The 60,948-nt window shown below is 46.1% G+C and overlaps 1 protein-coding gene across 3 annotated transcripts; it reads right to left on the bottom strand.

Moving 5' to 3' along the window:
• Window positions 1-4,433: 4,433 nt before the first annotated feature.
• On the bottom strand, window positions 4,434-51,289 carry BCL2L1 (BCL2 like 1). Of its 3 annotated transcripts, none has more exons than XM_063110774.1 (3): window positions 51,167-51,289; window positions 49,116-49,809; window positions 4,434-6,075 (listed from the first exon to the last, which is right to left on the bottom strand). In XM_063110774.1, the coding sequence occupies exons 2-3, from the start codon at window positions 49,677-49,679 to the stop codon at window positions 5,938-5,940; spliced, it is 702 nt and encodes a 233-aa protein (XP_062966844.1). In that variant the 5' UTR covers window positions 49,680-49,809; window positions 51,167-51,289; the 3' UTR covers window positions 4,434-5,937. The 3 variants fall into 3 exon arrangements, with proteins under 3 accessions (XP_062966844.1, XP_062966836.1, XP_062966829.1); XM_063110766.1 differs by lacking the exon at window positions 51,167-51,289 and adding an exon at window positions 50,075-50,398 and having other exon boundaries at window positions 49,116-49,791; XM_063110759.1 differs by lacking the exon at window positions 51,167-51,289 and adding an exon at window positions 50,075-50,398.
• Window positions 51,290-60,948: the final 9,659 nt, after the last annotated feature.

Here is a 60,948-nt window from a genome sequence, read left to right on the forward strand (position 1 = left end):
GTTTGGATCCCCTTAATGGCCAGCTGCCAAAAAAATAAAAAATAAAAATAAAATTGCACAAGCAATGCACATAATCATTATCTTGAACTTCTGTAGAATTCAGAAGACTATAAAGAAGTGAAAGCTGGCTTTCAACCCTTGGCTTGCTGAAAGTTGGATTTTTTAAAAAAAATTATGAGTAGGTCCTGAATTTTACAGAACACTATTTTGATATCTACTGAAATAATCACAAGGTTTTCTTTGTTAATATTTCAGTGCAATGAATTACATAGAAAGATTTCCCATATTGAGTCAACCTTGCTTACCCGGAATAAACCCTGCTAGGTGGTGATGTAATATTCTTTTAAAATGTTGTTAGATTTGATTTGTTAATATTATATTTAGAAATTTGGTGTGTATGTTCATAGGCAATATTGGCCCGGAATTCCCTTCCCTCTCTCCCTCCCTCCCTCCTTTCCTTCGTTCCTTCTTTTCCCTCTCTTCCTTCGTGCAGTACAGCCATGCCCAGTTTTAATAAGTTATAATTGCCTCAAAAAACTAAAATGAGTTTGAAAGTTTTACATCTTTTCCATGTTCTGAAGTCATTATTTTAAAATATCCAAAATGAAAAAGTTCATTTGGATTTGAAATCAACTTGATTACAAGAAGTATCAACATTATATTTGTCAATTAAAGAAATGGGGGCGGGCTGGCTAGCTCAGTTGGTAATAGATGGGTGTTACAACAACACCAAGGTCAAGGGTTTGGGATCCTCCCACTGGCCAGCTGCCAAAAAAAAGAGAACAAAATGCTAAGAAAAAAAGGGGTGTGTGTGTGGCAGTGATGGTGGGAAGCGCTATTAGAACGTTTGAATATAATTTCAGTTGTAAGCTTTGGAATGGTTTAAATTTTTCTTTTATCTCCTACTTGAGGTTATGAAGTCTCTTGATACCAGCTGCAAAGACTTTGAAGAGATCGTCATTAATAAGCCTTGATCAGGAAACGTGTAAGCCGGGACCAGCCCGTGGCTCACTTAGGAGAGTGCGGTGCTGATAACACCAAGGCTGTGGGTTCGGATCCCTATATAGGGATGGCCGGTTTGCTCACTTGGAGAGCGTGGTGCTGACAACACCAAGTCAAGGGTTAGAATCCCCTTACCGGTCATCTTTAACAAAAAAAAAAGGAATTGTGTTAAGCCATTTCAATCATAAAAGCTGATATAAAAAGTTTCATTTACAGAAACAAAATCAAGTTTTTAAGAAGCAATTTAAAAAATATTTTACTTGGATGTTTTAAATCAAAGTTAATACTTCACATCTTTCCTATGAAAATGTTGTATTTCATTTCTTTCATCATAAATATGTAACATATGGTAATGAAATGAATTTTTCCCTAAGACCCACACAGACAGTCCCAAGCTTCTTCCAGCTTTCCCTCATTGTCCAATTACAATATTTTATGCATGTGCTATGGAATTTATGAGGTTGAGAATTACTGAGTTAGAGGCTTGGTTAAAAAGTTTGTGATTAGTATCTACTATCCTGTAAAAAGAAAAAAGAAAAAGAAAAAAAGTTTTCAAAATACTTTACAGCTAGAAAGAAGGAAGCTGTCACGAGTTGATAACTGTTGAAGCTGCCCGATGAGTACACAGGTTTTCATGTTGGGATACAGAAACTTCTACAAGATACATTACGTAGGCAGAAAAAGCAAGAAAAAGTGTGTCTAATATGTTACCATTTGTGTAAATAAAAGGGAGGAGGGATCAAAATATATTTATATCTGTGTATTTGTTTATATGTGAAAAGACGTTTCTGGAAGCATATGGAGAATCTGGGGACGGAACTTGAGTGACTAGGGTAGGGGGAAGCAGCCAGGACACATCGTGGCGGGAGGGGGCCTTGGTCTTGAACCAAGGAGAATGGCTCTGAGTCCCAGGAGAGCCAGGGCAAGTTCTGAATCGGGTACCCAAGAGTTGGAAGTATAGTTGTCCTTCTGGTGAGCAGGACGGAGGATGGAGGACACCGGAGAAAGCTGGGCGGGTGCGGGGGGCACGGGGGGAGGGGCGTGGAGACACAGGTAGTGGGCACTGAGCGAGAGCAGCTTGGGTAAGGTGGCTTTCGGATCTCATCCGGTAGCCACCAGGGGGCAGTCAAGCCCGCTCCTGAAAGCGGGCGGAGCGGAGCGCCTGAGCCGGTCCCGCCTCCAGACCGTCCCCCAGCTGGAGTTACCGCCCCTGGAGTCCTTGACCGCTTTCCCTAGACCTCTGGCCCGCAGCCACTTGGAACTCCGACAGCAGCACCTCCTCCGTCCTAGGGAGTCATCCCTTCTCCCATCCCCAATATCCATTCCTCCCTCACCTCCGCTGGGTTCTCATTCAATGTTGACCCCAATCGTGTGAGATGGGTACTACCCTCATACCCATTTTGCAGAAGGGAAAGCTGGGGCATAGAGAGGTTAGGTACATTGCCCAAAGTCACAAGACCAGGAATGGTGACTTAGGACACACACTTGGAATGTCTCCCTAACAGCTCAAACCCAGACCATTAACCAAACCATGGCTTCCTCACTGGTCTCCGGGTTTCCACTCCACTCGCCCTCCAGAACGTTTACCACACAGCAGCCAGAGGGAGCTTTGGGGGTTTTAAGGGGGCATCACTCCCTAATTTACCACCTTTCTTTGGCTCTCACTGCCCTCAGGATCAAGTTCAGTCTCCTAACTCTATCCATCTCTGGCATCCCCTTGACCCAAAAGGCCCCTCATTCCCAGCTCTAGACATGCCAACTTTCCTTGATCCTGAATGCAATGTCTACTCATCCTGTGTACTTTCTGCTTCTTCCCAGGACCACTCTGCCTCCCTCACCTCCTTTTAATGAACTCTTACGCACTCTTCAGACCCTAGCTCTCACATTAACTCCTCCAGGGAGCCCTCCCTGACTCCCAAATTCAGATCCCATATTAAATGCTGTTGGAGCCTCATTATGAACCTCTCGGGTTGCACTGGCCTCAGACATGTTTCATTTTTGAATTTATAATAGAGTCACTATTCCAAAAACCTGTCACCCTTGATTTGTCTTTTTCTCTAGAGCCATCTGAAATCCTGTGGGATCTACCTTTAAAATGTTATTTCAGGGCTGGCTCCATGGCTCACTTGGGAGAGTGTGGCGCTAGTAGCGCCGAGGCCGCAGGTTCAGATCCTATATAGGGATGGCCAGAGCGCTCACTGGCTGAGCATGGTGCGGACCACACCATGCGAAGGGTTGCGATCCCCTTACCAGTCAGGAAAAGAAAAAAAAAAAAAAAAGTTATTTCAAGTCTGAGACCTTCTTACCTCCTTCCCTCCTAAGTCCTTCATGTCTTGCCAGAAGACTGTACTGGCTTCTCATGGTTATCTTTTTTCCCCCTTCACCTTTGTTGGGGCTCAGAAAATGATAACCCCAAGTATGGCACTTTGGCATGCTGAGTACTTTGAACTAAAGGACATTGGAAGGCATCAGAAGCAGCCTCAGAAGCAAGTTTTCTCTGACCTCCTGCCCTCTTGTCTCTTGCCCCTCTTTCTCTTCTAAAGAGAGTTATAGAAACCACAATTCCTCTTCCCCAAGGCAGGTCATAGAACCCCTCTCCCCCAAAGTAAACCATAAAACCTAGAAATATTATTCTAACCGTCTCCCATATTTCTGTGTAGGAGCTGGCCATAAAGAAATTCTTTGATCTACCTTGTCTGATAGTAGTCATAAGACTGTCGTTCCAGAGGGGTCCTGCACTATAACTCCGAGGGAGGAATGCTACAGAATTAGAGAATTAGATCATACTTTTTGTCCAATGACATTCCTACACAGCTGTCCATTCTTCACTGAACTTAAGCATAAAATGGACAGTTTTCCCTGGGTCTTTGCATCATTTCTAAGGGCTCCTGTGTCAGGAAAAACTGATTAAAGAAATCTGTTATGCTTTTCTCTTATTAGTCTTTTGTTATAGGAGTGCTGGCCGTGAACCTTAAGATGGGTAAGGAAAGGCATCATGCCTTTTTCACCCCTACACCCTATAGCAGCCAGAGTCATGCTTATATTTGGTCTGTCTCCCCAACTAAAGGCAAAGACTTTGTTTGCTGCATAATCCCCAGTGCCTAGGACTGTGCCTGGGCAAAGAAGGGCTCAGTAAACATTTGCCAAGTGGCTACAGGACTGTTTCTCCCACTAGAATGTCAGCTCCTGAGGGCTGGACCTGGGTCTGTCCTGCTCACTCACAGTCCCAGGGCCCAGCACACAGCAGGTGCTCAGTAAAAACCCTGTCAACATATAGGTGAAGAATTCAGGCCCCAAGGGAGGAAGGGACTCGTCCAAGGCCCCCCAAGAAGGCAGCAGAGCTAGGACCAGAACCTGGCTCTCCAGGAGCTTCCTTGCCAGCCAAGCAGCCCCTCCTTTCCCCATCCCAGAACACACAAGAACTCAGGCCCTTTGTCCACTGAGTCAACACAGTTTATTACTGAACTGCACTTTCACCTTCACACAGACTATTTCAAAGAGCTGGAATAAGTGTGGGGTAAGGGTTGGGGGAGGGACAGGTGCCCCTCAGGAGCCAGGATCCCCCGGCCAGCTTCCCCGGACCAGGGTAGGGGAGGGAGCATCAGGCTGTCCAATCTCCGGGCACCAGCTCTCCACGTGCACGCGCACAGCAAGCCAGCAGCTCCTCACACATAAATACAGACACGCTTAACAAAAATAGTATATCATCTTCACAAGGAATAAAAACTAGTCTTGAATATGTACAGCAGAGAGCCCAGGGCGGCCAGGGCTAGGCCAGGACCCCCAAGGATGAGACAGGCCAAGGGTGGAGCAGAGGAGAGCCTGAAGGGTTCCTAGCCAGGCCACTCTGGCATTGGCAGCCCAGCTGCCCAGGCTGGATGGGGGTGGGGCATCTGCCCGGCCCAGCAGGACTGGTCCCTCCAGTCAGCCCCACCCCCACCCTGTGCACCAGGCTCTCCTTCCTGCCCTTCCTGCCTGAGGTAGGGAAGACCCTAGGGCTCCCAAAGCTGCTCCCGATAGCTCCCCTTCACCTCTGGGCCGAGGCCCCTGGATGCTGGACCCCATGGGCAGCAGCCCAAGGCAAAGATGCCACAGGCTGATCTTGCAGGAAGTGAGGCAGCTGAGGCCATCAACAGCTAAGGGGCACCTGTGTTGGGCCCAGTTGGTCCCTCAGTCGTGGTCATGGGAGCCAGGGGAGGGGAAGAGACCAGGGTAGTGCTAAACTGCAAGGGCCACCCTAGCTTTGGCATGGGGTGCTTCCTACAGCTATAGCCCCCTCCCTCCTGGGTGGGGCTGGCCTCTAGCCAGAGACTGCTGGAGGACATTTGGACTGCAAGTGGGGACTCTGGCCAGGCCAGAGGTAGGGAAGAGTCCTGGTCCTTGCTTCTTTATCCCAAGCAGCCTAAATCCCTAATTAGTCAAAATGGCTCTTGGGGGTGGGGATGGAAGGAAGGGGAGCCCTGGTCCGGGGGGGATGGGAAATGATTAATTCTGAGGCCACAAACATCAAAACAAAGGCAATCTAGTATCTCTTTCTGGGGAAGAAGTTCAGAAAACTTTCCACCTCTCTAGCAGGAAAGCATTCTTGGGGAGGCTAAGGGGTAATGGGAGGCTAAGGAGTTCCACCAATCAGGCAGGGTCCTGCCCCTAACCACAACCCCCCCATACCTGCCAGCCTCCATTGGGCAGATTGTGGGGAAACTTTGTGGATTTCGAGGCTAAGAGAACTGAGGTGTGGGGGAAGGTAGCTCTCACAGAAGCGTGTTAGATTTTAGAAAACTAACTGCAGGGGACCAGGTCTAGGCCCAACCCCATGATGGGTGGGTGGGCATGGGCTGCATGTAGTGGTTCTCCTGGTGGCAAAGGTGGCTGGACGGAGGGATGTGGTGGGGACAGTCAGGGGGAAGGGAGGGTGAGTGGGTGGTCAGTGTCTGGTCATTTCCGACTGAAGAGCGAGCCCAGCAGAACCACGCCAGCCACAGTCATGCCTGTCAGGAACCAGCGGTTGAAGCGCTCCTGGCCCTTCCGGCTCTCAGCTGCTGCATTGTTCCCATAGAGTTCCACAAAAGTGTCCTGCAGGGAGAGAGAAGGGAAGGTGCTGTTTGAGTCCTCAGATAGTAATGTGGGTGGGAGAGAGAAAAGGGGCTATCTGCATGCAATGGTCTTGGTGATTTGAAAAACTGTAGCCATCAGTGCCCACTCCGGGCCAGATAAATGGTTAAGGGCTGCCCTCTTTCTTGACCCCCAGCTGGGGATGATCAACCCATGTTATTGCTGAGGAAACAGGTATAGAGGGGGAAAGAGCTGTCTGGGGTCAGACAGCTAGGAAGCAGTACTCACTCTAGAACCTGAGGTGGGAAAGAGATGGTCAGGGGCAGGGACCTGACAGGGGGCCAGGTGGCTGGAGTGCAAGAGAAGAGGTGATCAGGGGAGATGAGGGTGCAGGCGTGAGCAGAAGCCAGACTGCGTGTATTCTAGAAGCTACAGAGGAGCTTGGAGTTGAGCCTGAGAGTAGTGCAGAGCCACTAGGCCTCAACCTTTCCACTGCTGTGCCCGAGTGAGGGAGAAGGGCCAGATGGAAAAGGAGCTTCTGGCTAAGGCAGGCTGGTGGGTGGGAAGGGCAAGGCAGGGCAGAGAGGGTAACAGCAATGCAGGACTGGGAGGCCAGCGTTATGGGGTCTATGAGACCCTGGCCCTGGCCCCCACCCCAAGAGGCATGACTCTGGGCCCAGGAGGAGGTAAGCAACAGCCCTCTGTCCTGGAGGTAGGTCAGGAGGGAAGCACATGATATGAGGAAGGAGGGGCTGTGGGATAAATTACCCAGCCCAGGTTGCTGCCAGCCTGTGTGACAGGGAGAGGGAAGCTTGGAGCACACTTTTACGAGTAAGCTTTGCACCCAATTTGTCCTTTAATCCTCCCAACAATGCTGCAGTGCAGGCTGACGTTCCCCATTTACAGACTAGGAAGCTAGGCCGCTGAGGACAGAGGGACTTATCAAGGTTACCAGCTATGTCAGTGGTATAATCAGAATCCAAACCTGGTGTCTTGCACCTAGAAATAAGTGCTCAGAACGTGTCTGTGGAACGAAAGAGTCACTGGCTGCTTCCAGAGCTCACACTCTTGCCTCTCCACCTAGAGCTCCCCCACACTGGGCCTACATTTCTACCTGGTCCCAACAGGCTGAATGGCTCCTCCCTCAGACAAGGCCTGTCATCACCAGTTGGCCCCAAGTCCCACCTGCCAACTGGAACCTTGCTCACTTGTGATACCTCCCTTCTAGTCTTGGTGATCACCCTCAGTCCATGCTCCACACAGAGAAAATTTCTTTTTTTTTTTTTTTTGTATTTTTCGTGACCGGCGCTCGCACCGGCCATTCCTATATGGGATCCGAACCCGCGGCGGGAGCGCCGCCGCGCTCCCAGCGCCGCACTCTCCCTAGTGCGCCACGGGTTCGGCCCAAAATTTACGACTGCATCCTATCTTTTTTTTTTTTTTTTTGTCTTTTTCGTGACCGGCAGCCAGTGAGTGCACCGGCCAGTCCTATATAGGATCCGAACCCACGGCGGGAGCGTCGCTGCGCTCCCAGTGCCGCACTCTCCCGAGTGCACCACGGGCTCCGCCACAGAGAAAATTTCTAAAAACACAGATCAGATCATAGCACACCTGTGCTTAAAGTCCTACAGTAACACTTAGAAAGCCAGGGCCATTTATTTTTGTATCCCTGGTACCTAGCAGAGTGCCACATGCTCTGAGCTCCAATTTGACTGAAAGAATACTCAACATTTATTAAGCCATTAGGGAGGTAGCAGTGACCCATGAACCAGAGCCCTTACCAGAAAGCTTATCATCTAGTTGGGGAAAGCAAGCAAATGGAGAAAGATCCTCCATTTAGGCCACACTCCATTCAGTCACTCCAAGCTCTCAACCTTCCCAAGGCTTCCTCTCACCTAGAATAAAGTCCCCACCCACTACCATAGTCAGCAAGATGTAATGAGATCTAGCACCGAACCCTTTCTGCCCTACTCCCCACTCTGTCCCCTGCACACTTCACTCCAGTCGTACTGGCCTGCCTGCTGTTCCTCCAACATTTCCTGCCCTAGAAGCTTGCTGTTCCTGCTGCCTGGAGTACCTGACCCCAGATCAGCACCTGCCCCACCCTCATTTCACTCATGACTCTGCTCAAACATCACCTCTTCAGAAGCCTTCACTGAGTACACTGACCACCCTGCATAAAATGGTCCCTGTACCATCTCTCTCCACCTATCCCCTTACCATACTTTATTTTTCTTCTCAGCACTTTTTTTTTTTTTTTTTTTTGGTGGCTGGCTGGTACGGAGATCTGAACCCTTGACTTTGGTGTTATATCACGCTCTAGCCAACTGAGCTAACTGGCCAGCACCCCAACCTCCGCCCCCCCTTTTTTTGCAGCTGGCTGGTACAGGGGTCCTAACCCATGACCTTGGTGTTACCAGCTCCATGTTCTCCCAAGTGAGCTAACCGACCAGTCCCTCTTCTCAGCACTTTTCATAACCAGATCCTATACTTTCTATTTATGATTTGTCTCCTGTACTAGATGTACTTGATAAGGGCAGAGATCCTGTCTTGTTCCTATACACCCAGTGCTCAGAGCAGTATCTGGCACATGGTGCTCAATAAATACAAGAGTACAACAAGTGTATTGAGTATCTACTAAGTACCAGGCTCTGTTACCCCATTTTGCCTTCATCAGAATCCCCAGAGGTAGAGACTTGAGCCCCATTTTCATGGATGACATGACTGAGGTTTAAAGTAGAGAACACTAACAGATGGCAGAGCCAGGACAGACTGCAGGACTGCCTGGCTTCAGAGTGAGGGCTCCTACAGCAGGACAATTTCCTTATTTCAGGGGGCTTGGGGAACCTGTCCTGCCAGTAGTGCTGAAAGGATTCCAAGGAAAAGGAATGTGGGAGCAGGGTTGAGGTAGAGCCCAGGTCTGAGAACAGGAGGACAATGACTGGCCTGGGTATGCCTCCCTATCCATCTTGACCAGCCTCTGCAGGTCTTGGCAGACAAGAAAACTCTTATGGGAGGTTTAATTTTTCTGCTCCCAAGTTAAGGAGACCCAGACAGAGTCACAAAAAAAGACTTAACTGTGATGTGGGAGAGTTCTGGGCTGTGGAGAGCATGGGAGAAGAGAGACCATGGCCAGAAAGCCCTGGTTATCCCAAGGGGCCAAATGTCCCATAAGAACCCAGGGACACTGGGGTTGCAGCCAAAGTGGGAGAGGCCTGGCTCCCTTGATGGGAACTTTGCTGAACTAGAGGGCTGGCAGCCATAGGAAATTTTCAGCTCCAGGGCTGGGTTGGAATAAACAGGCCTTGTCCCTGCAAGGGCACAAAGCATTCACTGTCCAGGAACCATCATTCCAGGGTGGAGGGGACATTCTTATTTCAGTGCCACAGAGAACAAGGCACTGAGCCGTCCAGTCCCCACTTATGCGTTCCTAGCCAGGACAACCTTCATCTCCACTTCGGGAGCTCCTGGGGAGGAGGAGGAGGATTTCCAGGGGCGTGGATTCTGGGGATTGCTTTTGCAAAGAGAGCATGAGCAAAATGGGGTGTGCTATTCCAGGGCGGGTGCTGGAGAGGCCGTGGTGTGGGTATATTTAGCCCACAGTTCACACAACACACTTAGAAACAAACAGCCACTTTCTCAGTGGGCGGCTGCTCTGGATAAATAAACAGGACTGCAGAGCAGCCCTGGTCTGGAAAAGCAGAGATAAGCCCCCACTTCTCCTTGGGCAGCTCCCACTGGTTTTAGCCAGGCCTGGCATGGTAGGCAGGGGATGAGGTGTAAGGGTGGGTTGCAGGGAGGTCTCTAATGTCACAGAGGTTTCCAGGAGACCCAGGCTCAAGGGCCTGTCTGCATCCTCAGCTTGGGTTAGAGCAAAATGGGGGAGGTTTCTCTTTGTAGTTGACTGCTATCATGGGGATCCATGTACGGGTTGGGTTTTTGCTACTGGGGAAAGGCAAAGGCTAATGATCTCCATGGGAGAGTCAAGGACTCCCAGCCAGGCAGATCCCACAAGTTAACAAGGCCAATCCACCTGCTCATTCTACAGTTTCTCACAGCAGTTTGTGGTAGAGCCTAGATTAGGAACCTGGGTCTCCTGACTTGGTCCCCAGGAGAGGCCCAGGCTGAGACCACTTTCAGGGTCCTTCCTTCAATAATCCTGGCCATGCAAGTGCAATGGCCCCACACAATATATTCCAGAGCTTCATACCCTCATGCCTTTGTCAACCCCCCTGCGTCCTCTAACTGGTCACCCTCCCCACATCTCTGTTCCTCAGTTAGCCAACCTCTACTCAGCCAACAAGACTCCACTTTGGAGTCCCCTCTTCCCTGTTCTTCCCTCCTCCAACTCTGGAATGTCTCCTTTGTGATCCCAGGGTCCCTGGACTTTTGTTCATATCATAAATATTTATTGAGTACCAACTATGCTCCAAGTCTGGCATTAGAAATATAGCAGTGAACAAGGTTTTCATGTACTTATGTTCTAGTTCCTTCTCAATGGCAGTGAGATTACCGCCAACGAGGCAAGGTGAAAAATTCTTAGATATTACAGTGGTTTATGGCTCTGAACAGGGCCACAGTACATAAGGAGATACACAGTATAACTGTGGTATTCAAATTTCATGGGATGGCAATTAGGACAAAAAAAGATTCTTTTGTGGTGGGGGGTGGTGATGATTAGTGGGAAGCAGAGAGAGAACAAGAAAAAAAAAAAAGAATTTCAAAGATGATGGTGTTTTGAAGAAAATAAGTCATGGGAAGGTAGCAGAGAATACCTGGGGGACTGATGTAGGTGCAGTGGTCAGAGCTCTCTCCAAGGAAGTGAGGTTTGATCTGAGACCTGAATGACACAGTGGTAGTGGCCATGAGAGGATTAAAAAATCTTGAGTAAGAAAGAACATGTTCCAGCAGAGGCAACAAGTGCAAAGGCTCTCAGGCAGGCGGGTAGGAAGGGTGTCCCTAGGTTCAGGGACCAAGTCTGACCCAGGTCTGAAACTTGGGGTCTACCCAGACAGGCACGGACTGACTTTAACTAGATCTCTGTCCAGAGGCAGTGAACTAACAATGCAGGTCACCCTGTGGCCAGCTGCGACCCTGCAGAAGTCAGGCGAAAACAGTGGCATGATGCCCAAGAGATGGGGCCCAAGTGCCAGGGTTACCACCCACACTGCCAGGGGCTGAAACACAGCCCCTGCTTGAATCTGATTCCACCTTCTGATTCCCAACCTTCTCTCTCACCTCCCGCATTTCCACGCTTCTTCCTAGCGGTGTGACTTTGAGCAGGTTACTTCACCTCTTTGGCCCACAGTGTCCTCACTTGTTAAACAACAATAATAAAATAATAATAATGGTTATTATGATAGCTGAACTTTATTGAATGTCTCACCTGTGCCAGGCATTGAGCTAAAGCACTTTACCTCCACTAGGCCATATTCCCCAATTACATGTAAAATCATATTCACTCAAGAGATTATTTTTTGTCCTATCTCCCCAATTAGGCAGTGTGGTTTTGTTATCTGTATATCTAGAACCTGGTGCTATACCTGGAACATAGCAGGTGCCATTCTAAATGAATCTCTTTTATTTATTTATTTATTTATTTATTTGGCAGCTGGCCAGAATGGGGATCTGAACCCTTGACCTTGGTGTTATACCAACACGCTCTAACCAACTGAGCTAACTAGGCAGCCCTAAATGAATATATTTTAGATGAACAAATAAATGAATACTTTCATTTAATCCTGATTACATTTATCTTTATTTTTTAATTTTTTGGTGGCTGGGATACCTACATCAACAATCTGGCTCTAGTGTCTTTGCTCATAACCTCAGGGAGGTGCTCTCCTCAATTTCAAAAGGACAGTACTTCCCAAAGCCCCCCCCATCATGGGCTAGGTGCATGCACTTCTGTGACTGAAGGAGGTCCTTATTCTAAGTCCAGGTAAACTGAGGCTCAGGTATACTGAGAGACCTGGCCAAAGTGGATAAGTGGGAAGCCAGTTTCAAGCCCCAGGATGTTCAGCAGCAAATCCCATATTCTAGGCCAGGGATATGACATTTGGGTAAAGAGGCCTGAGGCCACCAGATGAATGCACGAGCACTGGCCCCAGCCAGCTTAGGGGAACTGAGTGCCCCAGGAAAAGGATGTGACGAAGACCAGGAGGGAAAGTGAAACCCTTCCGTCCTGGCTTCAGTGGGGAACAAGCGCCTGTGCCAGACAGGCCCTTCCTTCCTCTTGGGTGACTCTGGAGGGCTCAGGCCCACAGCTTCCTTCCTGCTTGGTTATTTCAGGAAAGAGGTAGGTGGAGAAGAAGGGGCTCCTAGCAGCCAGGGAAAGTGCCAGGAACATCAGAACTGTACCCTGCTCTGGCCTCATCACAGCCCTGCACAGGCAGGCTGTGCATCACTTGCAGAGTCACTTTCTGCTCCTGGCCTCAGTTTCCCTGAGGGAGAGGCTGATAAATGCCTGCTGAGTAGATAAACAAGGCCTTGTTAGGAGATCCCTGGGAGATGGCAGGAAGGGGGGCAGGGCAAATGGAGCGGCCTTATCACTCTCTTGGCAGGGAATTGCAGGCGGAGACTCGGAAGAAGTGAGGTTTGTGGTTAGAATCCACTTCCCTTGGCTTTCCCAGGGGAGCTGTTAGCCTCAGAGATGTGAGAGAAACACAGCCTTTCTCCTCTACCCTGGGGGAACATAGGTCTGGATGTAGGCAACTTGGGAGAGGCAGCTCAATGGGGCAGGGGCAAAGAGATGGGTGTCCAGACTGTGCTGGGGTCAACACTTCAATTCCGTCAGCACAGCTATGGGCATCATAGCAAGCCTCAGTTCCTCCTGCCTTAACCTCACAAGGCAGTGGTGGTATCAGGGGGTTAAAGCACTTGATGAAGCAAGGTGACCTTGGTGTTACTGGCTGAAGGGGGTGTCATGGGGCGACCCAAGCCATTTAGGCTTGAAGGAATATTTGGAGGCAACCTCACAACAAACTTCATGTTAATCTTCCTCCAACTCTGCCCCTGTCAGCTGCCAGCCGCTCCTCCCCCGCCTCTTCCCCCACATTTAGTTCTAAGAAGCTAAGCCTAACAGATGTGCTCATTTCTCAGAAAAGGAAGTGGTTGTGCCGGGAGGAGATAACACCTCCGCTGGAGAATCAAGAAAGCTATCGGGCAGCAGTGCAAGCGGGCAGCAGTGCAAGCGTGGGCTTTCCATCTCCTCAGATCAGAACCAGGGTGCTGTGCCTGGAGGCAGAGAGAGAGAATTCAGAAAAGCATTTATTGGGGGCAGAGAGGCTCATTTGGAAGCTTATGACCTCCTTCCTGATAATGATAAAACAATTGATATTTACTAGGTACCAGGCATGGTGCTAAGTGTTTCACGTATAAGAATTCACTTAATCCTCACAATAACCTCATTGAATAAGTGCTGTTATTATTCTCCATGTTACAGATGAGGAGACAGGAGCAGAGAGGTCAAGTCACCCTCGCAAGGTCACGCAGTTCATAAGTGTCGTTGAGTTGGGATTTGTTTGGTTTTTTTTTTTTTTTTTTTTTTTTAAAAGATGACCGGTAAGGGGATCTTAACCCTTGACTTGGTGTTGTCAGCACCACACTCAGCCAGTGAGTGAACCGGCCATCCATATACGGGATCCGAACCCGGGGCCTTGGTGTTATCAGCACCGCACTCTACCGAGTGAGCCACGGGCCGGCCCCTTTGTTTGGTTTTTTTGGTGGCTGGCTGGGACGGGGAACCGAACCCTTGACCTTGGTGTTACAATGCCGTGCTCTAACCAGCTGAGCTAATCGGCCAGCCCTAGAGCCAGGATTTGAATCTAGGCAGTCTGGCTCCAGAGCCAAAGCATTAAACCACTCCTGGGGAGAGATGCTATGTGTTCATGTGTATTCGCCCCCAGCTAATACCCCCATTTCACAGATGGGGTTCATTCAGAAAGGTACAATGCCAAGGGCACATAGTAGATCTGTTTCATTCAGCATGGTCCATACCTGTGGGAGTTTACAGTCATCTCTAGGGCATTCTCTATTTACACACTTGTGATGGGGAGCGCCCTCCTTCCTGGGCATAGCATTTCATCTTTGGACAGCCCCACTGGAACACTCTTCCCTGTTAGGGAGCTGAAGCCTCTCTCCCTCTATCTCCCTTCACTGACTGGCCTTAGTTCTGGTCCTCTCTCCTCTGCTGCTCTCCTGCAACTCTGTTCCAAGAGTTGCCCAAGAAGCCAACATGGGCAGGCAGAGGAAGCTTTGTCAGTCTCACTCCGGGCCCCAGGCCAGGTCCTGCTCCTCTCCCAGTATCAGTTTCCTCATTTGTAAAATGGAGGTGCTATCTGGATGAGGACAAATTAACTTCTATTTCTCCACCAAGCTGGGCTGCCAGAGCTCAGAGTAGGCAGGTAACCGATAAGCCTTGCGACTAGACTAAGATGTTTAGCTTTGGGCCTCATCTATAAAATGGTGATACAAAATGTCCTTATTTCAAAAGAACACTGTGAGGATTCAATAGTAATACATGTAAAGCTCTCAGAACTATGCATGGCACACAACAAACTGAGTAAGTGTCAGCTACTACTGCTGTTCTTACTCTCAGACCAAGGCTCAGCTGCAAAGCCCTGACTGAAGGGTTTCCTCAGCTTCATCTACGACCAGGCTGCTTCATTCCTCACATTCCATGTTCTGTTCAGCCTCAGGACCTTTGCCCATACTGGTCCTTCTGCCGAGCTCTCTCCTGTTTATCGATTAGGTCTTAAACCACACGTCACTTCTTCAAAAAGCCCAGCTGCCTGTTTCCTCCCTCATTTGACCATGGGCTCTGTCCCCTGGACCTAGCCCAGGGCAGGCCCCAGAGAAGGTGCTGAAGAGTATGGCTGACCAGTGGAGAGTGAGGAAGGAAGAGAAGAAAGGCCAGTTCCCTCTCTCTTCATCCTCATCCTCACTGCCTGGCAAAACTAGGAGGTCCTGAGATATCAGGCAATTGGGCTGGCTGCCCAGAATTCTCCAGACACCAAGTTCTCCCAGGCTCAGTAAGTGGGACAGGAAGTTTATAGGAAGGTTCTAGAAAAGGAATCTTCTACACTGTGCTGAGGCAACAGGCAGGAGGGATTGGAGTAACAACCTACAAGAACTAGGGCCAACCCTCTCCCTAAAATTCTGTTTCCTTTTGGGGTCTTTGTCCCCAAGTGCTCCATGGTCCAAAGCAGCTTCTCCTTCCTCCTTTCTGCCTAAAGCTATGCCCACTACCTCGTCTGGTGCTGATCAGTGTTGGATGCTGTAGAGAAAAGATAGTGGATGTAGGTTTTGCTTCCCAGCTCCATCATTGGTTTGCTTGGGGTGCGTTGATTCTCCTGTCTGGGATGCTGGGAAAGTCTGGGACTTCCCCCATCTGTAAAATGAAGGGGAACATTTCAAAGGGCTCCTATAAGTTCTACAGTGTAAGGAGGATGGAAGTAACTCACACATAGATGAATGAGCAGCTACCTGGGTTTCTCTCAGGGGTATCCAAGACATCCAGTAATTAGAGTGTAAGGTGAGAAGCAACATTCTGGAGTAGAAGGCCTTGTTGCTACAGAAAGGTTTTAACCTCCTCCACCTCAAAGCCTGTTGAGCCTTGCCCTCAAACTTGTGGGATGCCAGAGAGAGAGGGCAATGGGCAAATCTATGACCCATGTCCAGCTCCTTGGAGGGGCCAGAACTTATCAGGCTCTGCCCCTGTGGCCTCAACCTCTTCACCTCAGCAGTGCCTCCAACTAGTCCAGACAAGTCCTGGATATTTTCAGCCACCTTTATCTGATCGGAAATGGTTGGAATTCCAAAGCAGAAGGCAACAGCTCTGGAGGATTTGGGGATGGGAACAAATCCCTGCAACAGTCTTCCCTTCCCTCTGTACATATGAATGCTTATACCTCCTGTAACCAAAAACTCAAGAGCTGAAGGCTCCCACGGGGTTGCATTTCCTACATTCCGGTTCCTTCTAGTCTTTTCCCCTTTTCATCTCTGCTTCAGTCTGCCACCCCTCCCAAGGTGCAAAACAGTAAGATTCCTGGGATGGTGCCAGGAGGGCTGGAGCACTCTTTCTGTACTCAGTGATGCCGAGGGAGGGGCCACCCAGAGGTGTGCTGTTCACAGCCAACACCCAGAGCACCGATGAACTGCAAAAGAACCACTACCACCACCACTATTAGTAGGCCCAGAAGCACCTCACTGTCCCACCTGATGTGTCATCTAGACTGCCCAGAAATCTTAAGAGTGTCATGATCTCCAGTTCACAGAGATGTCTAATTCACCCCCCTCCCTGAACAGATGGGAAACTGAGACCTAGAAGAGGTGAAGGAACATCCTCCCCCAAGACCTCACCCAGGGACAGGGGAGAGCCTGGCCTTGGGCCTCCTGACCCCTGGAGTAAGACATTGTGGCTTCCAATATCAATTCTGCAACTACCTGGCTGCTGGACCTGGGGCAAGACCCTTTATTCCTCTGAGCCTGGTGTTCCAGATGTAAAGTGAGAACACCTGTATCTACTTCACAAGCTGGCAGCAGAATTAAATGGTTCATGGTAACTGTTCAATGAATGTTAGCTGTTGTTATTTTATTTTATTTATTTTTTTTTTTCCGTGACCGGCGCTCAGCCAGTGAGTGCACCGGTCATCCTTATATAGGATCCGAACCCGCGGCGGCGGGAGCGACGCCGCGCTGCTAGCGCAGCACGCTACTGAGTGCGCCACGGGCTCAGCCCAGTTTATTTTTTTACAGCTAAAAACGAGTGGCTCCATTTGTGCTTCTCATAGTGCCTCTCATAGTTATAAACAAAAAAATAACAGCTAATATTTGCTGAGCTAATATTTACTGCTTGAATTCTCAAAATCTTGCAAATAGGTATCATCCCCGTTTTACTAATGAGGAAACTAAGACTCAGAGAGGTAATGAGACTTTGCCTGAGGTCACTGGTTACTAGTGAGGGTGTCTGACTCCATAGCACATTAAATTTGCCAATGCAATAGATGAAGAGGGACTTTACTAAGCCTGCCTTCCTTCACCTTTTCATCCATCAACATTTATTGAGAATCTGCTACTCTTAGGCCCTGGAAGTCGGAGATGATTTTGAGCACAAGGAAGTAGCCTGCACACTGGTTCCCTGGGTGCCTCAAGGGGTGGGAAAGGGAAGGGTGTGCTGATGGCTACTCTGTGCTTAATCTTTTCCTCCACCAACCCAGCCCTGCAAGGCCAGTACTTGCAGAGAGAGCTCCTGGCTCTCTGTGGTCATTATCTTGGAAACAAGTGATGCCAAGTAGCTTTGGTAGAGCTGTTAGCTGAGCTTTCTAAGATAGAACATGACCTCTTTTTGAGCCATGTTGACCTATGGAGTTGTAGGAAGGCTCAGACAAGCTGCCCTGCTTAGTTCTGGGCATTCATTCATTCAACAAATCTTTATTAAGTGCCCAGTAAGTGTCAGGCACTATGCTAAGTGCTGGGGATAAAGCAGTAACTAAATCAGATGAAAATTCCTACCTGTATGAGTTATAATCTAATGGGAAGAGACAGGCAATAAACAAATGTGTCAGATGGTGATAAGTGTTAAGGGGGGTAGAGAGAAACATGGAAGGCGGCAGGATTAGAATCCATGGTCAAGGAAAACTTCTTGAGGAGGTGACATTTGATTAGAGACCTGAGTGAAGTGAGGGAACAGGCATCGCAAGTATCTGAGAATAGGCAGCAGGAACAACAGCAGAAAAGGCTCTGAGGCAGGAACAGGCTCGAGGGGCTCCAGGAAGAGGAAAGATGCCATTGGAGCTGAAGCCAAGTGAATGAGGGGAGACTAGCAGTAATGAGGTCTGGAGCTAGCCAACATCCAGATTGTGCAGGGCCTTCTGGGCCATTTAAGGACTTGGACTTGTCTTGTAGAAGCACTGCAGGGTTGTGAGCAGGGAAGAGACACAATCCGACTCTGGTTTTAACAGAGTGGTGCCAAGAGGGCTGGAACACTCTGCAGCGAACAATGCTGAGGGAGGGGCCACCCAGAGGTGTGCTGTTCACAGCCAACACCCAGGGCACCGATAAACTGCAAAAGAAAATCACCACCACTGCCACAAGGCCCAGAAGAAACTCACTGTCCCACCTGATGTGACATGTGGACCACCCAGAAATCTGGCTGCTGGGTGAAAATGTTCAGGGGCGAGGGTAGAAGCAAGAGGTCTGGTGAGGAGCTGATGCACCCATCCACAGGAAATATAATGGTGGCTTGGCCACGATGGTGCCAGGGATGCTGGTAAGGGCAGCCAGATTTAGAATTTATTTTTAAAAGTAAAGCTGAAAGAATTTGCTGATGGATTGCATATGGACTACGGAAGTTGCTTGCCTCTCTGGTCTTCTGTTTCCCATCTACAAAAGGCAGGGGAAGAAGCCTTTGAGGATTTTTTTCCTCAAGGAAAATAGTTTGATAACTGTGGGGACCCAGATCAAGAAAGAGACAAAACCATTTCTGCTGCTCTCATGGAGGCAAAAAACATTTGCTCACCAGGTACTGAAGGGTGGACCACAATAAGAGCAGGAAGGTAGGGGCTGGACGGAGACAGTGAGGCAAAGGGAGGGCAGGGGTTTGCTGAGGCTGTGATGTTCCCCCTTTCAGCACACACATCACCCAACCACCAGGCATGTGCAGGGCCACGGAGTAGACAGGCTGGGGGTTGGGGGTGGTGGGGTGGTTGCTTTGTATTACGAGGGAAGGGGCATCAGAGCTGTGTGTCCAGGAGTCATCTTTAAATCCTCTCTAGCTCTCATCTGTCCCTATATACCAATGGATCTATATTCAAAATTTATCCAGAATTTCACTACTCACAACCTCCATTGCTGTCATTTGGTCCAATCCAACATCACTTCTTGCCTGTACTGCTGTAACAGCCTTCTTACTGGTGTCCCAGATTCTTGTCTACCCCATGGTCCCTTCACTGCACAGCAGCCAGCGAGGTCAACAAAGTCGGTTCCTGTCTGTTCAAAATCCTTTACTGCCTTCCCATCGCACCCAGAGGAAGAGCCAAAGTGTCTCACCATGGCTCACACAAACCTTCTTTCTACCACTTTCTCCCCTGCTCACTCTGTTCTAGCCACACTCATCTATTGTGCTCTCCCGCAAACATGCCAAACACACTCTTCTCACTTTGGGGCCTTTCTACTTGTACCCTCTGTCTGGAATGTTCTTTTCACAGTTACATGGTTTACTCCCTCAGGTCATGCAGCAGATCTCTACTCACGTGTCTCCTCTTCAGAGACCTTTCTCAATCACCCTTTATTTAAAAAAAACACCAAAAGCTGCTCCTACCCATGTTCCTATCACTCTCTGTCATCTTAGAACACAAACTCCATTAAGGCAGGTATCCCCAGTAGCTAGAATGGTGGTTGGCATATAGTAGACACTCAGTAAGTATTTACTAAATGAATGCATGGAAAGACAACTTACTATTACTATTACTATTATAAAAAGAAAACCAGTATCATTTAACACAAATGGAAATCAACATAAAATACATTGACTATTAAAATAAAAAATGTCAATTTGCATATCACCTATAAGTTATCTTGAAGATCAACGGTACATGTATCAATCTTGGTCCAACACCTTTACAAAGGAGATACGTGAAGCCCAGGGCAGGAAAAAGCTCGGACCAGAGTCAGCCAGCCAGTTGGAGGCCAGTCCAGAGCAGCCACACAGGGGCACACTCCCACCTCTCCAGCCTTGGCACCACAACCCCGCCCTCCAGAGTGCAGACAAAGAGACTGAATCTCAGGAAAGGTGTAGGTTGGACCAATGGAGACTGTCTGAGGGATCAGGAAAGCCCTCCCTTGGGCCAGGCATAGAGCTGGCAGTACTGCTGAAGAGAACAAAGGCCAAAGAGGAGTGTGCCTGGCTGGAGGAGCCTCGTGGGGCTGCATGGGGGACGGGCACGCATGAACCTGTAAGTGAGGTCCATGGAGACCAGACAGCTGAGAACAGAAATGAAAACAGCCTAGGTCCCAAAGGGTGGCAGCTTCAATCCTGTAAACACCAGACAGGCTTGGGGGTTCAGGTGCAGGTCTGGGGACGCAGCTGAGCCCAGGGGGAGGATGGGACCTCCCTAGTCTCCTCCATCAGTGATGATGACTCTAAGCTGAGCTGAGCAGAAGCACCACCAATCCAGCTGCTAGTCACTCCAGACATCAGACATTAAGGAGGAAAAGAAGAGCTACCCTCCCAAACCCCACATTCCAGATGGTCTCTTCCAACACCCTGTTCAGTCCCAGCCAGCTCTGCCCATATGGGCCCCTGGGGATTTGATCTCTGTTTAGAGGGGACCATCCTTTTCCCACCCCTGTGGGATTTGGTGAAGATGGCTGCAGGTGCAGGGGGTGAAGCTAGAGCTATTATAACTGCCAGGCCAGCAATGCCTGACCTACATCTCTATGGTTGGTTGCATGCAAAGAAAAATACTAGGGATTTCCGTTGATGTTCACCAGATGCAGCAGCCGGGGGAAGGCTGGGCCTTCTGAAGGCCTGTTGTGAGTAGGGCAGGATGGGTAACAAGGTGGCTGGGATAGGTGAGAGTGCTGGCCTCCAAATTATATCCTGGCTTTGGGGACTTACCTAGATTTCAGACACTCTATAAAATTTTTATCTTCTTTCTACCAATATCCTCCACTAAAGCTTTTTTTCCCCCTTCTTCTAGTATATTATTCCTATTAAAAATTTAAAGAGAGAGAGAGAGAGAGAGAAACAGCTTCTATTTAGAAAAAAGCTCCCCAAACCGAACAGTTGTTCTTATTGTAAACCACTGACATTTTGTGGGTTTTTCTGTTTTTTTTTTTAAAAGGTGACCAGTAAGGGGATCTTAACCCTTGACTTGGTGTTGTCAGCACCACGCTCACCCAGTGAGCTAACCGGCCATCCCTATATAGGGATCCGAACCCGTGGCCTTGGTGTTAGCAGCACCACACTCTCCCAAGTGAGCCACGGGCCGGCCCTAAACCACTGACGTTTTGAATGAGGGTTTAGTTTTTCATAGAAAAAAGGCAAACTGAAAGTTTTGCATGGTACTGTGAAAAGAACCTGGACCTTAAAGTCTAGAAATGCGGGTTTACTCCTGCTCTGTGGTATCTCTATCTGGCTATGGTTTGTCTACTAAGCACTGCAGGCCTCACTTTCTCATCTAACAAGTATGGATGAGATGCTCTAAGGCCCTCTCTTCAGCTTCAGTGTGCCATGATCCTATCCCTGGACCAGTTTTTGTCCCCTCAAGAGAACAATGGAGTATAAGAAAAAAGTAAGCTTTGTTAGCAGACAAGAGACTGAGTTCTAATCCCAGCATTGCCCTTTATTAACTCACTGTGTGACCTTGGGCAAGTCACTTCACCTCTGGGGGCATCTCACTTTCTTTATATGTAAACCAAAGACCCAAAAGTGCATCAAAAAAAGCACTACAATAGGAAGCCTTTGGTGTAATTATGCCTCCCTCATATTGTTCACCCATTAGCATATCCCTGGCCTCCCAAAGGGCCTCTTCTTTACCTGGCATTGCTCCAAACTGTAAACCCCTGTCCTTGAGAATTAATAGGCTCTAAGAGCTGTGCCTTAGGAACCAGAATAGCCTCTGGGTCCCCAACCCCCACTAAAAATTCATGTTTTATAGATGAGGAAGTGTAAGTTCACAAAGGCGGATTAACTTGCTCAAGATCCTACAGACAAAAAAAAATGGAGGAAAAGAAGAAAAAAGAAAAAAGAGAGAGAGAGAAAGAAGAAAGAAAAAAAAACAACAATAAAAAAAATGGAGGAGGTAGCGTCAGGTGTGTCTGCCTGCAGAGCCTGTGTTCTTCCCACTGTAGAAATGTGGATGTGACATGGACAGTGGAAAGGACTTGGGATTTAAAGTTAGAAGACCTCAGTTCCTTCAAGGTAAGTGGAAAACCCCATCTACCTTCTAGCACTGTCAGAGGCTCAATGAGACAATGTATGGATACAAAGAAGCACTAGCAAACTAGTTAATAATTCTGTGCTATACTTTGTGACCCAAGCTTGGGTTTCCCCACATTTGAAAAGGCACAAGCAGCAATATCTCACACAGTGCTCTCCCTGAGAGACTACAGAGCGGAAGGATTCAGAGTCCCACCTCGGGCTGGCTGGTTAGCTCAGGTGGTTAGTGTGCAGCCCTTTAACACCAGCATCATGGGTTGAGATCCCTGTACTGGCCAGCTGCCAAAAAACCCCAAAAACCAAAAAACAAAAAAGTTACTAAAATGCAGAGTCCCAACCCTAACACTTACTTGCTGTGCAACCCTGGGCTGATCGCTTAAACTCTGAGTCTCAGGGTCTTCATTTATAAGATGGGCATAAAAACTACCTGTTCTTATTAGCATTTGACCTTAGGACTATTATTTAACTTGTTTTACTCTCAGTTTCTAATCTGGACAATAAGGACAATAACATGTTTCCCAAGCAGGATTATTGTGAGGACTAAAATACTACACGGAGCACCTAAGAGCATCTTGCACACGGTAGGCACTCAATAAACGGCAGTGACTATATTGTCATTAGTACATTAATCATAGATGGGTCATCCCTAAAGCCCCCTCTGTTGGCCAATAGATACACACCAAGGACCAGTGACTTGAGGCTCTCTATAGAACTGGAGCTCTTAGGGCCGGCCCGTGGCTCACTTGGGAGAGTGTGGTGCTGATAACACCAAAGCCACAGGTTCGGATCCCTATATAGGGATGGCCGGTTGGCTCACTTGGGAGAGTGTAGTGCTGACAACATCAAGTCAAGGGTTAAGATCCCCTTACCGGTCATCTTTTTTTAAAAAAAGAACTGGAGCTCCTCATGGAGAAAATCCTCTTGATGGAACCCTAATTAGATTTGGAAACTCCTTCCATGTGAGGAAGGTGGGCAGCTCAGTACAGACCACAGGCTTCCAATCAGACGTATGTGGGTTCTCCCTGGGGACTCCATAAATTCCTGGCTGTATGTTCTTGTGGCCAGTTACCCTCTCTGAGCCTGATTCCTCCTCTGTATTAGACTCTATGACCATAGATTATTCCTCCTGAGAGGCAGTTAAGGGTGTTCTTTAAAAGCACAGGTGTTAGAGGGTTCAAACCTGGCTTTAATCCTAGCTCAGCCACTTATTAGCTGGGCCAGTAACCATGTCACTTCTGAGCTCTAGTTTTCTCGTCTAAGAACCTTCCTTGTTGGGTGGCTGTAAGGATTAACACATAATGTGCCTGTGCTTGGCACACAACAACAATTTCACTTGATACATGACTGTTATCTTGTATCCAGGGCCTAGCACTTTGAAGGCACTCAATAAATGTGCTAAACCAAACCCCACCTGGGTGGAAGGGTATTTAGAAAAGATGCTCCTGGGCCGAGCCTGTGGCGCACTGCACTCAGGAGAGTGCAGCACTGGGAGCTCGGCGACGCTCCCGCCACAGGTTTGGATCCTATATAGGACTGGCCGGTGTACTCACTGGCTGAGTGCCGGTCACGAAAAAAAAAAAAAGAAAGAAAGAAAAGATGCTCCTGTAAACTGGTACTACTGCTACAGGGTCCAGGCTGAAAATACCTATTAAAATCACAAGTGCCACACCCTTTGATTTAGCAATTCTACTTCTAGGGATTTATCCCCCACAGATATACTGTAATGCCACATGGGCCAAATGACAAATTTACAGGGCTATTCACTATTATAATTGTAAAAAGGGGCGGCCCGTGGCTCACTCCGTAGAGTGCGGTGCTGATAACACCAAGGCCATGGGTTCGGATCCTATATAGGGATTGCTGGTTTGCTCACTGGCTGAGCATGGTGCTGACAACACCAAGCCAAGGGTTGAGATCCCCTTACCGGTCATCTTTTAAAAAAAATAAAAATAAAAAAATAATGTAGGGCCAGCCCGTGGCTCACTCGGGAGAGTGTGGTGCTGATAACACCAAGGCCACAGGTTCGGATCCCATATACGGATGGCTGGTTCGCTCACTGGCTGAGCGTGGTGCTCACAACACCAAGTCAAGGGTTAAGATCCCCTTACTGGTCATCTTTAAAAAAAAAAAAAAAAAAAAAAATTGTAAAAGATTGGGAAAAAACAAGTGTCTACCAATGGGAACTGGTTAAATAAAGTATAGGACAATATGGAATCTAACCCTGGAAATAGTCCTTGGATATTTTAAACTTTTTATATGAGAATATTTAAACGTGTACAAAAGTAGACAGAATGATACAATGAACCCATCAATCAGCTTCAACAATTATGAACTCAGTGCCAATCGGATTTCATCTGTTCCCCAACCACTCTCCCTCATCCCCATATTATTTTGAAGCAAATCCCAGACACAGCTCAAAATGTATTTCTAAAAAATAAGGAATCTTGAATGAAAGAAAGAAACCCACACAACCACAATACCATTATCAGGTCTAAAATTTGAAAAATCCAACAAAAATTTTGGAAGGATTTCAAATGTGATCAAAAATCTTTCCCAGGGCCGAGCCCGTGGCGCACTCGGTAGAGTGCTGCGCTGGGAGCGCGGCGACGTTCCCGCAGCGGGTTCGGATCCTATATAGGAATGACTGGTGCACTCACTGGCAGAGTGCCGGTCACGAAAAAATGACAAAAAAAAAAAAAAATCTTTCCCAAAAAGGGCACCTTTGCTCAACATAAAATTTTTTTTTTTTCACCTTTTTTTTTTTTTTTTTTTTGTGACGGGCACTCAGCCAGGGAGTGCACCAGTCATTCCTATATTGGATCCGAACCCGCGGTGGGAGCGTTGCTGCGCTCCCAGCGCCGCACTCTCCCGAGTGCGCCACGGGCTCGGCCCTCAACATAAAATATTAATGTAGTGTATATAATAAGCTCTAGGAACAACTTAACTCATAAATAACTCAGATTTGAAGCCTTTTAAAACCTGAAATAAAAGTATTCTACCAACAAAAATACTAAAGTGACATAAGAGTCAATGCCAGATCTACTAAGGACTTAAATGTGAAAGGATAAACTTCAAAGCTTTTTTAAAAAAATTTTTTAAGATGACTGGTAAGGGGATCTTAACCCTTGACTTGGTGTTGTCAGCACCACGCTCTCCCAAGTGAGCTAACCTGCCATCACTATATAGGGATCCGAAACCGTGGCCTTGGTGTTATCAGCACCACACTCTCCCAAGTGAGCCACGGGCCGGCCCTAACTTTAAAGCTTTTAGATGAAAATACAGACAAATGTCTTTAGGACTACAAGTTAAGGAAGGATTTATTCAACAAGACATAAAAGGCGTAAATCATAAATTTTCATTACGTTAAAATTAAGAAATTCTAGTCATTAAAAGATATCATATAAAGAAGTGAAAGACAAACCACAGAGAGACTACATCTGTAACATGTACAGACAAAATATTAGTATTCAGAGTATATAAAGAATCCCTACAAATCCATAAGAAAAAGCCAAATCAAAAGAAAATGGAGCAAAGACTTGAACATTTTACAAAGAGGAAACATGAATGGCCAAAAGATGTAAGAAAAGATTCTCAGTCCCACTTGTAATCTGAGAAATGCAAATTAAAACCACAAGATACCATCTCACACCCACCAGCTCCATAAAAATTTAAAAGTCTGACCATATCAAGTACTTTTCTTTCTTTCTTTCTTTTTTTTTTTTAAATGCAGTTGCCCCAGGGCTGGAGGAACACGGATCAGGCTGTCCAAATCAAGTATTAACAAAGATGTAAAGCAAATTCATATGCTGCTAGTGGCAGCATAAATTCATACAAACACAGGAAAACAATCTGGCACCGTCTGATCAAGCAATTCCACTCCTGTATATATTCCCTACAGCAATGATGTTCAAAGTGAAGTCCCAGTACCAGCATTGCCTGAAAGCTTGTTAGAAATGCAAATTCCCAGGGCCCCAACCAAGACATACAGAATCAAACACTCTGGGGGCGGAGCCCAGAAATCTGTGGTTGAACAAGCCCTCCAGGTGATTCTGATGGACAGCTAAAGTTTAAAGTTTGGGAACTCTTGAACATGTGCATGTACAGGAGACAGACACAAACAGACACAGTGTTCACAAACAGCATTGTTTGAAACAGCAGAATCAAGGGAACAACTCAAATAACCACTGACAGTAGAATGGATACATAACTTTTGACATAATAATACAAAGGGATAATGAAAATGAACCAACTATAGCTCATACATGTAACATGGATGGATCTCACAATGTTGAATGAAAAAAAGCAAACTGCAGATGAATATCCACAGTATGATACCTAAATGAAGTTTGAAAGCATACAGAAGAATACTCTATGTTGTTTAGGGATATATACCTATGTAGTAAAACTAAAAAAAAGTAAGGTAATGATAAACACAAAACTCAGGAGAATGGGTAGGAGGATGGTTGTGGTTGGGGAGGGGCAAACAGGGGGTTCCTAAGGTATTCATATATGTTTGATTTTTTAAAATTAGGTGATCATTTTCAGGTGATGAATTTACAGGTGATCATTTTCCTATCCTTGAAACTGTATATATTAGATATTCTCTGATGTATTTATGATAAATTTCTTAAAAAGGTGTACCGGAACAGTGCATTAACCAGAACTGCAACCACTAACTGACTACATATGCAGTGTCCAAAGGGTTAAGCCTGTTTCTCTGCCTGTATGTGGGAGAGCAGGCAGCAGCTGGGGCACAGTGGGAGTTCCTGGCTCCAGCCGGCTCCAGCCTGGATCAAGCAGAACTGGCACCTGTGTGTGTGTGTGGGGGGGCCCCTCTGGACAGGTGGCACCTGCGACCCTTGGTGAACTGATACATATAAGGGGCTGGACTCAGTCCGATGGATGGTAGGCCTTCCTCTGTCAGAGCCCCTCCATCTGTAAGGAAGTTTGCTGGTGGCAGCTTGGAGCTGGTGAGAAGGGGAAGAGGGTCTAGGATGAAGGATGGGGGTGGGGAAGGAAATGGGTGGGCTGGGCTCAGATACCAAGGGAGGCTAGTGGGATTAGCACCTGCTGAGAATGAGATTAGGTTTCTTGGGAAGGGCTCATCTATCTAATGCTCCCTGAAAGCTGTCTCTCTGTGGCTTTTCTCTGCTGGACAGATGGTGTCTGAGCTCCCTCTTGGAGGGTGGGCTCCTTGAGGGGATGGCGGAGGTAGGATGGGACCTGCTGCTTGCTTTCCAGAGGCCTGTTAAGCCATGGGACTCCATGCCTTCCAACAATAACAAGGATCAGAGATAACTCTTACCGAGGGTTTACTATATGCCAGGCACTGTCCTAAACCCTTCACACAAATTACCCCCCTTTCACAGCACCCAACTGCCTATAGCCTAGACAGTAGGTTTACATTTGAGGAAACTGAAGCTTGGTAGAGTTAAACACTTGCCCAAAGTCAAACAGCAAGCAAACTAGGACTTGAATGCAGGCAGTCCAACACCACAGCTCCAGCAGGAAACCACTATTGTCCATGGCATCTTCCCTTTCTCATTGAATGGCAACAAGCTCCTTCCAGTTGCTCAAGCCAAAAACCTGCTTCATTCTCTCTCTCCCTCTCCCTCTCCCTCCACTTCCTCCCCACACTCCCACCCTACCCCGACCTCACTTATTCAATCATCTGCAAATCCAGTTGGCCCAACCTTCAAATTATACACAAGCTCTGACCACTGCTCACCACTTCTGCCACATCTCCACCCTGGTACAAAGCAGTCATCTCCTTCTCACCGGTCTCTTGCTCCCACCCTTCCTGTATAGTTGGTTCTCCACATAGAGACCAGAGAGATCCTTCTAAAACCTAAGTTGGATCCTGTCACTTCTTGGTTCAAAAATTCTCCATGCCTTCCCACTGCTCTCAGAATAAAAGCAAGGTCCTGTGGCCCTACATTACTTGGCCCCTGGCTACCTCTCAGACCTGATTCCCACCATTCTGCCCGGCTTACTCTACTCCAGCCACACTGGCCTCCTTGCTCTACTTTAAAAATGTCAAGGAGCCTTTTTCGTAGTTGTTTTAGTACTTGCTGTTTCCTCTGCCTGCAACACTTTTCTCCTAAATATCTGTATGGCTCATGACCTCACTGCAGTCAGATCCAAAGTCACCTTATCAGAGAGGCTTTCCTGACCACCCTAGCTAAAAGAGAAACCTTTTCCTATCCCTACCCCACTTACCCTGCTTTATTTTTTCCTACAGCACTAAATACTACCCTACATGTTAGCTTACTTAGAATCTGTCTCCCTCACTGGAATGCCCACTCAGTAAGAAGAAGGACTTTGCTTTGTTCAGACTATATGCCCAACCTCTAGCTCAATGCCTGACATGGAGCAGGATCTCAACAAATGTTTGTTAATGAACAAATGAATGAATAACCAACATCACTTGGAAATGACTCAGACTCAGAGGGGAGGAAGGCTGACTCAATGCCCTTGGCTTTCTCAGCCCTGATGACCTTTAGTAGTCAATGTCCTTCTCTATTATGAAATGTCCTGGGTGCATAGCATCACCACTGTGTCATCCACTTGTGCCTGCACATGTGCACATACACAGGCATACGGGAGCTACAATAGAGCTGGTTCTGAGAATGAATGAGCCTGGGCAGTTGCAGCCCAGGTTCAGTGTACTCTAGGGCACTTATTTCTAGGTGACCTTGCCACTTCTGCCTCACCAAGGTCTCCCAGTTATCTGTCCCTGCACTGTACACACTTTGGCTTTTATTCTCATGAATGAAAAATCATCAGAGGGTTCTGAACCAAGGTATGATAGGATCTAACCTACATTTTCAAAGGATCACTGGTTGCTATGTGCATAACAGATTAGAGCAGAAGCAGGGAGATGGCTGCTATAGTTGTTTAGGTGGGAGATGACGGCAGATGTGAGAGGGAATAAGTAATAGCTGTGCCCTCCTCTCACATCCTACTTCCCAGCCTTTGCCCAGTCCATTTCCCCTGTCAATAAATAGCAAAAGCACATGCTGGGGGCTCTAGTCAGTGGTTTCTATTTATCATTAATTCTCCCAACAGTCCTGTGAGGCGGATTCTAGCAGTATTCACATTTTACAAAAACTGAGGCTCTGACAGGTAAAGTCACCTATCAAGGATTATACAGCAAACTGCTGGCATCCAAAGCCTGTCCTCTTCCCACCTGAATAGGCTGCTTTCAACCAGCATCTATCCTATCCGTGTCCCATCCAAGCTCCAAAGTCCAGTTCCAAGCCAATCTTTTCCAAGAAGCCTCCCCCAAGCTTATCCAGTGGCCTGTCCCTCTACTGGGAACCTATCTACAGGGCTACCATCCACTGAGCGCTCCCTAGATGCTGGCTGTCCTGCTGAATGCTTAACACATGTTATCTCATGTAATATTCCAATAACGCAAAGAGCCATATGCCCTGGTGACATCCATTTTATACATGCTAACAGTGAAGCTGAGAGAGGCAGAGTCAAAAGGCAAGCTTCTGTTGTCCTACTTGTTCAACACTGAGCCATCTTTTTAATACTTTCTGTTCATAATCTCCTTTTTTAAAAATTATTTCATTTACTTTTCCCCTTTTCAGTCATTGGGTTGAGGGCCATGACTTGTGGACAGGGAGAACAACCGTACCCCAGCCTCATTCTGAAGAGTGGGAAGGAAGGGGCAATGAACTTTCAGTTTCCGTAATGTGTCTAGAAGCAGCAGCTGATTCAGCTAGATGATGTCACCTTCCCAAACCTCCTGACCAGCAGCTGAGATGGTAAAAGCAGGAAACTGGAAGATTTTCAGCTAGCTAAGTCCAAACATGCCTCTGGCAAAGGCTACAGTAACCCTATGTTCTGGAGGCATTCTCCTGCAGATTAGCAGAAAGGGTCCGCTCAGTTGGGAGGACAGTAGGTGTCCTTCAAGACTCTCATCCAAGATGTTCCCCAATTCTTTTGTTAAGCAGCTTTCTGCACATTCTGAACCAACAATTCTTCATTCATTCTGAGGGTGGAGCAGTGGAAAGAAGTCTGGCTTTGGACAGACCAACCTGGTTCTAAATCCAGGTTTCACTGTGTACAAGCTACAGAACCCTGGGCATGCAACTTCATCTCACCAAACCTCAATTTCCTCATCGGAAAAAAAAGTAGGGTCAACAAACCACCTACCACACAGGCTAGGTGGGAGAATTAAATGAGAAAATGCAGGTAAGATGCCTGACATGGGATAGGTGCTCAATAATGCTAGTCACCATTATTCCCTTTGGATTTCTGTGGGGGAGATTTGAAAGATCATCTTTGTCTATAACACAAGGGGAAACAAAGGCACAGACTGAACCCTCCAGTGTCAGAGCTGAGTTTATACACAGGCCCAAGTCTTAGATGAACCAAATTCAATCCCGTCTTGCTTTTCTGTCTGCAAAATCTTTGCTTCGCATATTCCCAGGCTGGCTCTTTCTCCTCTATCTACTCTCAGCTCAAAAGTCATTCCTCAGAGAGGCCTTCCCTGACCACCATGTATAGAGTTGTTTCCTTAGATATTCCATTATTCATAAGTTTCATTTTCTTTATAACATTTAACCTACTATCTGAAATCATCTCATTTATTTATTAGCTGTCTCCCCCACTAAGAGTTCTATAAGAGCAATGTCCTTGATCTGTCTTGTTCCACACAGCTCCCTGGCACTTAGCACAGGACCTGACATGTAGTTGGTACTCAATAAATACCTGCTGAACCATTAGTGAGTGAATGCACCTGACAATGGCCCCACACTCCTCTGCTTACTGTTAGTTCAAGGCACTGGCTTCCATTTCAGATGCTGGCACTGCCATGTGGGAATCAGTGGCCCAAAAGATGGCCAGGACAGGCATCTATGCCTGGCAATGACACATCTATTAGAATATCAGGGCTGCTCAGGAGGGCCGCGGAATCCTCCTTTGGCACTCAAGGTACCTACAAATCTGGCCCCAGCTGACCTTTCTGGCTTTATCACCTAATAAGAGAGACCACACATGCTCCAAACTGCCCACGGCTCTCTTCTTGAGTCTGTCCCTGCCTGCACATCTCAGCTCCCGCGGTCCCCGCTGCTGGAAGCACCAACCTTGTGGTAAGACCCAGTGCAAATCTCACCTCTTCTGTGAAGTCCTTCCCTCATTTGACATTTAGCACTTATTGTTGGCTTTCACAAGATTTCTTTTCATGTGCATTATGTCTTCTCTCTCTAATTCAATTGGAATTCTCTTGAGAGAAGAACTGGGTCTTCAATATTGATATCATAATTAATAAGCCTGGGGAAAAGGCTCCTTGAATCAAAGTTGGGTCCAGAACGTACTGAGAAGGGGTCTAGGCTCCTCCCTGCTGGACTGGCCCCTTTGGTAAGTGGGGAGGAAGAGATCATATTACCTCTATCCAGGAGCCTAGTTGACGAGGCAAGAAGGGAGCCAGTACATGCTGGACTATCACGTGCAGTCCGGGACAATCCCAAGGTTATGTGTATGATTAGATTTTTTTTTTTTTTTGTGACCAGCCAGTATGGGGATCTGAACTCATGACCTTGGTGTTATAAGGCTGTGCTCTAACTAAATGAGCAAACTAGCTAGCCCCCTGATTTTTAACAAAACATAATTTTCAATCATCTGGGCAATATCTAGTTATTATGAAGAATGGTAGAAAATCTTTGCTCAGTTCAAGGCAACTTCTATAGTATACTTTTGTCTGAACTAATCTTAGTCCTGGCTCTTGTTTTCTTACCCACATTTTCCTTTCACCTAACTAATTCTCTTAGCTATTTTATCCTTTTGGTTGTATGAGAGTTGCTTCTAACTCTTTGTAAAACAGAGTTCCAATAAAAAAATAAGAGTTGGTCCAGTTTTCTTTTTTTACTTTATTTTACTTTATTTGGGGGGGGGGGGGTGGCTGGCTAATACAGGGATAGAACCCTGGACCTTGGTGTTAATAACACCCAGTTTTCTTTTAAATGCTACAGTGGTATATATATATAAAAATGACGTTTCAAACAACTCATTATAACAATTAAGGATAAGTGGCAAAAATAATGCATGTATCACTGAGTACAGCACTTGGTGCTTAACAAGCATTTAAAAGGTAAGTTAAAAGAAGACTATCATTAGCTTCTCTTCTCTGGGCCTCAGTTTTCTCATGTCTTGGGGTTTGTTCACTTGTTTAATCATTCATTCCAAAATTTTTCACTGAATGTTTATCACCTGCAAAGAACAGTTGTAGGCACTAGAGATACAATGATGAACAAATCAGAGGCCCTATAATCATGGGGCTTATATTCCAGCAGAAGAGACAGATGAAAAACATGTAAACAGACAAAAAGACAAAAATTTCAGATAGAGGTTGTTGCTATGACAAAAATACAAGACGGTAAAAGACTAGAGAATGATTTAGAAGTAGCTTGGCTACTTTATTTTCTCAGCTACTTTAAACTGAAGGTCAAGGAAAGCCTGTTAAAGGAGGTGACTTGTAAGCTGAGCCAACTATAGGAACCAGAAAGGAAAAATCAGGGGCAGAACATTCCAGGCAGAGGGAACAACAACTACAAAGGTCCTTAGGCAGGGACAAGTATGCCAGGATCCAGGAACAGGACCAGCAAGGAGCTCCAGTGGCTTGAGTGGAGTAAGGGAGGGATATAATGACGGAGAGGCAGTTAGTACCAGATCAGACAGGCCTCAAGGCCTCAAAGGCTTTGGCAAGGACTCTGGGTTTGATTCCAAGTGCAGTGGAATGCCACTGGAGGTTTGTAAGCAAGAATGTGATAAGATCTGAACTTGGTTTTTAAAAGATCACTCTGGCTACAGTGTTGAGGGAGGAGTGATTTTCTAAGGTCCTTTCCTAGCTTCAATCTTCTGACTTTCTTCCTGTCATTCTAGGCTTCAACGAACTGATTGCTTGAGCAAGAAAAAGGCATCCTCCAGACTAGAGAGGAACTTAAGAGATAGGAGTGGTTCCTGCCCTGGGCAAGAGTAGAGAATCTGAGTCACCTTGTTCAGTGGAAATGGAGGGAGTGGCCCCCTCAGGAAGGGGTGGGAATCCCAGCTTGGAAAACATCACTAAACCACCTGTATTGTTTCTGCCTCCTGTGTGGAAGTTTCTGTCAATGACACAATGCTCTGGAATGCACCCTTCTCCACCCCCGCCAAGCACACCCAACCTTCCGTTTACAGCTGCATAGCTATACTTTGCATTCCTCCCAGGATTTACCTCAAAGCTAGCCTACAAGAGATGGTCGATAAAGAGCTACTGATTGATTAATGAAGAGAGAGAATATTCTCAGCCATTAAGCAAATATTAATGAGTACTGTGCATACCGTGTTGGTCTCTTGGGATGCAAGGTGATTAAGATGGGTTTCTGGTTTTCACTGAGCTCAGAATTCAGCAGATTGACCAAAATCCACAGACAGCTGCAACGCTGGATACAAATAGTTACAGCAGCAACATTTACTAGGGCCCCTCCTCATGGAGAGGTAGGAAAAGTGGGCTTTGGAGCCAGACTGCCTGGGTTCAAATCACGGCTTTACCACTCACTCACTGTGCATCTTTGAACAAATTCCTTAACTTCTTTATGCCTCACTTTTCTCCTCTGTAAAATGGGAATAAGAGTACCTACCTCAATGGTACTGTTCTGAGAATTCAATGAATTAACACATATGAAACACTTAAGTGTAAATTCTCAATAAATGTTAACTATTATTTAAATTACTACACACCTGTGCTAAGCTTGACATGCATGACCTCATTTCATCCTTACAAAAACTCTATGAGGTAGGTATTATTATTATAATACCCATTTTTCAGACAGGGAAACTGAGGCTCAGAAATGGGAAGAATGTGCCCAAGACCAAACATCTGGTATGAGATGGAACCCAGATTCAAATCCAGTTCTGTCCAATTCCAGAGCCCATACTTCCTATAACAAAATGATCCTCTTTTCATAAAGGGCCCCAGCACAGTGCCCAACACACAGCTGGGGCCCCATAAAGGGAGCTATGGTTATTATGCCATTGTCCCTGGAGCTTTTCCAGTGGTAGGTGCTGTGGGGCCCAGAGGAGAGGCCTCTCTTTCACCTTCAAGGAGTCTCAGAAGGGTTCAAAGGTACTGGCTTGGTTACCAACTGCAGGCTTTGCTCTGAAGGTCCACAGGTTTCCCTCACCAAGGTTTGGGGTACTAATACGGAACCCAAACTCCCCCCAGGTGCTCAAACACCTGCATGGACAGGCAGGGAGTTTCCTTGGGGTTGACTTCTTGTCTGGCCCTACACATCTCTCAGTTTCATCACTCAGCCACCAGCCCAGGGCCTCCTGTCTGCACCTGCTGCTTGACCAAGTCCCAGGAGACCCTGAGCCTTAGACTTGGGCTCCCTCCCTGGACCCTGCCCCAAAGGGCCATTACTGAGTGACTCACTAGGGACTTCCCTGACATGGTAACCCCTAGGGTTCCATCTGAATGTGGAGTGCTGTAAGCAAAGGAAAATTCTTCTGAGCAGCAGTTGAAGGTGAGTAGAATAAGGGGCGGTTGTTCTTGTTCTGAATCAGATGTGAGCGTGGGGCGAGGCCCGCTGTGTACTGGGTTTTATGTTTAAGCAGCACTGATCCTGGTTGTGTCAGAGCTCCCACTCAGCAGTCCAGCCTACACAGGCGAGGCTGTCCGTGGTTAGGAGTTAATACTCATTTCTACTTCCCATTTGAGTCACACTCAGAATCTGGCCTTGCCTGGTATTTGACTGCAGAAGGCAACCAATGGCTGAATCAATGAATGACCAAGCCTCACAGTGACAAGAAAAGGAAAGACCCAGAATTTGGTGAGCTTTTACTCTGTACTAGGCCCTATTCAGGGGTACTTTACATACACTATTCATCATTAGGAATGTCTGTTACCTCAGTCACTAAACACTCAGCCACCAAGAGCTAGTGCAATAGTAGCTAATAGTAAATAAAATAAGTTTCTTTCTCAATAAGCTCAGAGCGCCTTGCTTAGTCTTTCTCCCAAAACCCCTGTTAAACTGAGTATTATTTCCATTTTATTGATGTCGAGGCTTAGAGAAGAAAAGTAACTTGCCCAAATTCACAAAGCCAGATAACTGATAAGATATTGCTTCCACTCAAAAAATGCTTGTTGGTTGAATGAATGAATGACACAGCCATGTCTGTGACCTTAGTCAAGGAGCAGTAAAAAGACCAAATATTTATAGCTCTTAAAGTGCTTTTTCATTTATCATCTCTTTGGGCCTCCCTGCTAGCCCACGAGAGAGGCAAGGCGGGTGTTATCTTTCTTCAACATATGATGCAACAGGCAGAGCTTGAGCAAGAGGCTATGACCACACAGCAAACAAGGAGTGGGGCCATCCTAGAAAAACTATAGAGTCCCACAATGCCTTGTTTAATCATTCAAATGTGTGTCAAGCCTCTACTATGTGCCAGGCATGCTCTTAACACACTTTAAATATTTAACTCATTAAGTTCACTCAGTCAACAAACAAGGAGGTCCCTAACTTCCTGGAGGTCCTTGGCAAAGATCAGAGAAAACATGCCCCATTGTCAAATGCCTAGCCAACAACATTGACCAAACCCCTACTGTGTACAAGGTATGACTTGGGGCCCTTGAGGAGGAGGTAGGGGCCAAGGTTGTGAGCCAGGCCCTCAGTTTCAGGAATCTTAAAATCTCGAAGTTCTTGGTCCAAAGAACATTCACATATTCTGTCAGCCTGAAAGTCTGCTCTTGGAGAGTAGCTCCAACAACATGCACAACAACTTGATCACCTGTGACTACAATCTGATAATAATAGTAATAACAGTATCTGTCATACTGAGTAATTACTATATTCCAGGCTCCATGCTAAGTAATCCACGTATCTTACTTGTTTTCTTGCTCACAAGAGTGTTTCAAGGAAAAAGCACTATATGTTATTATCCCCTTTTTATATATGAGGAAACTAAGGCTGGGAGAGGAGAGATTAAATAATTTGCCAAGGATAACTACTGAGCAAAAAAAGCCAAAACAGAACTATTGAGCAAGTGAGATTCAGCATTGGTCTGTCAAATTTTGTACCTGACTCTTAACAGTGATGGAATTTCTTTCTCCCAAGGAGGCATTAGCAAGGCAGACACCAGGAATACCAGGAGCAACTAATGCCTGGGAGGGCTGGGGCCTTCAGAACCCTTAGCAGAATCTTCCTCAACCTTTTCCATCAGGTATTGACATCACACTGAGATGGGGCAGTAAGGAGAGAATGGTTAGGTATGCTCAAGCTATCCTCAGGGCAACAAAATCTCACCCTCTATGCTGAACCTCAAGGGAAGAAGTTTGTGACCTCCATTTGCCACCCTCAAGGGAAGAAGTTTGTGACCTCCATTTGCCACCCTCAAGGGAAGAAGTTTGTGACCTCCATTTGCCACCCACCAAACCCCTAGAGAGAAACAGAAGGGGGTGGGGGCAGGGAAGTCTTTTCTCCCTGGGATTGCTGGTGGCACACTGGGGAAGAAGGGAAGAATCCTTATTGGCTCTTTCCTCCCTTGGGCAAGAAACCTGTACATGTGATGTGGTGTGCGTTCTTCACATAGAACCCCTTTGGGGAAATGCCATGGCAGCTTTTGGACCCAAGAAGCCTCAGAGAAGGGAGACTGGCACAGCCCTGAACTGCAAGCTAAGCTGACAATTTCTAAGCATTGTAACTAGGTCATCAGGTTCCTGGAGAAGCCAGCTGTGGCTGGGGGATGGGGGATGGGGAGGGAAATTCTGCAGCCTACCAAGATCCCTACTTCCCTTCAGGCCCCACCCTCCCTGAAATCTGCACCTGCTCCCAAACTGAGCCCTCCCCGCAGCTGTGCCCAGCTGTCAACAGCTCCCAATGCCCTACCCCTACCTTTCCTGGTCCAGAATCATGGGGGACTTTTGGGCAGGAGGTACCTTATTGCCACCTGAGCCCTTCAGAGAGGGAGCTGTGGGGTGGGGAAGAAGTGGCCTCTCTTGGATGGTATTTCTTGCTCCACCAGGGCAGCACAAGAAAGCTGGGCCCTTTTGGGCCTGTCCTAGGTAACCTTCCTGGCATTGTCATCACAGGTGGCAGGAGACAGGTGATGTTTACCCTGCTGAGGCTAGAGTTGCCAAAAGGCTTCAATCAATCCTTTGAATCTGCACCTGTCCCTGAGCCCCAAAATAACAACCCAGAGCAGCCTACCTGATCCACAGGTTGCAGGTGCCTCTGGCTTTTATCTCCCTGCAGGGCCCGCTGAGCCCTGTCTGGCAAGGGATTCTTTTTCCCAGGGCTAGGAGAGCTGACTGCATCCCACAGGTGCTCTGGGCCTCTCCCCACTGGGTCCACCTCTACTTTACCATCAGCTATCCCCATCCCTCTGCCCAGAGGTCTCTGTCATCAGTCACCAGCTCCCTTTTCCTGGACCAGCTTTACTGCCAACCCAAACACTTCGGTTCTAGCCAGTCTGCCTCCTCACCGTCTCCCAAATGCTTCATACACATTCTACTCTCCAGATCTGTCTGGGTTGTTCTTACCCATGTAGCCTGCCCCTGCCAAATTCTTTTCATCTTTCAAAGCCTTCATGGTCCACATCTTCTTAATAGGTAACGATGCCTAACAATGACTGAACATACTATATGTCAGGCACTGTGCTAGGTGGTCTACAGTCAGTCATTCATTCAACGAATATCTGCTGAGTGTCTCCTATGGGCCAAGCATTCTGCTAGATGCTAGGGGTGGAGGAAAAAACAAGACAAAGCCCCTATACTGCGGGAGCTTATGTTTTACTGGAGGAGACAGATGGTAAACACGTAAATGTGGGTGGCCTCTAGGGAGGAGATATTTCAGTTGAGACCTGAATGATGAGAAGAGAGCTTTGATCAGATCTAGGCGAAGAGTGATCCAGGCAGAGGAAAAATCACAAGCTATGAAGAAGAGATTACTATTATCTTCATTTACATCTGAGGAAACTGAGACCTCAGTGTGAATTGTACAAAGCCACATTGCTGCGAAAGCTATGATTATTCAAACTCCCAGTGACCTCTTCCCTTCCTGACCCTTTCCACTGTTGGTGCAGAAGCAAGTCTGGATTGGCAAAGAGCTGGCCAGTGAAAAGGTGCAGGTTGATGATGCAGGCTGAGGGTGGAGGACTCTGGGCCAAGTAATCAATTGGGTAGCTGATGGTGAAAGTGGGCCCATTTGGCAGAGGCCCAGGGCTACCTTTGGGATGCAGCCAGTGGGTCTGACCTCTTCCTCTTTTGGAGTCTACACCACAGATTTGGCACAGTTTGTCTGAAGCCATTCACCAAGTGTTTTGGGTCTGTTCCCACTGCTTCAAATGAGTTTGCTTCCTTAGCGGGGAGATATTTTTCTGTAGCCTAACCCGCATCTAATAATAACAACTCCTCATGTTCATTGAGCAGACCCTGGCTGAGCACTTGCCCAACCCCGGGCCCTGTGCCAGGTACTCAGGGTAAAATAAGCCAGTCCTAGCCGACGAAGAAGTAATGACACAATGGCTTGAGGACAGGCTTTGGCCCCAGACACATCTGAGTCTAAGACACAGATCTGCCTCTTACAAGATGTGTGATTGTGGACATATTATGGAGCCCTTCCGAGTCCATCTTCACACCAGAGCAGTTTTGAGGACCAAATAAGATGATTACATCAAGAGCATAAAAACAGCACCTAGCACATAGCAAGCAAGCGCTCCATACATAGTATCTGTTACTGTTACTAAAAAAACTCTTTTACATTTCACCTTCTCATTTATGCCTCCCTTACTCTGGTAGGTTGGCATTATTCTCTCTGGCTTATGGATGAGAATTTAAAGCTGATTTGCCTAGTGTTATGCCACCAGCAAGGAGCCAGTTGCAAACGTGAGTCCTGAATTTTGTCTATGTGTGTTTTGAACATGATTAATACATAATAACTATAATGAACTTTGCCTGGTATGTCTGGGAGCTGAGGGGACAGATGGGTGATGCACACATAACTAATTCAGATGGCAGAGGAACATCAGCAAGGCCCTAGGTGTGGAGCATGGAAACAGACCTTTGAGAGATGGGACTCCCACTCGCCACAATACCCACAGTATTCTCAGCACTTAGCACATATAAGGCATTCACCAGTACTTGCTACAGGGCAGTCCAAGCAATGAATACAGCCTTAGAGAAGGCAGCATCAGCAATACTGGGTTAAAAGCCAGAACACAGATTTTAAGTCTGACGCTGCCATTTCCTGAGGAACAAGCCCCCTTGCCTTAGTTTCCTCCCTGGAAACAGAGCTGAACATACTCATCTCACCTACTTCACTAGGAAATGACTTTCACAAAGGAATTTGGTAAATTACAAAGTATTATCATGTACAAAAAAGGAATTATCATTATGCTACAGACTTTTAAGGTGGTAGAGTGTTCTGAAGCCAAACACCGCGAGTTTGAATTCCAGTTCTTCCTGGTACTAGCCTATGAGGCCCTGGGCACAAGACTTTTCTCTGAACTTCAGTTTTCTCAACCATAAAATGAGGATAACACCACCCACCTTGTAGGATTTTTAAGGATTAGAGATAAAGAGCATAGGCTTTGGAGTAAGACAGACCTGGTTTCAAATCCTGATTCTGCCTCTGGCTATGAGCCCTCACAAATCTCAGTGTCCCGCAACGATAAGGTTTTGGGGACAGTTAACACAGAGATGATGTCAGAAAAAGGCCTGTCACGTAGTGAGCACTGGATAAATGCCAACAATCATCTAGACACTGGTGAATTGGGGGAGGAAACACAGTGCAGTGTTTAAAAGTGGGAGCTTAGAAGCTACCCTCCCAGACTTTGTACTACTAGCTGTACTACCCTACATAAATTGCTTAACCGCTCTGTGTCTCAGTTTCCTCATTTGTGAAATGGGGATAATAACAGCACCTACTTCAGAGGGTTGTTGTGAGAATGGAATCAATTAATACACGTAAAGCACTTTGAACAATGTTTGGCATAGAGTAAGAACACACAATAAATGCTAGGTGCTATTAATAGTAATGTTAACAATAATATTAATCACCAAGTGGAATAAGAGGGAGGGACTGTTTAATTCTGGGACATGGGAATCCAATGCAGTAATTCCAGAGAAGTCCCTGGGCAGCTGTTTGTAGGCAAGTTTTCAGCCTCTGAGCTGAAACTCTTCTATAGAAAGGACACACAGGCTGGGGCCTCCTGAGCAAAAATCCCTGTCCCACTGACCAGGGGGCCAGCCTCTAGGGAGGAGAGACAGGCTCCTTGGAAGGGACACTGTGTTCTCAGCCCTGCCTGACTCAGGGAACAAAGGCACGTGTGTGGCCAGGGAGGAGGGAGAAGAATGTTTCCCTTTCAAGAGCGGAACAAAGGATCTGAGGCATAGTTGAGTGCGTTCCAATCCCCTCCCAGGCCAGCTCCCATTCCTCAGATGATTGTCCAACAAGGTTTTCAACCTTCTAGCTTCCTCCTGAAAGGTGACTGGGGGAAGGGGTGGCAGGCAGTTTCACTCCACCCTCTGTCATCAATCTCCATGAGGCAGGATTTATGTGTGCCAAACCTCTGAGATCTCTCTTGGGAATCCTTGCTATTGAGGGGTGGGGACCCCTGGGGGAACTCAGTGTTAATGGATGACACAGGGTACTGCAAGTGACAGGTTTAATGACCCTCTAGAGGGAGTCCATGACTAAAACTGCTACTGAGTGACAGAGCCAAGGAGAGAACCCAAGAGTTCTAACCGACCCCCCTACAGCCTAGAGTAGGGTTGGGGGGTATGGTCTGGCAGAAGTAAGCAGAAAGGCATTCTAAACTTAAAGGGATGATCACAGGCTTGTGGGAGAAGCTAGAGGAAGGGGGGATGGGGAGAGCACAAAGAAAGTAATTGACAAGAGGAAAGGGAGGGACATCCAAAAAAAGTAGTTTTGGGGTGTGGGGAGGGCACCTCTAGGGACATTACTTTCCAGTTTCCATGCTTTTGCTGGCAGGAATCTGGCTGTAGGGCTGGGACAGGAAGCAGTCCATGGAAGTCATTGCAATGGCATTTCCTGAAGAGCAAGAGAAAAACTTCTAGTTCCAAGGGGAGCTCTGGAGTCTGCCCAAAAAGCTCTGTAGCTTGGAGCTTGCTGTAAGGCTCCAGCTTGGCCTGAAAGTCTCATCAGGGACGAAACCAAGTAGCAGAAGGTCCCAAAGCCAGTTTCTGTCTACAAAAACACTACTTGAAAAAACTAATATTGGGAAGCCAGATGATGTGACTGAAGGAATCCTAGGAAGATGATGATGGTGCTGCTAGTAACAGTCACCATTCTGAAAGCCTTAAGACAGGAATTAATACAATAAATATTCAGAACAAGGTGCTGTTATTATAGTCATTTACAAGTTAAAAGACTTGTCCAAGGTCACACAGCAAGTAAAGAGTCAAGTCCAGATTTGGAAGTCCAAACCCTGCCTTTTCCTTCTGATGTTAACCTTGGGCAAGTCACTTTATTTTTCTCACCATTTTCCTTCCTGTGAAATAAAGGTGACATCTTTCCTGCTCACCTCTCCAGATGGCTTAACAAGGGTCAAAAAGGCAAGGTGGATATGAAAGTGCTTTGTAAACTGTAACATACTCCATAAACATAGAGTATTATTATTGTGGAGTATTATTATAGTGATAAACTACTGTATGTTGACACTAGGGTTAGTTAAGGTGATGCATTTGTTGACAGCAAAGAGCCATTCTAAAACATAACTAATGAAAAATATGCCATAATGGTGGAATCTGCCACAAGGCGTAAGGCCAGTGAGAACCAGAATTCCTGGACTGTCTACTTCAAACCTTCCATTTTACAGAGGGAGAAACTGGGGTGTGAAGGTAAAGTGACTTGGCCAAGGTGAGGCGGTGAGGCAGTGAGTCAGGAGCAGATTGAGAGTAGAACTGGGATTCCAACTCCAAGACCAGTGCTGGTACTACCATGGCACATGAACACTATGGAGCTCCTACAATGATAGGAATGTTGCTAGGGCCTGCCCTGAAGATGGGTCACTATGGAGTCCAGAAAAAGTAGAATGGATGCTTAAGATGTGAATGTGATGCTTAAGAATGGATGCTTAAGATTGTGAATGTGTCTCTGAAGTGAGTTAGGTGGTAAAGATAATAAGAATTATGATATCAACACAGCAACAAGCATCTCAAGCATATCTCACCGGGTATTCACCACCACACTGTGAGGCAGGTATTATCATTTGTCCCAAAGTTCAGAGAGGTCAAAGGAGCTTGCCCAAGGTCACACAGCTAGACATGGGTGAGCTGGGACCTGAACCTAGACAAACTGCAGTTATTCAGATAGAAATATTGCTGCAGAGGAGGAGGACCATTCATCAGGATACCACATTGAGAAAGAACTATTCCTGAAGAACATCTAGCTTATTTAGCCCTGATTCTAGGATCTCCAAGTGGTTGAAAAATACTGCTTCCAAGGCGGCTGGATCCATTAATACATCAAGTGCAAACCTGGTCTTATTCTCCAGTTTTCCTTTTACCACCTCCATTTCCAAGTCCAAGCCACTACTCTTTTTCACCTGGCAGTTGCATTAGACTCCACACTAGGCTCCCTGCTGCTACTCTGTTCCAGATCTTCTCTTGGCCTCTCTCTCATTCAACCAAAGCAAAATCCTCATCAGGGCCCTATGCGATCTGGCTCCACCTACCTCTCCTGCCTCCCCCACATTCTTTTCCTCACTTCCCATCATTCTCCCTCTTGCTTTTTCTTCTCCAGCCACAATGACTTTCTTTTGCTCATACTTGAAAATACCATGCACACTCAGTTCTGAGTCCATTCCCTCTGCTTAAAACACTCTTCCTATAGGTACCCATGTCATCCATCCCTCATCTCTTCTAGGTCTTAGTTCAAAGATCACCTTTAAGTAACACCTTTGTTGGGGCTCAGGACACAGGACTGTAGGAGACCAGATTACGCCACCCCAAAATATACTTCTTTGGCGCATTTTAAGCTGGTTATTCTGAGAAACTGCAGATACAAGAGTAGTTTTGAAAAGCTATCCTTTTGGGGGCTGGCCCGTGGCTCACTCGGGAGAGTGTGGTGCTGATAACACCAAGGCCAAGGGTTCGGATCCCTATATATGGATGGCCGGTTGGCTCACTTGGGAGAGCGTGGTGCTGACAACACCAAGTCAAGGGTTAAGATCCCCTTACCGGTCATCTTTAAAAAAAAAAAAGAAAAGAAAAGAAAAGAAAAGCAATCCTTTTGTAAAGGAAATTTACATCTATAAAGGAAAGCTACATCAATAAAAGCATCTGTATCAGGAAGAGGGTTGCTCCAGACAATTTTTATTAGCTGAGAGACTTTTTATCTCCATAAAAAAACAAACTTTATTCACCATACAATTCTTGCCCTCACCCTCCAACCCCCAAGCCCCTATTCTTTTCTGTAACTCAGGATGCTATATAACCTTCAACCATCTGACCCTTCTTTGAGTCTCATGTTTTGCAGCACTCCTGTGTGGATGTACTTAATTAAAATGGTTTTTGTTCTCCTCCTAATCTGTCCTATGTCAATTTAATTCATACCCCAGCCAAAGAACCCAGAAGGGGGGAGGGAAGCCATTTTTCACTTCCCTACACCTTCTTTGATAACTCTTTTAAGCTTTTTTTTTTTTAATCTCAGATTCTTCAGGCTGAAGATAACTTTTAAAATTGCAGCCCCACCTTCCCTTGCTAGGCATGCCCTATATGCCAACCTGCTTTATTTTCTTCATATTACTTACCATCACCTGAAATATATATATTTATATATATATATGTAATTATATATTTATTGTCTGTCTCTTCCCACTTGAATGTAAGCTCCATGAGGACAGAAACTTAGTTTTGCTTCCAGTACCTAGGACAGCCTGGCACACAGTAGGAGCTCAATAAACACTGAATCAATGAATGAATGATTAGGTAAAGGGCCACTCCCATTATTGTTGCTCTGGTTTGGTAAGAGTCTGTTTCTTCAGAAATTTAGTAGATATGGGGCCGGCCCGTGGCTCACTTGGGAGAGTGTGGTGCTGATAACAGCAAGGCCATGGGTTCGGATCCCATATAGGAATGGCCGGTTAGCTCACTGGGGGAGCATGGTGCTGACAACACCAAGTCAAGGGTTAAGATCCCCTTACCGGTCATCTTTAAAAAAAAAAGAAATTTAGTGGATATCTCTTTCATTAGGTACCTGTTATGCCTAAGACCTGTATTCAGTGCTGAGGAAACAAGTATGAACAAGACGTGGACTCCACCCTCAGGAAGCTCCTAAACCTGGGAGAGGATAAATCTGTTAGAACTGTCTTCTCTGAACTAATTTAAACTCTACCACTGTTAACTTCTTTTCATTAACCAAGTTTTGCTGGGTACCATACCAATAAAAAAAGCTTAGTCCCTCCTCCTTCATATATTTGAAGCTGGTGATCATATTCTCCTGGGTCTTTCCTTCCTCAGGCTAAACAAAAAGACTCAGCAGGACTGTCTGACTCAGGTCTGCCAACTGGGAATAGTGAAGACAGACTGTCAGCTTGAAGGACAGAAGAGAAGAGGATCCAGGGACAAAGTAACTCCTTCAAAGAAAAGAGAGGGAGTCCTTAGGGAGGACTCTGTGAAATCAGGCTGGAGGTTAGAGGTGGGGCCGAAGACCCTGCTTAATTAAGATAGAAGAAGATTATGTTTCTGTAGAAGAGCAGCTCACTGGGAATTATCCCTAAACCTATCCATGCTGAACACAGACAAAACCACAACTGCCAAAAAAAGGGTGAGGCACTGGAAAAACCAAGGAGGTAGGGCACAGAGGTGGATGCTAATGCCCACTGGCCTCAGGACAGATACCTGCTGAGGGAATGGACAGCTAACAATTACTGCTTCATGCAATCCAAACAAATCAAGTGACCACCTATGCAAAAGTCAAGAAAACCCTCCATGTTCCATTGGGGCCCTCTGAAAAAATACCTGGGAAATTTTCAACCAGAAGCTGAAGGGCTCTATGGAGTTCCTAGGGAAATTATTGCTGTTAAGTCTGGAAAACCCTGTGATGGTGACAGATTTGAGAGCAACCTAGTACACCCAGGAGAAGTGGGTGTTCCAAGGGGGAGTCCCTGAGACACCTCTACCTCATTCTGGGACCTGAATGAGATTACTAAAAATTTCCACGTTTGGGGTTTCTTTTCTTTTCTTTTCTTTTTTTTTTAAAAGATGACCGGTAAGGGGATCTTAACCCTTGGCTTGGTGTTGTCAGCACCACACTCAGCCACTGAGCAAACCGGCCATCCTTATATAGAATCCAAACCCGTGGCCTTGGTGTTATCAGCACCATACTCTCCAGAGTGAGCCATGGGCTGGCCCACGTTTGGGGTTTCTAATGGGGTTTCCCCAAGAAAACTGCAGAATTGCCAACATATGCAAAGGAAGTTGAGGTGCTTCAACCATGCTGAAGAAGCCAGAATAGGCAAGAAGAAGCCTATAGAAACTAAAAGCCCACAGAGCCATGCAGCCTGGGAAAGGCCAAGTTATGTTTTCTCCAGGGACAGTTATCCCAAAGTGGCCTAGCCCAGCTGGGTCATTCCCATTGGTAAGCCCAAGGAACACTCTGTCCCTTTGGGGAAGGTCACATATACAACATTCTAGTTGGATATCTCAGTGTCTGGCTTTGTTTCTTAAGGAATCACTTCAGGCGGCAAAGCTCAGTTCCACGAAGGAGGAAGCCCATTCATAAAAAGAGTGCTTCCACCCTACAATTAAGGTAGGAGAAGGGCTTTTGTTCTAGATCTTTTACTAGAGTCAAGCTATGGCAGCTGGATATCATTATTCCATTTTACAGGTGGGAGAGACAGATGGACAAGAGAGGCAACAGGATCAGCATTTTACCAGGTGACTCCAGGCAGGCGTTAGTGTGGCTATGAGTCTGGAATTCTAGTCCTTGGAGCATCACCCCACAATTAAGTACATACTTGGAGCAGGCCACCCTCTCCCCACACGCATGTCACTGTCATCTATTGGCAGGGCCTGAGAGAGTTTTTTTTATTTGTTTTTGATGGCTGGCCAGTATGGGGATCTGAACCCTTGACCTTGATGCTATAACACCGCGCTCTAACCAACTGAGCTAACCCGCCAGGCCTAGGGTTTTAACAATGAAAAAACTAACAAGAAGCCCACCCTGACTAGGCAAAACCCTGATATCCATTTGACATCTGCCATGTCTGACTTTTATCAGTGCTAGCATCTGAGGCTACCCACATGCTTCTGGAAACCTGCTACTGCTGACAAAGGCACTGTCCTTCCCACAGCTACCTGAACAATGTCAGGATCACAGCCCAGAGTGAGCACCTTCACAGGCATGTTTTGTTTGGCCCAACAGCATCTCTGACTTTCAGTGCCAGTCTGTCTGGGTCACTTTATTACTCCCCAGATGACCTGATACAGATGAAAAGTGTTTAGGCTGTAGAGTTAGGCCAACCTTGGTGCTAAATTCTCATTTAGACACTTAACTGGCTGAGGGACACCTAGAATCAGTCACTTAGCCACTAGGAGCTTCATTTGTAAATGGGGACTAAACTCACCTACTCTGGAAGGTTATTGTGTAGAATATATGATACAGCATGTTAATTCCATGAGGGAAGGGACAATATCTGGCTTATGGCCAGTACCTCGCACACTGACTGCCTCATAGTAGACGCTCCATAAATACTGGTTGAAGAAGGAAAGGACCTAAAACAATGCTTAATACACAAGAAGTACTCAATAAAGGCTACTTTCCTTCCCCTTTCCTGTGGGGCTGCTAAATTTAGAACATACCTCTGGGTGGAATGGCCCATAACTCCTACACTCAAGGATCTCCCAGCTGCAACCTCCGGGAAGGTTATGAGACACCACTGCAGTAGCCAGTCTGTGCAGCTTAGAACGGGATGGTAACGGAGAGGGAAGTGGGAAGGTACCTTCTACCCAGGCTCAAAGGATCCTAAGTCAAATGTTCTCTACCTCCTGGCCTCAGGGGGAGAATGCATGTCCAGAAATGGTTCTGACATAACTGGCTCTTCTGCACACATCCCCTCTGTTCACCAAGAGGAAGTGACATGTGGTATGTTGTCCAACAGGCTCTGATAATTCTTGAGCAAAGAGATGGAAGATGGAATTACAATTCAGTGGAGATCTAATGAACTTGTCCAGAGCTGCTGTGTCTAAGACCTCTTTCACATGCAACACTGGGAAGCTGACAATTTTCTAGTCAGAGTAGCCCTCTGCAGAGGTTGGCTGGCAGATCAGGCACCTTTCCCAGACTGCCTTTTGTTTATAGTTGGCAATAACCCATCTGGTATTAGGACCACTAGCCAAAGACAATAGTCAGGCAAAGCAGGTAAACGGCCTAAGTCCCTACTTGGAGATGCCTCAGAGGATATGGCTGAAGCTCCAGAATCTTGTCCCTCCTGTAATCAATCAGCTGAACAAATATTTGCCCCAAAAGAGAATCAAAGCAGGAGGGAATGGAAGAGGTCATCGCACAAATCAACAGGAACTATTTAATCATTTATCCCTTTAGGGAGTTCATTTACAGAATGGCTTTCAAGTCTGGTCAGCTCAAGCTCAAGAGAGCCCACACCTTTACCTCCCCCAACCCCACCCAAGAATCATCTGACCTCTATTGACTTGACCCCCTTGCCTTTTACAAGAGCTGGGCAGAGAAGGTTGATAAAGTTGCAAAGAAATAGTAAATGAGAGGGGGGTGGGGTTCCAGGGCAAACTTAGGTCTCTTGTTCAGTGCTAAAGTGAAGTGTCTGCCCCGCCCTAGGCCCACCCTATGGACAACTGCATTCTTGACATTCCTGAGTCCATGGTGCAGGGCCCCTTTCCACCTCACCTCCTTCAATAGATGATTTCCCACAGCCTGTCCATTTTCTGCATATTCTGAGGGGATAGAATACCTTTCATAAGCCATGCATCTCCTCTAGGCAGGGAGATAAGCAAGGAAATAGGACTGAGCTCACTGAGGAAGAGGAGCAAAAACTGCATATAGTGACCACTGGTAAAGAAGCTCTCACTACTAAAGAGAATTCTCTCTCCCTGGAAGAGGAACTTGCTATTGTCACTCACTGTGCTCACATTATCTGCAAGATTTACAATACCCTGCAAGGCCAGGAAAGCTTGCCACATTTTTTTAGTGGAAGAAACTAAGGCTCAAGAAGATAAACTGGCCTGTCCAAGGCCACACAGCTAGTTAAGTGACAGGGCTGGGACTTACACCGGTGTTCAAAGTCTGTCACCAAATCTAAATGTCCCAAGGAGCCCCACAGACTGGGTTCTTGCTTTGCCAGCAAACAGTGCTTGATGAAGAAGCCCCAGAGCCCTGGCCGGAAAGGAACAGGCAGAGCAGCTGGAGCTCCCCAACCGACCCCAGGCAGTGAGGTGCAAAGTCCAGGGGCTTAATGTGTGACACAGCAAGAGCTCCACAAACAGGCCAACCATGCAGAAAGTTGCACACTCTGGGGAAAGTGGACTTAGAGGGTGTAATGCTAACACGACTGGCACAGCCTACACTGCCCTAAAATCAGACAATCCTTAACCACCCAAGCCAGTGGGAACTGAGGGAAAAATACAATGCTCCCAAACTCCAAAATAAAGGGAATTTGATTTTGGGGAGGGAAGCCCAGGATAGAATTGACTCCCCTGGGGGAGAATGGATGGAGCAGCTTGTGGGTCACTGATACTCATCATCTTCTCCAGGCTCATCACCCCTTTGCATGATGACCCATTGTGTCAGGGTGGGGGGAACCCTGGACCAACTTCCCATTCTCACAGGTTTTGGGCTGAATGACCACATAAAACTGTTTTTCTTTGCTGAGAAGTTGGAACACAAGTAGGAAAGAATGGGGTCATGAAGGTGGCCAGAATGAAAGATGCCTGGTCCTTCAAGAACTGGATCATCTGTATTACTGAACAGTTAACTTCTAGTGGTGAAATGAGGCCAGTCAGATCTGCTTAACAATCAATGTCTCCGACAATCACTCAACACAACAGGAAGAGATACAGGGGAAGGGGATCTCTGTTGGGGATCTCTGACTGGAGGCCAAAGAAAAAGGGCCACACAAGGGGCGTGGTTCTTACCCAGCCGCCGTTCTCCTGGATCCAAGGCTCTAGGTGGTCATTCAGGTAAGTGGCCATCCAAGTTGCGATCCGACTCACCAATACCTGCATCTCCTTGTCTACGCTTTCCACGCACAGTGCCCCTCCGAAGGAGAAAAAGGCCACAATGCGACCCCAGTTTACCCCATCCCGGAAGAGTTCATTCACTACCTGTTCAAAGCTCTGATATGCTGTCCCTGGGGTGATGTGGAGCTGGGATGTCAGGTCACTGAATGCCCGCCGGTACCGCAGTTCAAACTCATCGCCTGCCTCCCTCAGCGCTTGCTTCACTGCTGCCATGGGGATCACCTCCCGGGCATCCAAGCTGCTGCTGTGGCCAGTGGCTCCATTCACCGCAGGGCTATCTGCCAGGTGCCAGGATGGGTTGCCATTAATGGCACTGGGGGTCTCCACCTCCGATTCAGTCCCTTCTTGGGCCTCAGTCCTGTTCTCTTCCACATCGCTAAACTGACTCCAGCTGTATCCTTTCTGGGAAAGCTTATAGGAGAGAAAGTCAACCACCAGCTCCCGGTTGCTCTGAGACATTTTTATGATAGGGATGGGCTCAGCCAGTCCATTGTCCAAAACACCTGCTCACTCACTGAGTCTGGTCTCTGCTTAGTGATTCTCTTCTAAGATCCAAAGCCAAGAAAAGGTTCTGAGGAGAGAGAAAGAGCTTCAAGAAAAAAAAAAATTAATATGCATGTCATTTACCCTACAACATCCCATTCCCCCTCCAGGTGCCAGAACTGGTTTCTTTGTGGCTTTTATGAAGGTCTGGGTCTGTGTTCCAAGAGACTTCAATGAAGTCAAATTGAAAGCACCAGTGGGCTCTGAATCATCCCACCGGCCTCTTTTAGGCTAGCCACCCCAATTTCTCCGAAATGCCTTCCTCGGAAAGTCACCCCCATGGGCAGTCTCCCCCAGCCCCCACAACCTACATTCAAATCCGACTCAGGCGACAGCAGGCAGGTGCAGCCCCCGGAAGATCTTTTGTATCATAGGTCGGGAGAGGAGGTGGCAGCCGGGATGCCGGTAACTCAGCCGGCCTCGCGGCGGCTGGCAAAAAAAACAGCTCCAGCCGGAGGGATCATACGACCCAGCAGGCTGGGAGCCCAGAAGGCCACAGGAATTGCGAAGCTCAGGAACCAGCCCCTTCGCTTGCTTCCTCCTCCATCGCCCGGATCGAGGGCGGCCTCCTACCACCCGGGAGCCCAGCCCCCTCGCTCTTGCACGCCCCTTGGCTCTCCGCCGCCTACTGGGAGCCAGAACTCTCCTGGAGGTGGCTGGTATGGGCTTAGTTTTTTTTTTTTTTTTTCTCTTTTCCTATTTAAGTACCAGTCTAGGGAAAGGCTTCCGAACCCTGAAGGGACTTCTCAATGGGGCTCAAGGTTTCGATGAGGGACGCAGGGAGGGGGAAACCGCCTCGGATCTGCGATCTGACTTCGGAAAGGCCACTCCCGGGCCTTTCCCGGAGGCTGAAGGCCGGAGAACCCCCACAAACGCCGCTGGTTTTCTTTGAATTCCCCAAAGGCCCTGGACGTGGCGGTGGGGGATTGCCGGGTTCTCCATCCCCCGCCTGTACACAATGGCCGCCGGCGCCCTGCACAAAGACGGGGTGAGGGTGAGGCGCTGGGCCTCGCCTCGGGTCAGGAAGAGGTATACAGGCCTGCTCGAGGCCCCTCACAGATGAGACCACGTTTTCCTGGGGACCAGCCCAAGGCAGTTTCCCTGCGCCCCCGGGAGGGCTCGGGGGACGGGGGCTGAACCTCTCCCGAGCCCGGGGCGGGTGGGCTGCGGCCTCGCGGCTCCTCCCGCTCGCTAGGCCGGGTACCCGCCGAACCACCGCCCCGTTGCTAGGCAACCTCCCTCCCTCTGGGGCGCCCCTTAGACCTTTCTGGGAGGAGGGGTCTCGCCCCCGGCGGCCCGCCCCAGCGCAGCCAACCAGCGAGCCCAGTCAGCACGGAAGCAGGACGGCGAAGGCTCCCATTGGGCTCAGCGCCTGTCACGCACAGGGGAGGCGGTGCTCTCACCTGCGAGCCCCGCCAGCTGTGGGGGGCCACATCCCCCTTCTTCGGCCCGGTGGTTTCCAGACGCGAGAGCTGTTGGCAGCGGAGTTCCGCGCCGCGGACTCGAGCCGGCCTACCTGGCCTAACTGCTCGCGCCCTCTTTCCCGAACAAGCCGGCCTCAGTTTCCCCAGAAGAGACCGGGGGAACTTGCAAGCTCAGTCACTTCCGGTGCCGCGGCAGCGCGCGCGAGCCCGAGACGCAAAGGGAGTGCGCGCTCTGAATGACTGGCTTCAAGACCTGGGAGAGAGCGCCCCCTTGCGGTATATCTGGGGATTTGGAAACGCAAAGAATCTGTTATATTTACATTTCCTTTTATTGTCATTCATTCATTCAATCAGTCTGTTTCATCCATCCGTCAGTTTATATACAGAAAAAGATCGCGTTGTGGCTAAGCAACTTGTTACTGGATTCCAACTATGCCAGTTGGGCAAGTTTCTCAACTGCTCTGTGCCTCAATTTCCTCAGCTGTAAAATGGGTACTACCAACCTCTCTCATTGAGTTATTGTGAGGATTTAAAGTGTTACTATAGGGCTGGTTAGCTCCGTTGGTTAGAGCGCAGCCTTGTAACACCAAGGTCACAGGTCCGGATTCCTGTAGCATCCAGCTACTCGAAAAAAGAAAATCGTTACTCTTCGTAAAGCCCTTAGAACAGTGTGTGTGTGGTCCACAGTATATGCTGCATAAATTCATTCAACAAATGTTCAACAATTATTTACGTAGGGTGGCCAGTGATGGCCTCTTTGAACAGATGACATGGATCCCAAGGCTTAAAGGATAAAAAAATGTCAACCTATAAGAAGAGCCTTTTTTTTTTTTTTTTTAAAGATGACCGGTAAGGGGATCTTAACCCTTGACTTGGTATTGTCAGCACCACGCTCTCCCAAGTGAGCTAACCAGCCATCCCTATATAGGGATGCGAACCCGTGGCCTTGGTGTTATCAACACCAAACTCTCCCAAGTGAGCCATGGGCCAGCCCTAGAAGAGCCTAATTTGAATCTGCATATCGGATTAAATAATATAGTGCTGTTAAAAAAAAAAAAAAAGAGCCTAGAGAACATCAGCTTAGGCAGAGGGAATGTCCTGAGGCAGGAAGGTCTTGGCATATTTCAGAGGCTGAAAGAGAGGCAACGAGGTATGAAGGTAGTGAGAGAGGGCAAGCATGGTGTGAGAGGAGGTTGGAAGGTTGACCATGGAAATAAGCTGGACTTGATTCTAAACATTGCAAAATGTTTTATTTTATGTAAATTTAATTGATTAAAAATAGGTATACAACGGGCCAGCCCGTGGCTCACTCGGGAGAGTGCGGTGCTGATAACACCAAGGCCATGGGTTCAGATCCTATAATAGGGATGGCCGGTTGGCTCAATGGCTGAGCGTGGTGCTGACAACACCCAGCCAAGGGTTGAGATCCCCTTACCGGTTATCTTAAAAATAAAAAAAAAAGGTATATGGGAAAACCGAATATTAAAAATACACAAAAGAGCATGGAATGCAAATCAAGTCCCCTTTCATCCTGCTTTCAAGTCCCCAGTTCCCCTCAAAGAGATCAACACTCAACCTCTTCACCCTGTAGCCTTGCAGACATGGTTACTACATTCAAAAGCATATTTATATGTGTAAATGTTTTATTCAGTGGGTAGCATGCTATAAACACTTCTACACCTTGCTTTTTACACTGAGCTCTACATTTTGAAGCTGCCTCAATTTTCACATTTAACACACAACTTTATAAGGACATGCCATAATTTAATTGCCCATTCCCCTATTAGGGAACATTTAGGTAGTTTCCAATCTTTTCTTGTTACAAATAATGCTACTACTTGTCCATTCATTATTCTGCATATGTAGGAGTTTATCTGTAAGGTAAAAATTCCTGAAAGTGGAATTACTGGTAAATGAGTATATGGATTTGTTTTTGTTTTATTTTAACGAATATTGGCAAAGTGCTCCACACAGCAATCGCACCAGTTCATTCTCTCATCAGTAAAGCATGAGGGTGCCTAATTCCTCACATTCTGAACTACACAGTATGTTACCAAACTTTTTATTCACGCCAATTAGATAAGTAAAAACTGAGAGGCACTTTTATTTTCATTTCTTTTTATCATGAGTGAAGTTGAGCAATTTGTCACATTTTTTAGTCTTTTTTGGGGAGTGAATCTTGTTTTGGTGAACTCGTTTGTATCATTTGCCCTTTTTTTAGTTGGTCTTACAGCTGAACTTTTCTTCTCATTATTTATAGGAATTTTAAATCTTTTTTTCCTACATATGAGTTGTAAATGTTTTTTCAATTTATTATTATTATTATGGATAAATTTTAATTTTGTATGTATTTTAATGTATCAGTCTTTTCTCTTGTGGCTTCCTGGTTCTATGTCATACTTAGAAAGACATTCTCCAGTTCAATATTATAAAAACATTCTTGTTTTCTTCTAGTTTGTATATGATTTCATATTTTATACTTAAATTCTTGTTCCACCATAAATTCACTTTGGTGGAAGATGTGAGGTAGAAATCCAAATTTCTTTTTTCACATAATGTTATCACCTGACCATCATCTTTTTTCCCTACTGATATGAAATGTCTCCATTCTCAGGAACTACATTCCCAAGTATATTGCGGTCTATTTCTGAACTTTCTATTCTACTCCATGGAAGGGTTTTAAACTGGGGCAGGACATGATCTGATTTATGTTTTTAAAAGCTGTGGCATCCCAATTATTTCGATGTGAAAAGTATCATTATAGAAGTCTAAGTGTGCTTTGGGAGCCCAGAAGAGGTCAGATAAACTCTATCCAGAGATGTGGGCTCCACAGAACTGGCCCTTAAATGGAGAATAGAATTTTGCCTGGGAGAGAACGGAAGGAAGCATCTTAGGCAGAAGGCATCGCTTGAGCAAAGGCCTGGCAGTCTAACATGAGAGCCCATGGAGCATTCTGGCAATAAATTGGGATGGCTGAGAGGGAAATGGTGGAGAGGACACGGAATGCAAATGTGTATCCACATGTGCAGGACACCAAATAGATACTTGAGGAGCCAACCAGTTTTTTTGAACCAGAAAGACCATGAAGAGATTTATGTTTTGGAAAGATAGATGAGTCTTTTGGGAAATAAATTTTGCAATATTTTCAAGAGCCTTGAAAACAGTTCTTGAAAGATTACTGAAATTCGATCTTTGATTGGAATCTAATTTAAAGAAAAGAAATGAAAAACAGACAAAGATTTATCCACACAGATGTTTATGTAAAGGTCTTTTATAACACAGGAAAAAAAACTGAGATGTTCAATAAATAGGTTGATGATTTACATGGGTTAAATTCACACATTATAGGCCGGCCTGTGGCTCACTCGGTAGAGTGCGGTGCTAATAACAGCAAGGCCACGGGTTCGGATCCTATATAGGGATGGCCGGTTTGCTCACTGGCTGAGCGTGGTGCTGACAACACCAAGCCAAGGGTTGAGATCCCCTTACTGGTCATCTTTAAAAAAAAATAAAATAAAATAAAAAAATAAAAAATAAATTCACACATTATAATTATAATTGGGGCCGGCCCGTGGCTCACTCAGGAGAGTGCGGTGCTGATAACACCAAGGCCCCGGGTTTGGATCCCATATACGGATGGCCAGTTCGCTTACTGGCTGAGCGTGGTGCTGACAACACCAAGTCAAGGGTTAAGATCCCCTTACCGGTCATCTTTAAAAAATAAAATAAAATAAAATAATAATAATAATAATAATTATACTTGGGCTGGCCAGGTAGTTCAGTTGGTGAGAGCGTAGTGCTGATAACACCAAAGTCCAGGGTTTGATGCCTGTACCGGCCAGCTGCCAAAAAAAAAAAAAAATGTATTTGAGGAATGTATAATGATGTGGAAAAATGCTCAAAACATTACATTTTGTGAAAAAGTAAGTTATAAACTTAATATACTGAGATTTATTTTAATTTATAAAAAATGTACATTACATGCAAATATAGTTGAAGGAATTAAACCAGAAGCAAAAAGTGGTTATTGCTGGATAGTGAGATTATGGAAGAGTTTGTTTTCTTTTTTATACTTTTCTGTATTGTCTAAACATGAGTTTGTATTATGTTTTAACTGGAGAACATTATCTAAAAGTATGTTTACTAAATTTTAGATGGTGAAGGAATGCTTATGGTGTAATGTTAAGTGAAAATAAAAGTATAAAAAATTAGATGTGTGATGTGATCTCAACTCAAAATAGAATGCATAGGGAAAAGGCAGGGAAAGGACAAAAGAAAAGTGAGAAAACCCTTGTGTAGATGCTAATAGAGGAATGGAGACACAGTGGCCAGTAAACATGAGAAGATATTCAACCTCATTAATTATAAGGGAAAATGCAAATAAAAGCCTTGGTGAGATACATCTACTAGATTGGCAAAAATGGGAAAATCTGATAAAATGAAATGTGGTTCAAGAATGTGGAATAACTTCGGAAAAAATTTTATTGTTACCTAATAGAGTTGAAGATGCCCATGACCTATGACCCAGTAATTCTATTCTTTTACATGTGCCCTAAAATAACTCTTGCACATGTGCAAGATGCAGGTACAAGAATGTTTACAATAGAAAATGGCAGAAATTATGGTATGTCACTTCAAGACTAGGTTATAAAAGATAGTGGCTTCTGTCTTCTCTCTCTCTCTCTCTCTCTCTCTCTCTCTCTCATCTCCCCCTCTGGGGGAAGCCAGCTGCTATGTTGAGAGCAGCCCTATGAAGAGGCCCATGTGTGGTAAGGAAATGAAGCCTCCTGCCAACAGTCATGTGAGAGTTCTACTGCCCCAGTTAGGCCTTCAGATGACAACAACCTTATTGGAGATCCTGAGCAAGAACGATTTCTTTTTTTTTTTCTTTTCTTTTTTTTTTTTTTAAAAGATGACCAGTAAGGGGATCTCAACCCTTGGCTTGGTGTTGTCAGCACCACGCTCAGCCAGTGAGCGAACCGGCCATCCCTATATGGGATCCGAACCTGTGGCCTTGGTGTTATCAGCACCACACTCTACCGAGTGAGCCATGGGCTGGCCCCAAGAACGATTTCATTAAGCTGGATTCCTGACCCTCAGAAACTGTATGAGATAATAAATGTTTGTAAATTTAAGCTGCTACATTTAGGTGTAATTTGCTCCACAGTAATAGTTAAGACTAATACCGGGATATATACCTATAGGATAAGGGAATCATAAACACAAAATTCAGGATAGCCATTACATATGAAAAGGGGTGGATACAGAATGAACCCAAGGAATGGGATGAAATTAGAAGCCTGAAAGATAATGGAAATGTTCTTCTTATTAAATTGAATTGTACAAATGTACAGAGACATTTGTTGCCTCATTATTCTTTATACTTTTCATGCATTTCATATATGTATACTATATATATTTGTATCTACACTATATCTAAAAAAATCAATTTTAAAAGGACTAGGAGGAAGGGGAACAGCCCGTGGCTCACTCGGGAGAGTGTGGTGCTGGTAACACCAAGGCCACGGGTTCAGATCCCATATAGGGATGGCCGGTTCACTCACTGGCTGAGCGTAGTGCTGACAACACCAAGACAAGGGTTAAGATCCCCTTACCGGTCATCTTTTAAAAAAGATAAAAAATAAAACATTAAAGGGCTAGGAGGAAATAAACTAAAATGCTAACGATGGGGATATTGCCACTAAAAGATAGATTACAGTTATTTTTTCTTTATTCTTTATCATTTCTTGTATTTACCAAATATTAAAAATAAGAAAGCATTACTTTTTAAGTGAGAAATTAAAAAATATATAAACACATATGTAAATATATGTATGTATAGATATAGATATATAAGGGGATTGTATTTGCATTAAAAGACCTCTGAAAGATACACACTCATCTTTTAACACTCATTTATTTTTTTAAATTTATTTATTTATTTTAAAAGATGACCAGTAAGGGGATCTCAACCCTTGACTTGGTGTTGTCAGCACCACGCTTACCCAGTGAGCTAACCGGCCATCCTTATATGGGATCTGAACCCGGGGCCTTGGTGTTATCAGCTCCACACTCTCTCAATTGAGCCACAGGCCGGCCCTTTAACGCTCATTTATTAACTGAGTCATGGGATTGGTGATGGGGTGTGGTGAGAGGTACAGGGCATGATCACTTTTTACTTCATATGTGTACATGAATCTAGGTAAATCTGGGTCAAATCTTTTTTTCTTTTTTCTTTTCTTTGCAGCTGGCTGGCAGAGTGGGTTCAAATCTTAACTGTACTATGTGATCTTGGGCAAGTCATGTCACCTCCCTTGAGACTAGGTTTTGTAATCTGTAAATTTGAAATAAAAGTACCCAGTTGGCAGGGGTGTTTCAATGATTAAATGAAGTAATGAGTGTACAGCACCTAACGTATTCCCTCATTTTGTCATAAATGCTTTATTTTTGTAGTTTCTTTTTTTTTTTTTTTTTAAAGATGACCGGTAAGGGGATCTTAACCCTTGACTTGGTGTTATCAGCACCACACTCAGCCAGTGAGCGAACCGGCCATCCATATATGGGATCCGAACCCGGGGCCTTGGTGTTATCAGCACCGCACTCTCCCAAGTGAGCCACGGGCCGGCCCTATTTTTGTAGTTTCTAAACATTTTCTTTTCTTTTCTTTCTTTTTTTTTTTTTGGTGGCTGGCTGAACCCATGACTTTAGTGTTATAAGGCTGCACTCTAACCAACTGAACTAACCAGCCAGCCTCCAAACTTTTTTTTTTTTTTTTTAATTTAATTTAATTTAATTTTATTTTTAATTTTTACTTTTTTGTTTTTTTGAAGACGACCGGTAAGGTCATTAACCCTTGACTTGGTGTTGTCAGCACCACGTTCTCCCGAGTGAGCAACTGGCCATCCCTATATAGGGATCCGAACCCGTGGCCTTGATGTTATCAGCACCACACTCTCCCGAGTGAGCCACGGGCCGGCCCTTAAACATTTTTTAAATAGAAAAAGTCTCAAATATTGGGGCAGACCCCGTGGCTCACTCGGGAGAGCGTGGTGCTGATAACATCAAGGCCACGGGTTCGGATCCCTATATAGGGATGGCTGGTTGGCTCACTGGGTGAGCGTGGTGCTGACAACACCAAGTCAAGGGTTAAGATCCCCTTACCGGTCATCTTTAAAAAAAAAAAAAAGTCTCAAATATTAAAGTACCTTGGCCTAGGTACCAAACCAGTGTCAACTACAAATGTAGAGGGTAGAATTTGAAGGGATTCTCTTCTTCCTGCCCCCAGAAGGCAAAGATACCTCCTGAACCTGGCTACCACTGATCTTACCTGTGCTACTGAAAAGAAACCCCTGAATTAGCAGTCACTCTCCATTCCCCCCACTCCTACTCCTCAGTTCCTGGTAGCCACTAATCTACTTTCTGTCTCTATGGATTTACCTATTCTGGAAATTTCACATAAATGGAATAATACAATATTTGTCCTTTTGAGTCTGGCTTCTTCAATATAACAATGTTTCAGATTCATCTATGTTGCAACATGTATCAGTGCTTTGTTTCTTTTATGAAAGAATACTACTCCATTGTATGGATATATCACATTTTATTTATTTATCCAATCATCGGTTGGTGGACATTTGGGTTGTTTCCTATAGTCTATTGTTTTTAATCACAGTGTGTTAAGGTGTCTGTAATCTTTCCCTCAAAATGGGTCCCACATCAGCCACGAAGGGAGAAACCATAAAACACCCACAGAGCTCCCTTTGCTTGGTCCGATGGAAGACAGAACGGTGCCCTCTTCCCTCAGGTCCTTTTGATGGCTGTCACCAATGGCTCATACCTGCAACCTTCTCCAGGAGAGTGTCCTAGTGTGATTGAAGTCACCTTGCCTGGAGGTGTCTGGGACTTATGTCACCACCCAGAGCCAGTGACTGGCTGGTGTCTGTTCTCCATGAAGTAGGAGGCCTCCACTGAGTTGGAACGCAGGTCCAGATTTCTGGTAGATGGTTGAGGCACTAACAGAGTGAAGGATCAGTTTTGGAAGAGACAGGGGTAGAGGTTGGTTCATTCTTTCTCTCACTTTTTAAAAACAGTTTGAAGAGCCTGAATAACTTTCTACCCCACTGGCGCCTCTTCTCTTTTGCAGTCTTCTCATTACAAAAAAAAAAAAAAAAATTAAATTCAAATCACACAAATAACACATGGTTACATTTTTTTTTTTAAATTAAAGACAAGGCTCAAATGATGTATTCTTCTGTCTACAAATCAAGTTTAACTCTTCCCTTCTGAGTTTCCCACACTTGTCAACTTGTTACAAATTCTTCCATATCTTCCTCTCTACATATACAATCATGTGTAGGAGAGGCAGTGCAGGCCCACTTTTGTCCACCTCCCTCAGTGATGACTGAAATTGTGGATGGAGTGGACTACATTGTGTCTATGCTTCCTTCCAGCCCTAAACTTTGGCTTTAGTAATTTCAGACCTCAGAATCTCCTGTTCACTCAGAATGGGAACTTGAGGCTCAGCCTAGAATGTAATGGATGCAGAAGGAATGACAGGAGAAGAATCCCTTGGACCAAGCTTACCTCTTGTTAATTTGGAAGGACGTGGAAAGTTTTTGCACACATCCTGGCCTCCTGGCATCACCTCATTCATTCATTTGGTCAGTCGGTCACTGAGTATCTTCTCCCTAGTAGGTCCTGGACACACAGCTCTGGTGCTCCTTCCCTCCTACTGTAAAGCAAGCTATCACCAGCCCCACCCAAGCCTTTCTACTCTGTGGCCCTGCACATGCCTGGTGGTCGGGTGATGTGTGTGCTGAAAGTGGGACATGACAGCCTCAGCAGACTCCTGCCCTCCTTCTGCCTCACTGCCTCTGTCCATTCCCTGCCTTCCTGCTCTTATTGCGGTCCACCCTTCTGTGCCTGGGGAGCAAATGGTTATGCATTTTCACCTCCTAACGCATCATTTACGTATTTATCTTGTATACTGTCTATCTTCTCCACTAGAAGGTCAGCTTCATGAGAACAGGGATTTTGTCTTTTCACTGCCAGTATCCCCACACTTAGCACAAAAACTGGCACATGGTAGACACTCAATAAATGCTGCAGTAACTGTGCCTCCATGTGAATGTGGATGAGTGTGTCTCTTGGGGCTAAACCTAGAAATGGAAGTCCTAGGTCACAGGACATACATGTCTGACATTTTATGTGGCCAAGTTTCTCTCTTAAGAGGCCAAACACATCTCTACTCCTATTTGCTGAGTTGCCCAACAAATTCTGATACCAGCAAACTTAATTTTGGTCAATCTGATGGGTGAAATATGGTAGCTCCTTGTTTAAATTTTTCTTATTATAGTGAGGCTGAGCACCTTTTCATGTGTTTGATGACTAGTTTTGTTTCTTCTTCTAGTAATTGCCTATTTTCCCCACTTTTTTGCTATTGAGTTTTTGTCCTTTCCTCACTGATTCATAGGAGATTTTTGCTTGTTTGTTTATTTACATTCTGGGTTCTAATTCTTCCCTATATTTTTTAGAACTATTTCACCCCTCAGTCTTTTTTGTTTGTTTGCTTTTGTTTTTGTCAAACAAAAATTTTAAATTTTGGTTGTTCAGTGTTTTCCCTTATGTCTTAGTTTTCCCCTTATGTCTTACTTAAGAATTTCCTATTCCAAAGTTATAAACATTTCTTTTAAAAGTTTAAAATTTTAAAATAGGCTGGCCGGGCTCAGCAGGTTAGCGGGCAGACTTCTAACACCAAGGTC

The sequence above is a fragment of the Cynocephalus volans genome, chromosome 1, assembly GCF_027409185.1.
Source record: "Cynocephalus volans isolate mCynVol1 chromosome 1, mCynVol1.pri, whole genome shotgun sequence".
NCBI lineage: Eukaryota > Metazoa > Chordata > Mammalia > Dermoptera > Cynocephalidae > Cynocephalus > Cynocephalus volans.

What these genes read in the sequence shown, in the direction of transcription:
- BCL2L1 (XM_063110774.1), bottom strand. Translation starts at nt 49,679, where the DNA reads ATGTCTCAGAGCAACCGGGAGCTGGTGGTTGACTTTCTCTCCTATAAG. An exon ending in TCCAGGAGAACGGCGGCTGG is followed by an intron (nt 6,076 to 49,115) that starts GTAAGAACCACG and finishes CTCTCCCTGCAG; the next exon opens with GACACTTTTGTGGAACTCTA.